Here is a 72,089-nt window from a genome sequence, read left to right on the forward strand (position 1 = left end):
CATTTCCGATTTTGTCTCGAAGTGCTTAGTATGTCAGCAAGTGAAGGCGGAGCATCAAGTGCCTACGGGTTTACTTCAACCAATCATGATACCTGAATGGAAATGGGATCGAGTCACGATGGATTTTGTGTCTGGGTTGCCATTGTCGACAAGTAAGAAAGATGCGATTTGGGTTGTTGTTGATAGACTGAGTAAGTCGGCTCATTTTATCCCCGTACATATGGATTTTTCATTGGATAAACTTGCTAAATTGTACATTTCTCAGATTGTGAGATTACACGGGGTACCTATCTCTATTGTATCGGATAGAGATCCGAGATTCACCTCGCGATTTTAGAAGAAATTACAAGAAGCTTTGGGTACCAAGCTGCATTTTAGCACCGCTTTTCATCCACAAACCGATGGTCAATCTGAGCGGATAATTCAGATACTTGAGGATATGTTGAGATGTTGCATCCTCGAGTTTAGTGGTTCATGGGAACGGTATTTACCTTTGATTGAATTCGCTTACAACAATAGTTTTCAATCAAGTATTAAGATGGCACCTTACGAGGCTTTGTACGGGCGTAAATGCCGTACGCCATTGTTTTGGACCGAGCTCGGTGAAAGCAAAATTTTCGGAGTGGATTTGATTAAAGATGCTGAACAGAAAGTAAAAATAATTCGTGAAAGTCTGAAGGCAACCACAGATCGTCAGAAATCGTATGCGGATTTGAAACGAAAAGACATTGAATATCAGGTGGGAGATAAAGTGCTTCTTAAAGTTTCGCCTTGGAAAAAGATACTCAGATTTGGCCGTAAGGGCAAGTTGAGTCCGAGATTCATTAGGCCGTACGAAATCTCCGAACGAGTTGGTCCAGTTGCGTATAGATTGATTTTGCCCCCTAAACTTGAAAAGATTCACGACGTCTTTCATGTTTCGATTCTTCGACGTTATAGATCTGATCCGTCACACGTAATTAATCCATCAGAGGTTGAAATTCAATCCAACATGAGTTATGAAGAAGAGCCGATTCGTATCCTAGCTCGTGAAGTGAAAGAGTTACGAAACAAAAAAGTTCCTTTAGTAAAAGTGGTATGGCTCAAACACGGGATAGAAGAAGCTACTTGGGAACCTGAGAACTCTATGAAAGAGCGATACCCAAACCTATTTACCGGTAAGATTTTCGGGGACGAAAATTTCTTAAGTGGGGGAGAGTTGTGACAGCCCTAAACTGACCCTAGTCGGAAAGCGATTTCGGGACCGCTAAACCGAGTCACCAAATTATTTGAATATGATATTTATTGTCTAAAATATGTGATTATGAATGTGTGAAAGTTTTAAGCTTCGATTTAGTAAATTGCATGTGAATTTAGTCAATAGGACTTATGTGTGACACTTTTCAAATGTGATAGGTTAATCTATAAGGATCTATTAGTGCATGTAATCAAAGGGGTGGACTTGCATGTCAATTTCCCCCATTTAATTACTAGTGGCCGGCCATGACAAAGGGTGATGGGCAAAACATGTCATAAAACATGTTGTGATAATGGTTTATGTTAGAAAAAAATAAAATAAGGAGTATGGGCAATAAAATAATAATGGGAAGGTAAATGATGACAAAAAAAATGTGTGTGGTTGCCCTCCCCCCATTGCCGTGAATTGAAAAAAAAAAGAAAGAAGTTCTCATGTTGTTCTTGGCCGAATGGGAGAAAGAGAAGAAGGGGGAAGAGCTTTGAGAAAATCGGCTATGGTGGGTTGCTAGACTAAGGTATGTTTGATGTTGTCCATGAGATTCATGCATGTTTTTAGTTGTTAGCTTGAGTTCTACCTAGCTCATGGTTTAAATCTTTGCTATGAGATGGAGATGATATTCAGCCATGGGTGTTGTCTTCTTGGTTGATGTTTGATGTTGTGGTGATGAGGCATGAAGATGAGTCAAGTTTCGGCTAAGGTGGATTTGTGTTGATGTCATTTGCATGCTAAGTGTGAAGCTTTGTAATGATACATGTGATGGTGATTGATGACTCTTGGATTTTCTTTTTGGCATTTTTGAGTTAGACATTAAGTTCCTTGTGTAACCCATGACCAAAATTGAATGGTATGGTGTCTTGATGCATTCGGCCATGGTAGAAAGTAGATGTGAAATGGTAGTAAGGTGAAGTGCAAAATGTTAGTATTTGATTACTAGTGTATATATGCGTATTAGCCGAGTTTTAAACTTGAAACAAAATGATATATAATCAATACAAGTAACCATACTTGTAGGAAGTATTAAGCATATAATCGGCCTCAACATAGACATGCATATTCGGCCATAGGAAGAAGATTGGTGTTGCATGTATTCGGTTAGATGCAAGCATATTGATGCTTTTATCTTGGCTTAGACAATCGGCTAAAAGAGAGTGTGGGCTAATATGTTGAGTTGATTCATGATTTCATATGTATGTGACTTTAATGTCTAATGTATATATATATGGGCTAAGTACCTTGAGTTCCTCTTTTGATGCTCAAATGATTAAATCAAATTATTTGTTAAATTAAGCTCAAAAGCAAAGGGGAACTAAATCCGATAAAGGGAAGGAAAAAGTGGTCGAATAGCCATCGAAATCGTTCGACAACATCCGAGGTAAGTTTTCGAGCAATAAGACTTAATTTATGATTTGATTAAGTCATGATGTATGAGCATAACAAATATACGGTGATATGATGATTCTACTTGAATTATATGATGAGTTAATTAGTCTATACGTATGACGGGTAGTCGTATGTGCATAGAGATCGTGTCATAAAGCAAACTAAACCATGCTGTTTGTATGTGGCTAGTGAGCCGAAAATGGGAGTGCTTAATACGTGACTTGTGTTTGAACTCTAATTATGAAAATGATATAAATGTGTCATGATTTATTTATATGTGCATGAATATTCGGATGATAACTGGGCTAAGTCCCGAAGGCATTTGTGCGAGTTATTACATCCGAGCTAAGTCCCGAAGGCATTTGTGCGAGTTATTACATCCGGGCTAAGTCCCGAAGGCATTTGTGCGAGTTATTACATCCGGGCTAAGTCCCGAAGGCATTTGTGCGAGCTACTATATCCGGGCTAAGTCCCGAAGGCATTGGTGCGAGTTACTATATCCGGGCAATGTCCCGAAGGCATTGAGCGAGTAGCTATATCCGGTTAAATCCCGAAGGTACTTGGCTTGGGATTGAGCGACCTTGCTGTAATAGTTTCAATTAATATGCTCGTAAAATCCCAGCAATGAGGTATGTCTCGTGTATGCATTGATTTAGTTGATCCCTTACAATTAGTATTCGCTCAGTCGATAAATGAGCTACCGGCCTTTGGCTAAGTTGATCTTTTGTGTATGAATATAAGGGTTGGTAATGTGAAGTAAGTATGATATTGAGAATTTGTGCATATGAAATTATCCGTTTAGCCATATGAATGTTACACTTTAGTTGTGTCTAATTTTATGGCTCAAACTTACTGAGCATTAAATGCTTACTCCGTTCTTTGAATCTCTGTTTTATAGATTTTGGTTCGTCAGCTATTGGACTCGGGATTATTGAAGTCGAAGTCGCCCACACTATCAAAGCCCCTTTGGTACACTTTTGGTTGAACTTTGAAATGGCATGTATAGGACTACCCTTTTTGTTGTGGGTCATGTACCCTTTGGTTTTGTATAAATTTCGATAGCCATTTGAAAATGGCTTATATACACTTTGAGCGTAGTATTATAATCGTTTTGTATGTTGTTCATTAAGAGGTATGAAAATGTTTGGAAACGATTAGCCATTGGAATGGTTAATCATAATCATATTTTGTGCTATATATGCTAAAAGGGCTAGTTGAATCATGGAAACTATGAAATAGGTAAAGTCTACCTTAAGGGCAGATGCTGACAGCAGCTGTGATGTAAATTTGAAAATCACTAAAATTAGTAGGAATGGAATTAAATAGTGAATAAATTATGTAATCGAAATCTATTTTCATAGGAAAGTAACGAAACGATCATATGAATAGTATGTTAAGAGATATTTAAGTTTTCGTGAGACAGGGCCAGAACGGTTTATGGATTCCCTGTTCCGACTTTGGAAATTCATTATAAATTAACCAGAGATAATTATAAGTCATGCCATATATGTATAGATTCCTTTTCGAGTCTAGTTTCTATAGAAACAAACGGCATCAGTATTGAAGCCCTGTACAGAGAGATATCCAAGTCGTAATGCGCAAAGGTCAGTGTAGTCGAACCCTGAAACAGGGGAGACTTTAGCTAATAAACTGTACTAATTGGCTCAACCAAAAATTTTATAAAAAATTTTTAGATGAACATATGAGTCTAGTTTCAGGAAAAATTTACGGAACTGGTTTTCGAGTTTTGGAACTCAAGATATGATTTTTAAGGTGACAGTGACGCAGTTAGCCACCTCGTCTGGAAATTTAAAATGGACTGTGCAAATAAGTGATTTAAGTCTGCGAACCCCTCGTGTCTGACTCCGGTAACGGTCTCGAGTACGGGGTGTTAAAATTTTATTCTTGCCTAATAAAATAAGAGAGGAAAACATAAATAAAATTTGAGCAAGTCACAAAGTATAAAGTGTGGTAATAGATATATACATGTTTAGGATTGGATTTGGAGAGAGCTTGGTACTTAAGCAGTCACATTGACTCACCTCCTCTTTTCTAAAATCCTATCTGGTGTATAGTATCTATTCACTTTAAACAATGAGGACATTATTCATTTTAAGTAGGGGACCAAAAATTTGAATTATTTCCACTCAGAATAAATTTTCTTTTAATTATGATTAGGATATATTTTGTTCAATAATTTGAAACTTTGTTAAGTATGTTAAACTTCAGTATAAATAAAGTTCTATTATTTCAATAAATTATTATGTAGCTTAATAATGATATGAATGTATTTTTAATAAAGCATGCAAATTGTACTATAAATTTTTAGTTCCTTACGAAAGTTAGGCATGCATGAAAGTTTAAGTCTTTAGAATTGACTTAGAAGTTTCTTGAGGCGAAATCCTAGGAAGCATGGAATGTTGAAAATGATTTAGGCAACTATTGTTTGGACCGTTTGAGCCTTTCAAGCTAACCATGATAAATTTTATCCTTTGAAACCCAAATTTGAGATTATATAACATAATTTTATTTGGACCCTCGCAATAATTAGCCATCACTTTTACTCTTAATTATCTTTAAATTGTCCCAAACACTAGACTCAGTACTGTTTAGAATATTCTTTGAAAATAAGTTTGGGGGAGTTGAAAAGATGTTCAACAATTGTAGTACATGAAACAAGTGCTCGAATTTAAAAAAAAAAAAGAAGAAGAAGAAAGAGAGCACATGTACTTGAAAGAAAATAGATGTACAAAAGAGCATGTGAAAGTTAAGTAAGTTGGTGTATCGAAGGTAAAAATTTCAAAGGTCTGATTAACGCTGAGTCTAGGGTTTTAAGCCTAAAATTATCTATCTTTTACCTACCCCTAGCCTAGCTACGTTACAACCTTGCTAAAAACCTATTGATTCAAGTTTCTATGCTGCCTACATTAGTGGAGAGAAATTGCTATGATCAACATATGAAGACATAAGTTAAACTTAATGATTGCAGCTTAATCTTGAATAAGAAAATAAAATCAAATTGGTAAGGGTTAACATGTCTTTGTTAAGGAAGCATTTAGTCTAATTTTGCTATCACAATAGTTCTTGAGATTAATTTGAACGATATGTATACTTAAGTAAGCATAATTATCAAATTTCTTGTTTTTGAGTATAAGTATAATAATTTCATAATTCTGGGAAGAATGTTGTTCTAAAGGAATTTTTCACAGGTGTTTCTAAGAAATTTTTTTTAATTTGTGCATTACTCGGGACGAACAATGAATTAAGTTTGAGGGTATGGAAACACAAAAATTTACACACTTTTTCATACCCTTTTTAACTTAAATTCATGATAATTTAGTTAAATTCCTGTCAAAAATAATAATTTTTATAAAATAATTAAAGTGCACTTAAATTATGAACATGTTGAATTTTAATTAATTTTATAATTAATTGTGACTAATTTTGGTTATTTTCAACAGTGTTGCACTAAGGGCGAAAAATGGCTCAGTAGATACTACTAGAAGCACAAAATCGAGAAGCAATTTGAAGTACCAAGGAAAATGAATTTCTAGCCTAAGACGGTCCAAAATTATGTTTATTAATTCATAATATAATTAATTTTAATTTATATCCAAGTTAATTTGGGTTAATAAATTACAATTAATTAATTATGAAAAAATAGTCTGATTGAACCGAACCGAGTGATCCGAACCGGCCAGGAAAAGGACAGCCCAAAACCGTCCAAGTGCTGACCCAATTCAGCTCATTAGCTGATTATTTAAGCTGCAAAGAAGCCCTTGAAGACTTGTTCAAATTGCAATTCAGCCCGTCCACAATTGGTGGCTTTGAAGATTTGCCCCAAGCCATATTTAGCAAAGTTGAAACCATAAACTTTGCCACATAAATGGATGGCCAAGGGGGGGGCTCTTTGGCTGCTATTTTTAGCAAATTTTAGCTGCCACATTTAGCTATAAAAACCCCCATTGGCAGATCAGTCAAAGGATCCCTCCTTCATTCACATCTTTTCTCTCCTCTCTTACTTTATCCTCTCATTTTCCCATTCAAAGTCCCTTGCTCTCTTTCTGATTTCTCCTTTAGGAAAGGGGCCTTCATCAGCCATTTTGGAGCAACATTGAGGTGTTCATAGGAGCCTTGATCCGCGAGGACAAAAAAGAACGAAGACGGAGCAAACTAGTCAAGCCACGGAAAAACTTTTTTTTTTAGTGTCATGTTGGTTTAGCCATAAGTGTTGGCTCATATGGATGTAATATTCATTTTCTATAGGCTATTAATGTTGGCTAATATTAATTATTATTAAATGCATTTGATGAGAATTCTCATGGATGTGTTTGTTGCATGGTTTGTGTTGAGAAGTAGGAGATGTTGTATTTGATAGAAAATAGCTTGGAAATGATGTATGGATGCCTAGGTATTAGCTAATATGGTCATGTGTTTATATGGTCTTGGTATTGTTTGATTTTTTGTAGGTGGGTGTAAGTAAAGGTGACAAAAAGACTTGGTAAATATCCTTGTTTTTGTCCACATGGGTAGACACACGAGCGTGTGTAGACCGTGTGCAACACACGGTCTGCCCCATGGGCGTGCAGTCAGGCCGTGTATCCCTTGCACCTAAATTTGGCAAAACAGAATGCCCAGTAGTAACCACATGGGCAGAGACATGGCCGTGTGCCTCAATCGTGTAGAGGACACGACCTATCACATGGGCGTATGCGTTGGCCCTGTGCCCTTAAATGGTTGATGACATCAGAAACAGAGTGTTAAGGTTTTTGTACACGAGTTGAAACACGGGCGTCCCATGGTTGTGTGAGGAGCACAGGCCATAGACACGGGCATGTGCTAGGCCGCGTGAAAACCCTGTAGGTTCGAATTGAGAAATAAATCCGCACGAGGTAGGGACACGAGCGTGTCCCGATATGTTCAGGTTGTGTAAGCCACACGGGCCTTCAACATGACCATGCTAAAAGGACACACGGACGTGTCACCCTTCCACACTGGCGTGTGCCCCTGTTTGCATTGAAATTTTCAAAGTTTTCTAAAGTGTTTAATTTATTCCCGAACCGTTTCCAAAGCATGATTTGGGCCTCGTAGGTCCATATTAGGGATGTTGAGAGGAAGTTTGAAAGTTTTAAATTTGAGCGAAATTTTATGGCCCAAAACTATTTGTATGCATGTGTTTAAGTCCAGTAACGTCTCGTTCCTTGTCCTGACGTAAGATACAAGTAAGGGATGTTTCACAATTTAACAAGTTCTAGGTTACTAGCATAATTTCCTAGTTTTTGACATGGCTTGATCAAACTACTATAGTCTCCTCACTTTGTCTTTTAACCATAATCATTGATTTAAAAAGGATCGCATGAGATCTGTCATAATAAAAAATCACCTCAAACATTACCATATTTTAGCACTCAATTTCTTGATGTTTTTAAAGGCAATTTCATGATTGTTTTGATACATACACATACACAAATAGTTAATAATATTATTAAGTTGGTATCACGCTTCAACTAAGCTTCAATTCAATGAAGAATTTATCAAAAATAAAAAGATACATATAATAGGATTTGAACCTAAAATATTAAAGAATTTAATAACGAAACTTACCATCCTAACCAAAGCTACATTTGGTTGTTATATCAATTTTTAAAAAAAAAAACAATTGTTACATAAGCTTTTCATCTACATCATGAGTATACCATAATCTAACATTCTTTTATGCATTAATTTATTGAATCTTTAGTTGCAAAATATCAAGAAAGTCATCAAATTTCCATAAACGTTCTTGTACTATAACTTTGAGTATATTTTAATTTCTAACTTGAAAAATGAAAAAAAAATTGATACAAGTAGATAAATATTTTAAGGGAGAACTAATTTCGCTCTTTTTATAAGGTATTTGATCAATTTGCTCACTTTTAAAAAAATAATTAGCCTGCAAATATGATAAGACAACTTTGCAAACTGCTCATAGTAACGGTAGTTAGAATGAAAATGACAGTGTAAAGAAAACAAGAGTAGAAAAAAAGCAACACAATTAATCTTTGTTTACATAGTTCAAACACAACGGTCCTATGTCTGTGAAGCCTCGCTCAGGATAGATTTTTATTCGATTACCATATAAAACAAAAGTACACTTCTTCCCTATTGGTTAAAGCTCACAACTTTTTCTCCAAACAAGTCTATACTGCCCTGATAAAGAATTAACAATCCCACAACCCACAATAATCACTCAATAGTGATTCAACAAAGTGTTTCTGTAACACCCTATACTTGGTCCGCTCGTTGGCCTCGAGTTACAGGGTGCTACCATAGTCACCGAAGTAATCATATACATAAAACAATTACATTACAATAGATTTACTACAACTTGCACAAATTGCGAACAGATGAAATGCGAGTAGATCTCACTGACAGATACAACGCGAACAACCTCTCATACAAACATCTCACGAATAGTCCTACGATGTGTCTAGACTCCGCATAAAGACATGTGGCTGATAGCACCTGCGTATATACATATGGCGAATAGTCTCATGGATAGACTTATAGCAATTTGACTTGGCAGGCTCATACATACAAAAAGCATCTGCAGACTATCTCACAAACCGTAAGTGGCAGATAGTTACGCAAACATACAAATGGCGGATTATCTCACTAATAGTCTGAAAATGAACAATTCATTTTTAAATTCAACCCAAACATATTAATATGTTTAAAAAACATATCAACATCTACAACTTACCAAAACTTTTACAGAAGATCAAAAAATCCATTTAGCATCAATCATGCCATAACATTAATTGCTTAGATATTCACCATATCAATACCATTTCAATATGTCACATTTTACCAATTGGAGCAAGCTCAAACACCAAAGGAATATATGCATATACATGGCTTAACTAACCAAAACACAACAAAACTATTAACCATTACACCTATTTATATGCCACTTATAACCAACCAAAATTATAAAGGAATACCAAATTGATGGGTAGATGTTGTGAGCTTTTAAGATGATTCGATGGACTCGCTCTACAAAATGCCAAGTATAGAAATAAAAAATGAAACAGAGTAAGAATTAAATATGCTTAGTACGTTCATAAGAAATTTACTTAGCTTACCTTAATATTCAAATGATTTAATCAATTAAAGCATATTGAAATTAAACATGAAAATCCTTTGGTATCCTGTTACTTTCATATGCACGTCAATAAATATGTTCAAAGGTTAGTATGTTACATATCATGAGCTTGTAATATCTATACAAAACATAACAATCTATCACATAGTGTTTACTATTTAAATCATATCCCAATTGCAATATGCATAGGTCCATTCATAGTATTCTTTCTAACCATTTTATTATCACTTAATACCATTTTCATTTTTTTCTTTCACCTGAAGGATACAATAACTTGAACTCAATTGCTCGGGACTAATTTGTTTACATATTCAGGCATATCTGGGGTGCTAACACTAGCTTCAGATCAAAATTGCTAACACGAGCTTAGTTCGATGCTACTAACACTAGCTTTAGAGAATCTGTAACATATGTAGGATCTCAAGCCATCGAATTAATTCCTGATCACAACACCTATTTATTCATACAGACTGATATTATTTGGTTACTAACACTAGCTTCAAATTAAGGTTGCTAACATTATCTTTGTTCGATGCTATTAACACTAGCTTCAGAGAATCCGCAACATATGCTGGATCTCAAGCCATTGAATGACCCCTGATCACGAAACCTATTTTCCTTTTTGGGACTTTAATAGCATGTTGTTTTCATCTCAATTGTTTACTAAATTCACACAGCTTGTTATTGAATTCGTATCATTTTTATTTCTGTAATTGTATATAGTTTTCATATTTCAAATCGTAATCCACATACCTTTTAAAAATTATAGCATAACCCTATACATATCGTTCATTCATACAATAATTTCTAATTTAGTCCATAATGCATATCTATTTGTATTTATCACAAATACCACATTTTCCAATTTAACTCTTTAGATACCATAAGCCATAATATAAAATAACATAATAATTTCTATATGAACTCACCTGGGAAAACAACTATTACACATCAAGGACTAATCCACAATTTCTTTTTTTTCTCGATTAACCTCTGATCTATAATAATTCATTACAATTTATCATTTTCAAATACCTTATATCAGTTTATTTTATGCATATTACAGTCTAATATTTTTGCAAAATTTCCCTAAAGTTTTGCATTTTATTCAATTTAGTCCCTAAAACCGAAACAATCATATATTTCACATTTAAGGTTCATTTTTATCAATTCAGTTTCAATCTCATTCCTTTACAGCCCATTAGCATATCGATTTTTATTGAAATTTTAAGCTAATTTTGAAATAATTACACTTTAGTCCCTATACTCAAAACTACCAAATTCCACATACAATTTAGTCCATTCTCGTATCTAAACACAAAACTATCGTTTTAAAACCTAAAGATTTAATATTCAACAATGGAAATATTTTACATCTTTAATAGTTTTGAAAATCAACATACGAGTTAACTAAACTGAGTTACAATGATATCAAAAACATAAAATTCATGAAAAACAAGCTTTGGGAGGCTTACCATGCAAGGGTCGAATGTTTCAAGCTTTTCAAAAATGGATTCCTTTCTCAGTTTTATTATTGTAATGGATGACAACATCCTTTCTTTCATCTTTTATTTATTATTATAATTATAAAATTAGGCATTATTCAATCTAAAAGCCTACCAAACCATCCATCATCACTTACAATGGCTTGTTTTCCATTTAAACCCTTAAAATTTTATCAACTATGAAGCTTAACTAATAAAAATCAATATCGATTAACTTTTACGGTTTTACGATTTAGTCATTATACCTTAATTAACTATAAATTCAACAAAAATTTGTGAACCAAAATTCAATTCACCTATATAACAACTACATAAATATTTAATGAAAATATTTACGAGCTTGATTTATGAAAATGAGGTCTCGATAGCTCATTTCCCAAAACCACTAACTTTAGGGTCGAACCATTTGTACTTAATTATCTATCCATTTAGCAAATTTATCATATCAAAATCTAGTATAACATTATAATAAACTCATAAATATTATTTAATAATATTTACGGGCTCGGGCATTAGAGAATAGGATTCTGAAACCACCATTTTTGGCACTATTAATAATTGGGTTGTTACAATTACAAAAACTTTAGTCAGCTAACCAAACAACCGAATAAGAAAAGAAACAGGCAAGTTGATTGAAACACCAGTTGCGCATGCTTTTGGTAGAAATTAGCTCTTAAAAGCTTGGTCATTCCCAAGGGAATATTTCTCCAATTTATAAGCTTAGAAATTAGGGAATTATTATCCTTTAAAATAACTTATAAGTCCTTGAAAAACTTTCTAAATAAAGTTTATAATTATCCCTAAAAAATAGCACCTTAATCATCGAGAAAGAATAAGACTTTCATGTTTATCAAATCATCTCAAGGAAGTCGATTGGGAGACTAAGACCTCTTAGTTGACCCATACTACTATTTTGTTAAACATGCCATAATCAAATGGACCACACTTAGCCCAACTGAAACCTGTATAAGGCCTAAAATGATGGCTCAAGTAGAGAAACAAGTTCGTTATAATAATACATGGAATGAGCAACAATAGCTTTTCCAACACCTTTCAAGTAACGAAATTAATAACCCAACAATTTCTTGTCACTAGAAAACAAGGAATTTCAAAGACAATGCAACCATTGAAAAAAAAACCATTCCCTAGTAAGAGACACAAAAACCCAAAGCTTTAGTTCAATAGTTCATATAAAACCTAACCTTTGGGTCCATAACTCAAAAGATGTGGGTAGTAGTGCTGGATCCAGTGCTCTAAGTGTAGTATTTTCGTCTATGTATACTTATATTTTTCAAACAAATTGGTTTAATAAAATATCTATAAATTAAATTAATACCCTCGTATATTGTCCTTAATAGTTTTTGTACGCAAAAAATAAAAAATAGAAGCAAATATTGACTTACTAGTTATCTAATGTTTAACTAATACTAAACGGTATTACATGGTCGAATCATAATACGAAAAGACAACTTACATTAGTAGATAAACCTAAACATGTCTATTTTAATATAAAAAATGAGCAAATCGATTGAAAGACTAATATGTCGTCTATCAAGTCCAATTGAGGAGATGCTTTGTCTTGAGCATCGGGCAGCTAACTCCAAGAAGATAGAGAGATAAATGTGACTGACTGAATGTCGGTAAACATATGACCAAAGTAGAATAGATCCTGAATTCTTTTATGCATTTATTCACTTGTGATGTTCATAGTTTTGCATATCTTAATCTTGAATGGATGATGGACTATATATGTGTGACTTGTATACTTTAACTTAAGTAAAAAACTTGAGTTTAGATATACAATAAATTGAAAACTAGTGCATTAGGTATACAACTTCTACAGTATGTAGCATCATTCAAAATAGTGAAATTCATGTCCCAAGAAATAGGTAAATGATATCCTTCCATTGGCATTACATGATAGATAAAAAGTAAATGTGGCCATGAGTTGTTTGTCTTTGTGATAAATGACTTAATTACTATTTGATAGCAATTAACTTTTCCTGAAGAAAGATGTAGTTGTTACTATGAGAGAAAATAAGATCATATAAGGAGAACGAATTTATTCCAAAGAGATTAAAGATATATTATGAGGGTAACACTCTTATGACAGGGTCATTGGATGAGTAGATCGAGTAGCTTTTGTAATGGTATGTAATTTGGGAAAGTTCAGCCATGATATTATAGTAGAATAAATTAGTGATTAAATGGATTTATAATTAATAGGCAAAAGCTGAGGCTTAATTATAAATAATTTGAGCCCTAATTATATATGTCTAATCGATCCATCTGCTAGCTCATTAAAACCAGAAATAAATTGCATATAGAATCAAATGAATAGAAATGAAAGAAATGAAAAAGTTAGAGAAATGGATCATATTCGAAAATGAATATGTTTTCTCACTAAGTATGAAAATGACTTGAAAATTAATTTAAGTTTTTTAATTGTTATCTAATTAAACAATTGAAGTTCAAAAATAGAATTAAATTAATTAGTCATTATGAATTTGTTGAATATGGAAATTAAATATATTTTATCATAGATTCTTTTATAGTAAAGTTGTCATGCCTCTAACGGAATTAGACTTGAATTGAGAAAACTATTTAATTGGAAAATTAATTTATCTAATTAAATTAATTTAATAAATGATATTTATTTTCAAGAATAGAAAAACATGTATTGGGTTGGACTAAATTATAAAGTGATTAGTTAAAAGTCAAAGAAGCACATATAATTAGACCCAATATAAGAGAAGTCCTAAAGCCCCTAATAATACATAAGAGGGGCAACAACCCTAGTATATTTAACTGGGGTGTGTCACTCCCTTCTCTTAGTTAAACTAGGAGACTAGTTTTTCAATCACATAAATATTATGTGTTTTACTAATTTAATCATGATTTTTTTATCTCTCCCAATAAATAAATAGCACAGGTAGAGTTAAAAATACACAAATTTTAATATATTATTATTCTACCAAAAAATAGCGAGAAATTTATTTTCTGATATAAATTTTATTTTCTGGGAATAACAATTCTATCAGTATCTATTGAGAGAGAAGTACTTTTCTACTGAAAGTAAGATATAATTTTTGGTTTTGTGTTTAATTTGTGATTGTTCGAGCCTGCATTTGAAGAGATTCGTGGTATGAGAATAGTGTAAGTCATTTGGCTAAAAGTCAAGAACATTTAGAATTTGTCTCTCATAAAGTACAGGTACTTTTTGGGAAATGTTTATTGTCATATATATAAAAAAATCGGATTGGTTTTCAAAATTTTAACTTTTCGCTCTGATAGAAAATTGTTTTTAAACCAATTTTTTTCCAACAGATAAAAGTATTTTTTATAACTAAAGTATATTTAACATTTATTTTGTGGTCCATTAAAAGAATTTATACCTCATGTGTTGAATATTATTATATTCAAAGTTAAACTTGAAATTTTTTATTTGGAATGCAGAAAGCCTTTATCAGTGCAGGGTGTAAATGAAAGAATCCTTCTCCTTGGTTCCTTACCTAGCCAAGACGGTGACGTAATGGATGTCTCGTTAAACTCGTATGGCGCTAGGCCCTATTAACTAGACTTGCTCCTCTCCTGTCGATCTTTGTAGGCTTTTGTAACTGAAGATTGCGCGTCTTTATTCTTTAACACTTTATTTATGAAACCAAAAAAAAAAAAGAGAATTCTAACATCTTTTAAATTATTTATTAGTTTGTGTACCGTTATTAAGTTGAAGTGGTCCACTGTTTTGCTACTTTTGCTTTGGTTGTAAATGAGAAAGAAATATATGATTGGCGATCCCAATATGATGAGTTTCCATGAAAGGTAAAAGAACGATCAAAAGATAAGCAACCATATGCTTAGCTTCTTTTGTTTTGTTTTTTTGAAACTATAAAATTTTGGAGAGTAATCGTCAGCGAATTCGTGTTTCAAATTAAAGCACCGGCCTAAATCAAAAGCTCCATTCCAGTTTTCTACTTTAGCATAAAATTGAATCCATTAGAAAGAAAAAAAAATCAGATATTTGTTGGGAGTGTAGCGTATTTCAAAGAATTACACATTCCTTAAAAGAAGTTCATAGGCTTACTAGATCTAAAATAAGAGGATGAACATGCAAGCACTAGATTGAACCCAATTTGTTTTTTCTTTGTTCTTTTATTTTTCTTTTAAAAAAAAAACTATTTAGATCAAACAAGCTTATTCAGAATCTCAATTTCTCATGTAATAATCCAGATTTTCTAACGTACAAGTGTGTATTTCTCCTCTCTCAATACCCCTTCCTTCATTCCTATGGTGCTAGCCACTTCTTGAGCATCACTCTTTTACTCATCATCTATTAATTACAATATTATTTAGTGATGAAGTCTTTCTACTAAATTATCATGATTGAACTCTTTCTATTATATATCATTAAGAAAATTACTAATTAAGTGCTCGTCCAATGTTTTTGTCATACATGTGATACACTCATAGAATATCTTTAATATCTTTAGATTAAATTCATTCACTCAATATGATTCTATTTTATCTCCTGGTAACCATTATTTCTTCCTTCATGAAAAAATCAATCACTAATGAATAGTAATTAAATCATTCATTTTAGACAAATGATCCGTGGCCAGGTTCCCTTTCCCTCTATCGTGTAATGTCAATGAGAGGATATCATTTACCCTTTACTAGGGCTATTGATGTAGTCGTAAACCACTAAAAATTTGATAAAGGCACGTGTACCTATCAATTAATAGTATAGCTACGGTGAACACAGATATCGTTCCCACCAAGACTAAAGAGACTAGTAACTATCGTCTTTCTATTATTTAATTGACAAATTGAAGTGATTGATTAAAACTAAAATTAACTAAATTAATTAACTAAAGAACACGATAAAGAACAAGTCAGGAAAACAAACGATTAACAACCAAGAAGTGAAACAATACCCAGGAAAAAATCCATTTAGATTTCATCTGTCATTATCAATCTGAATTAAACAATTTCTTCACTTAATATCTTGACCCATAGAAATCCTTAAATTATACTAATATCTCTTTTGAGAGTAAGAGCAATTGACTCGAAGTTGATTAATTGAAATTTCTTTCTAATTAAAACCCCTATTATCACATTAACTTTATCTATGGATCTCCCTATTAGATTTGACTCTAATCTGGTAGATTTATGTTGTCTTATTTCCAAGATTGCATGCAACTTCACTCAATTATGCTAGACTTACTCTTAAACAGGGACTTTTCCTGCTCTAATTTAACCACATCAAACATGGATCAATAGTCTAGAAATATTAAACCAAGAATTAAGTACACATAATTGAAAACAAGATTCAAGTATTTATTGCGTAAAAACAGAAATCACATAATAGAATCCATCTTATGGTTCATCTCCCTAGGTATTTAGGAAATTAATTCATAATCGCAAATAAAAACATATCAAAGACAATATAACAACAAGAAATGAGAAAACCCATAATAAACTTCAAAGAAATCAAAAAGAGATATTTAATCTTGATGGAAATCTATTTTAGATTCGGCTTCAATGGTGTTTTTCGAGTTGTTTTATTGAGTATTCTATAACAGCTTACTCCTTTTTTATTATATTTGGTATATATAAGTCTTAAAATGCCCGGAAAACTTAAAAATTGTGTTTTCCTGTGTGTTTGGAGTGCAGATCACGATTTTCACATGATCTGGCACATGGCCATGTGGCAGCCCGTGTGGAATGACCCAGCCCGTGTGGCTTCTAAAACTTACTCCAATTTTTGCTCATTTTTCGTTCCTAAGTATAGAAATATGAATTTAAAGGATTAGGAGCATAAAAATTCACCATTTTACATCGAATAATCATCCAAAAATATATTAAGAATGAGGCTACAACATATTACTTTTGGCATTTATCTGCTATGAATACCACACACAGGTTTTCAATACATCAAAGTATATGAGTCATGCACACATAATCTGTCACTTACTCAAGATTAAGGTAAGTCACACTATGAACGTCACAAGTGAATAAGTCCATAAATGTATCCATGATTTATTCTACTTTAGTCATGTCCAATGTATTCTCAATTCAGACAACTACACCTATGTCTCTATCTTCTGAGAGTCACCCGTTCTAATACTCAAGACAAGGCATCTCCCATTTGGACTTGATAGACGATATAATAGTATTTTAATCATTTTTCTCAATTCTGGTTAGACCAGAGACCATTTAGATTACCTACTAACATAAGTTATCTTCTTACATTATGATCTGACAACACAATGCAACTTAATATTAGTTAAAAATTAGGTAATCAATGAACCAATATTTGCTTGTTCATTTTAATAAACAAATATTAATGTGAAATATGTAATTTTAATAAATAAATCTGTTCGAAAAATTACAATTGCATATGACAAAAAACTACATTAAGGGCACTAGATCCCAATAGTAGTAGACATAGTGTTTTAAGGCTCTAATGCCCCATTGGGCAAAGCACCTAAGCCCCAGTGCCTTATTAGGCATGGCATTCTAAAGTCTCAATACATCGTCGGGTGTGACTTCCTAAGACTCTAGTTGTTAGGAAAAATTAGGTTTGAAAATGATTTTCTTTCAAAGCGAAAAAGTAAAATTTTGAAAACTGAGTCGGTTTGTAATATTTATAGTAATAAACTTTTTCTCAAAATCACACCTGTGTTTTGGGCTAGACAAATCATTTTCATTCTTAGCTTTCAATTGAACAACCTTTGTAACACCCCAAACCCGGCCTAGATGTTATGGCCGAATCCAATAATGTCACATGGAATGGAATTCAAAAATGAGTTTGTTGAGTGAAAACCGTTCCAGTTAATTCGTCTTTATCTTAATTTAGAGTAAAATGCATATTCTAATGTTATGGCAAAAGTCGTAAATTTTTTAGCGAAAGCTTTGATGACGTTCATCTTTGGAAAACCGTTCGTATTTAAAGAAACCGTCATTTTGATTAAAAACCAAGTTTAGTCTAAAAATCCGTAAACAGTCTAAAAATTCAAAATAAAGTCCATCAGTCCATAATGTCCCAAATTACATCAAAAATAACCCAGAAATTAAATAAGAAATAAATACCAACACAGAGTTTAAAGCAGTCTAAATATGTGTGGCCACCACCGAGTCCTCCGCTACACCAACCCTTCAAGCCTGAGGATTACCTATACAGATTAAACAGAAAGGGTGAGTTTTCGCAAACTCAGTGTGTAATCCTCTCGGAAACATGTATACAGATACACATCAGAATATATACAGAAACAGTCTCAGATATAAGTTTGGGCATTGGCCCAATCAGACACAGTTTTAGATAATTATTAGGGCCTTGGCCCATCTTAGATACAATATACAAAACAGAATATCAGAATCCTACCCACCAGCCTCTACACACCATCTCCGTCCAACCCTACACACCATGTGGGGATTAAATCAACCCACCCATCCCTATAAACCATGATGTACCGAAATGCCACACATAATAAGAAATTTGCAACTACGCTGCCAGATAACACGTTTAAGAGCCTTTCAGAGACTTCCTCCACAAATCATCAACCCACCCCGATGCAATGCAACATACAAAAGAATGTCATGCAGTTATGCAATTTTATCATATCATACAATCAGTTCGGTATTCAAGTTCAGTCAAACATCACACAATTAGGGGTCTACGTAATGTTTACCGACCCTACTGTAGGTCCACAGTCGTCTTGAGTGACCCATGCAACCTTACAAAACTTTTCAAAAAAATGAGCTCACACGCCCATGTGGCTACTCATATGGGCCCACACACCCATTCGACCCACAAGGCCCAAATTGGCCTTGGCCGTGTAGATCACACGGCCTAGCTCAGAATCTCACACGCCGGTATGGTTTACCCATGTAGGCCCACACTGCCAAAATCAGTCCAGCCCGTGTGTCACACATAGCCTGCCTAGCCATCACACAGCCGTGTCCTCAGCGTAGGGCTTGGCCTCGTCGATCACACACCCGTGTCAAGGCATACGGCCTACCACATGGGCGACCACATGCCCGTGTGGCATCGATAGTGAGGTTTTCTGCTTTCACCAAAACCTTGTTTTTTGTACAATCGAGCATACACCTGTTACGATTTCGCTCCTATATGCAATCACGAATCTCCAGTACCTATAATAGACATTACCAAGGCTGATTTTCAGTGGTACAATTGAAAACTAAATCAGAAATGTTTCTCAACGGAACCCTTAGAACATTGGAAAAGTGAACTCGTCACTTATCGTCAGCGAACCAAAAACCCAACGTTCAAAACTCTGCAGAAGCACCAACCGCTACTTGATTTTCACCTAATTCAAAAGAACCAAAACAATCTTTTTTTCAGAGAACCAACTATGAAATGAGAGAAACACAATGGAGGTACGAAGGAAAACAAAAGAAGAGAAAAATAAACTAATAGAAATTCGGCAGAAGAGCAGAGAGAATATTTTTGTTGAAACCAAAATTTTTGAAAAAGATTCAAATTAAAACTGATAACTTCCCAAACCTTTCCCCCTTAATTCTCTCCACCTATCTCCCTACTCCCTCCACCACTCAGACTCTTAATTTGACCGAAATTCTCTCGGTTAAACGAGCAAAAAAAATAACAACCACGCTTGCATAGCAATTCGAACACAAAACCTCCAACATTTCATCACACACCTTAACCAACAGACCAACAGCCCATTCTGATATGGTTCTACCCACAATTAAATATAAGACTATTGAATAAGGTTAAGGCTTTATTCAAAAAAAATACCAAAATTTGCCAACTGAAAAGCTTGAACTTGGGACCTCACACACACACCCAGAATACTTAACCACTAAAGCAGATACACAGTTCTGTGTCACATTTTAGCAGAAACAAAAATAAGAATTTTGGGGTGTTACAACTCTACCCCCTAAAAGAAAATTTCGGCCTCAAAATTACCTGATCAAAACAGACGAGGATATTGCTGACGCATCGCATCCTTAGGCTCCCATATGGCATTCTTAGTGCTATGATTCCACCACAGCACCTTTACCAAAGGGATGGATTTCCTCCTCAGAACCTTAACATCGCGATCCAGAATCTGAATCGGCTCATCCTCGAAGGTCAGATCTGGACGAACCTCAATTTCCTCAACAGGAACAATATGCGTGGGATCAGACCAGTAGCGCCTCAACATTAAGACGTGGAATACATCATGGATACGGTCTAACTCTGGAGGTAGCTCCAACTGATAAGTGACCTATCCCACTCGTTTCAGAATCTAATACAGCCCAATAAACATAAGGCTCAACTTGCCCTTGCGACCGAACCTCAGAACCTTCTTCCATTGCGAGACCTTCAAAAACAGAATCCCCCATAGAGTACCTAATCTCGCGTCTCTTCAAATCAGCATAAGAATTCTGTCTGTCAGAAGTCACTTTTAGACAATCCCAAATCAGTCAAACCTTATCCTCAGTCTCGGAAACCAACTCCAGCTCTAGAACACGTCTCTTACCTAACTCAGTCTAACATAAAGGACTGGAACACTTATGACCATACAGTGCCTCGTACTGTGCCATCTGAATGCTAGGCTAAAAGCTGTTATTATAGGCAAACTCTGCTAACAGCAAGTAGTCCTTCGAACTGCCTCGAAAATCAATAATATAGCTCCTCAACATGTCCTCTATAATCTAAATCACCCTTTCCGACTAACCATCTGACTGAGGATGGAAAGCAATGCTGAAGTCTAAATACAAACCTAAAGCCTCATGCAAGCAAGGATCCCTATCAGAGATAATAGATACTGATACCCCATGCAATCTCACTATCTCAGAAATATACAACTTCACCAGGTTCTTCAGAAAATAATCAGTGCGAACCAGTATAAAGTGCGCTGACTTGGTCAATCGATCCACAATGACCCAAACAGAATCCTTCTTAGTGGGTGTCAAGGGTAGCCCACTAACGAAGTCCATCGTCACACGTTCCCACTTCTAAAGGAGAATCTTAATAGGCTGTAGCAAACTCGAAGGCAACTGATGCTCAGCCTTAACCTGATAACAAGTCAAACAGCTAGCAACGAAGTCAGTATCCTCACACTTCAACTCTGGCCACCAGTACAACTCTCGAAGATCTCAGTACATCTTATTTCCACTAGGCTGCATGGCATAGGGGCTATTATGCGCCTCCCTCAGAATCAACTATCGTAAATGCTCATTATTAGGTACACAAATTCGACCACAGCAACAAAGTACTCCATCACTATTTACCCCAAACTTAGTGGTGCCACCATTTTCAACCTGATGAAACTATAACTTAAAAGGCTTATCTCCCAACTGTTTACCTCAAATCTATTCAATCCATGTCGGCTTAATATGAAGCTCGGCCAACAGGCTACCATCATTAAATAAACTGAGATGAGCAAACATTGCCCTCAAATTAGTCATAACCTTTGCCCTCAAATTAGTCATAACCTTACAGCTCAGTGCATCGGCCACCACATTAACCTTACCAGGGTGATATTTAATCGTACAGTCATAGTTCTTAAGCAGTTCAATCCATCTACGCTGCCTAAGATTTAGCTCCTTCTAAGTGAGGAGATACTTGAGGCTCTTGTGATCTGTAAAGATGATACACCTTTCACCATAAAGGTAATACCTCCAGATTTTCAATGCTAACACCACTACGGCCAACTCTAGGTCATGCATTGGGTAATTTACCTCATGAGTCTTAAGCTAGCGAGACGCGTATGCAACCACCTTACCATCCTACATCAACACACAACCCAAACCAACGTATAACATATCACTATAAATGGTAAACTCTTTTTCAGACTCCGGCTGTATCAAAATAGGGGCCTCAGTCAATACAGTCTTAAGCTTCTCAAAGCTTTCTTGCTGCGAATCAGTCCACACAAAAGAAACTCCTTTACACACAAGTTTCGTTAACGGGGCTGCGATTAAGGAGAATCCTTCTACAAAACGCCGATAATAACCTACCAACCCCAGAAAGTTGCGGATCTCAAACACATTCTTCGGTCGTTTCAATCCAACACCGCCTCAATCTTACGAGAATCAACTTTATCCCCTCAGTAGAAACTACGTGTCCTAAAAATGTTACTTCTTGGAGCCAGAACTCACACTTGTTGAACTTCGCATACAACTGTTTCTCACGAAGAATCTCTAGTACCACTCTCAGATACTCATCGTGTTCATTTTCAGACTTAGAATACACCAAGATATCATCGATAAACACTACCACAAACTGATCCAGATAGGGTTAGAACACTCGGTTCATCAAGTCCATAAATGCTGTTGGTCCATTAGTCAAACTAAAGGGCATCACTAGAAACTCGTACTGTCCATATTGAGTCCTAAATGTCGTCTTGTACACACTCGCCTCCCTAACCCTCAATTGATGATAACCCGACTATAGATCTATCTTGGAAAATTACAAAGTCCCTCTGAACTGGTCGAATAAATCATCAATCCTTGAAAGTGGGTACTTATTCTTGATTGTTAGCTTGTTTAGCTGTCGATAGTCGATACACATCCTCATTGTCCTATCTTTCTTTTTCACAAATAAAATAGGTTCTTCCCATGGAGACACACTGGGATGAATGAACCCACGATCTAACAACTCTTGAATCTGAGACTTAAGCACGGTGAGCTCTTTCGGTGTCATTCGATAGGGGGCGATAGACACCGAAGCTGTACCTAGAATAATTTCAATCCTAAAATCCATTTCACGGCATGGAGGTAAACCCGGTAGCTCCACAGGGAAGACACCTGAAAAATCCCTCACAATTGTGAGGCCCTTCACTGAAGAATCCCCAGAATCGGAAACACTACATACACTAGATATGTCTCACATCCTTTCTGAACCAACTTTTTCGCCACAAGCGTAGAAGTCACATTAGTTAGAAAATCCAGACATTTCCCAATCACCACTACCTCAACTTCCTCCTTAGTTCTCAAAACAACCCTCTTAGTCGTACAATCCAGACTTACTCGGTGCTTAACCAACCAATCCATCCCCAGAATCAAGTCGAACTCCCAAAACGGAAGCTTCATCAACTCAGCCAGAAATACCGTCCCTTAAACCTTTAAAGGAACATTTCTGTATAATTTGATATCTCTAACCATTTGCCCTAGCGGGCTCAGAACCATGACCTCACTGGAGGTACTTTCAACCAATAACCCCAGATTCCCAGAATCAGAGCAGGAAATATAGGAATGAGTGGATTCTATATCTATCAATGCAATGTATGTTACATCAAAAATAACGAACGTACCAGTGATGAGGTCTGGAGCATCTCTGTCCTCTCAGCGACGTGTAGCATAAACTAAAGCAAGCTGTCTCGTCTTAGTGTGCCCAGCACCTCTGCCCGGTGCTCTCTATCCACGGCCCATGCCGTTACCAACCCTAGCCTAACCATGACCCCTAGCTGCTGTTAAACTACCCTTAACGATTATGCAATAATAGAACCTGAAGCTTGCATCTGATCGGCCCTCAGCAGGCACTCTCGAACACCGTGCTTCGTAGACCCACATATCAAACATGTTCCAGTCGACCTCCAACATTCGCCTAGATGGCGTCTACCATAAAGCCCACAAGGCAAGATCCCAGTAGGAGCAACAGAAGCAACAGGGGCAATAAGGGGCCCAACTCTAACCAGCCCATCAAATCTGGCCTTTTTCTTAGGCCTCATCTCAGAACCCGAGGGCTCTGAATCCTTCTTGTTTTTACCCCTCTCACGATCCCTATTATGACGCTCCATGTGCTTAACATCCTCAGCAATCTTAGCCTTCTCGATCAGAACAGCAAACTCACGCTCCCTCTGCGGACCTATCAGTACCCTCAGGCTATCTCTAAGGTCGTCCTCAAAACAGACACACATCTCATACTCAAACAACACCATGCCTCCCGCATAACGGCTCTGTCTTAGAAATTCGGCCTCATACTCAGCCACTGATTGATCACCCTGGGTGAGATTTAAGAACTCACATCTCATAGCATCGATGTAGCTTGCCTCCACATATTTACCCTGAAAGGCTATCTTGTAGAAATCCCATGATAGACGCTCAAGTTGAGTGCCCTCCTTAACGGTCAGCCACCATTGATATGTTTTATCACGAAGCAAGGAAACAACCCTTTTTCAGTTTCTGTTTAGGGGTAAAATCCAAATCATCCATGATTCTTTCAGTGGCCTCCATCCAATACTCGGCCACGTTGGGGGCAACACTAGTAACACTCCTAAATAACTTAGCCCTATTGGACCGAAGTCATTCTGTAACCGACCCTAAGCCCCCAGATCCAGCATTGGGCCCAGCGACCCTCTCTAAAATCCTAAGCATAGCCTGGGACAATGCGTCATCCCCAGCTATGCGATCATGAGACCCACTCTCAATAGCAGCAGACACTGGCGTCTCACTCGTGTCTAAATTCGGTATATTATCCATGGAAGAGGACTCAGCTTGAGCTCCTCTACGGCCTCTACCTCGGCCTCTAGTACTACATCCGTGGATACCTCGTGCGCTCATTGTCTAATTCAATTTATCTGTATTACAAATTTTATGGATCAGTTACAGTTTCAGTATTTATTAACAGATATTTTATGCAAAACAGTATCAGAAGTTCAGAGTTTGTTTTCGTAAGTTGTAGTCTCACTACAGTTATCAATACTACATATAGTAGTTTCAGAATATACTATCTACAGTATTACGAAATAAACAGTACAAATTTCAGAAAACTTATAGGATCGGCGCCAGAGACTCTGTGAACTACACACTTAACCAGAATATTTGAAAACATTTAGAAATAATTCTTTAAAAGAAAAATAATTTTAGAACCCAAAATTCACAGCTGAGTTTTAAACCTGGCTCTGATACCACTAAATGTAACACCCCAAATTTGGCCTAGACGTTATGGCCGAATCCAGTAATGTCACATGGAATAAAATTCAAAAACGAGTTTGTTAAGTGAAAACTATTCCAGTTAATTCGTTTTTATCTTAATTTAGAGTAAAATTCATATTCTAATGTTATGGCAAAAGTCGTATATTTTTAGCAGAAGCTTTGATGACTTTCATCTTTGGAAAACCGTTTGTATTTAAGGAAATTGTTATTTTGATTAAAAATCGATTTTAGTCTAAAAATTCGCAAGCAGTTTAAAAATTCAAAATAAAGTCAATCAGTCCATAATGTCCCAAATTACATCAAAAATAACCCAGAAATTAAATAAGAAATAAATACCAACATAGAGTTTAAAGCAGTCTAAATATTTGTGGCCACCATCGAGTTCTCTGCTGCACCGACCCATTAAGTCTAGGGAATACTTGTACAGATTAAATCTAAAGGGTGAGTTTTCGTAAACTCAGTGTGTAATCCCCTTGGAAACATGTATATAGATACACATCAGAATATATACAGAAACGCTCTCAGATATAAGTTTGGGCCTTGGCCCAATCTCAAATATAATATATAGAACAAAATATCAAAATCCTACCCACCAACCTCTACATACCATCTCCATCCAACCCTGCATAACATGTGGGGATTAAATCAACCCACCCATCCCTACACACCATGTTGTACCAAAACGCTGCACATAATCAGAAATTTGCAGCTGCGTTGCCAGATAGCAGGTTTAAGAGCCTTTCAGACACTTCCTCCACAAATCATCAACCCACCCCAATGTAATGCAGTATGTAAAAGAATGTCACGCAGTTATGCAATTTTATCAAATCATACAATCAATTCGGTATTCAAGCTCAGTCAAACATCACACAATCAGATCACATAATTAGGGGTCTACGTAATGCTTACCAACTCTACAGTAAGTCCACAATCGACATGGGTGACCTGTGCAACCTTACAGAACTTTTCAAAAAAATGAGCTCACACGCCCATGTAGCTTGCTCGTATAGGCCCACACACCCGTGTGGTCCACACGGCCCAAATTGGCCTTGGTCGTATAGATCACACGGCCTGGCCTAGAATCCTACACGCCTGTCTGGTTTACCCGTCTAGGCCCACACTCCCGTGTGGTCCATACGGCCCAAATTAGTCCAGCCCGTGTGTCGCACACGGCCTGCCTTGCCATCACGCAGCCTTGTCCTCAGCGTACGACCTGGCCTCGTCGATCACACGCCCGTGTCAGGGCACACGGCCTACCACACGGGCGACCACACGCCCGTGTGGCGTCGATAGTAAGGTTTTTAGCTTTCATTGAAACCTTGTTTTCTGTGCAATCGAGTACACACCTGTTACGATTTCGCTCCTATAGGCGGTCACGAATCTCCAGAACCTATAATAGACATTACCAAGGCCAATTTTCAGTAGTACAATCGAAAACTAAACAGGGAATATTTCTCAACGGAACCCTTAGAACATTGGTAAAGTGAACTCGTCACTTATCGTCAACGAACCAAAAACCCAACATTCAAAACTCTGCAGAAGCACCAACTGCTACTTGATTTTCACCTATTTCGAAAGAATCGAAATAATCTTTTTTTTCAAAGAACCGTCTACGAAACGAGAGAAAGTGGCAAAGCGAAAACTTATCGAACGAGCAAGTTCAATCACCGAACACGATGGAGGCACGAAGGAAAACAAAAAAAAAAGAGAAAGAAACCAATGGATATTCTGCAGAAGAGCAGAGAGAATATTTTTGCAGAAATCGAAATTTTTGAAAAAGATTCAAATTAAAACTGATAACTTCCTAAATCTTTCCCCCTTACTTCTCTTCACCCATCTCCCCACTCCCTCCACCACTCAGACTTTTAGTTTGACCAAAATTCTCTCGGTTAAACGAGTAAAAAAAATAACATCCATGCTTGCATAGCGATTCGAACACAGAACCTCCAACACTTCATCACACACCTTAACCAACAGGCCAATGGGCCCATTTTGATATGGTTCTACCCACAATTAAATATAAGCCTATTAAATAAGGTTAAGGCTTTATTCAAAAAAAATATCAAAATTTTCCAACCGAAAGGCTTGAACTTGGGACCTCTCACACATACCCATAACACTTAACCACTGAAGCAGATACACAGTTGTGTGTCACATTTTAGCAGAAACAAAAATAAGAATTTTGGGGCGTTACAACCTTCTTCGCTATTCTCATACCATGGACTGCTTCGAGTGTAGGCTCAGACAAATTCGAATCAAACACAAAACCAAAAATTATTGACTTTACTTTCAGTGGAAAAGTAAAACTATCTCTAATAGAAACCAATAGAAATGTTATTCTCTCAGAAAATAAAATTTATTCTTAGAAATAATTTCTCACTATTTTCAAACAAAATAACAATATCCCAAAAGTTGTGTGTAACTTATTGTATTTTTAGCCCTATCGGTGTTATCTGTTTATAAGGAGAGGAAATGAAACCCTAGTTGAATTAGTAAAATACATTTAATGTCTATTTAATAGAAAAAAAACAATCCCCTAGTTGAACTAGGAGAGAGAGGGCTAGTAGGATATGCTTTCTCCCATATGTATTATAATGCAGATTAGGGCTTCTTCTGTATTGGGTCCAATTATATGTGCTTCCTGAACTTTTAACCCAACACTTTATAATTCAATCCACCCTAGTACATGTTTTTCTATTTCCTAAAAGAAACATTATTTATTAAATTAATTTTAATTAATTAATTTTTTTAATTAAATTGTAACACCCCATACTCGACCAGATCATCAGGTTCGAACTATAAGGTGTCACATTCGTTGCCAAAGCAACTACGATCGAATTAAACTTATTAATACCAAATAACATAAAAATGCAAGCAATATACATATATAATACGTCATATAATCATACCCAGGTCTTACATGAGCTTACGAAAGTTTTAATGTTAACCAGAGATCAAATTAGGACTGAATTGTAAAAGTTTCAAATTACAGGATTGATGTCACAATGTGAGGGGGTTCCCCATCGCAATGTGACATACTAGCTTTGCCTAGTTGCGACAATGCACTTTGAAATGACGGATTTCGAAAAAAAGAGAGCTAATGTCGTGAAACTGAACCCCGATGTTGCAACACAGTATTTCAAAAGAGAAAATTGAAAACTTCGAAGATTTGTGTCATGACATCCACACCTAGTTTCGCGACACAAAATCAAATCGATATATTTTTTCAGATACTCACGCAACCCACCGAAATATTGTTTAAAACCCATCCAAATTAACCCTAAAACCTCTAAAATAACACACATAATAGCATCTTAAACCCCCAAACTTAAACTTTAACCACTAAACATCCCCCACATCTCTTTTCCTTGGGTTAAAACAAAACATTCTCCATTCCTTCTCTCTCTTTTTTCATGTAGGACGAGATCTTGTCGTTACAACCATCCAACATGCCCAGCAAACTCAAGCCGAATGACAAAAAAGGTTAAGCAACTCAACCCTTGGCTAATTATATTTCAATGTTTTAATAGTTTTTTCTTGTTTGGTCATTGATTATTGAAATTTTGGGGTGGTTTACTTTGCTTCTAGGCAATTTAGAGGAATTACGGACAATGAGCCATCAACAGTTGATAATTTTACGAGCACTAAAGAGAAAGAAGTAGAAACTTACTTATTTAAAATCAAGAAGAAAATGTTTCTCTAAGAAAGGGGATTCGAATTCCCGATAGGTCTCTGTAGCGATATATGGGATTTAGTGCAATACCATAAGTGGGAAAATTTCTGTCAAACTCTAACAGAATTGGTATGCAGTTTGGTTGTACAAGAATTTTATGCTTCGTTAAAATAGTCCGAAGCAAAAAGACCATTGGGCGAACCATGGTCACAAGTAACTATTAGGGGTAAGGACATCTCTGCTTCACCCCAAAAAATTTGTAGATTTTATGATGCTCTGTTCTATATGTACGATTTTCTGCAACAAACCAATTTGATTTTTTATCGAAATATAGATATGGAAAACATAATAAACTATTTAACTGAGGGGCGAGGTGTTTGGAAATGTGAATTGGGAACTAATTCTCTAATATCATTTCACCAAACTAACATGTCCCCTAAGGCTAAAATGTGGTTGCAATTTATCTGTTCTTAGATATATCCTACTATGCATGTCGCTAACATCACTACTTTCCTAGGTAATCTTCTTTATGCTATTTTACAAAAGGAAAAGATCTGTATTGGGACTTGGATATACAGAAGCATGATTTGTTGTGTTCATAAAAAAAAAGTTGGGATGCCCTTTTTGCATCTTGTAACAGCCCTATGTAAAAAGGCAAAGGTTCCTAGGGGTAGTCAAGATTATTTTTAGGCCAATGAAGAATCCCATCAGATACTCCACATATAAATAGCTCTTAGAGTCACATCATAAACAAGTTATAGAATGGAACCTACAACAAGAACAACAATTGGAAAGCCCCTCAATCTTTAAAACGAAGATGAGAAATAGAGACTAGACAATATCAAGATAGAAGTAACATTCTATGCTTACAATGGATAATTCAATAGCTGCAAGAGGCAAGGCCGATTTTTAAAGATTATGCACAAAGACAACCTGCAGATGCCACAATTCCCACCCATTAAATATGGGTTTGTACAAGGAAATGATAAAGATAAGGAAGAGGATCCCAAGGAAAATGAGGATGAGGAAAACACCAAAAAAAGGATACAAATGAGTTGGAAACTGATTCCGACTGAGAATATGATTTTAATTTAATTTATTGGGTTTGTATTGAAAAATTGGATGATTTCAGTTTTCTTCTAACGCTCCAAAACCCAGCCTAGAAGTTTAGACTGAATCCCCGGAGGTTACATTGATCACGAAAGTGATCGTGGGAATATTTAACAAAACAAGAATATTTAATCTTTTAGATTTCAAACAGAAACGTTGCAGTTAAGTTTAATTTACGAATAAAATTAGATTTACGAGAAAAATCAAAAATAGAACTTGTACCACAGTTTCACTAAAACCTTACAATTTCAAATAATATATCGAAACGAAAACTGAAAAGACAAATTGTTATGTTATTTTTAACTGTGATTGTCTGAGACCTCCACCTATCGAGTCTAGCATCAAAATTCAAAAAGGTAATTGAAAAGGGAAACACTAAGGGGGTAAGCTATCCGAGCTCAGTGTGAGTTCAAAATGATAAACAACATATTTAAAGAAGAAAACTCCATATAGCAATTCAGTAGAAAAACATATTTACAGATATAGGTAAAAATAGAAAGCTAACACGAAACTAATGTCCCAACACATGTAATAGTTAGAGCACACCAAACACACATAAAATACTCAATACAAGTGTTGATTAGTCAAATAGAATATGGTCAAATAATCAAACACCCAAACAGATGCATATGAATGCAATCAAGTACTAAAACCCACCCATCCAGCCAACACACCTCCCATCCCCCGATCATACCCCAAAAGAGTTGTTAGAGCTCATCCAACCAAACACACCAATTAAGACCTCAAAAGGCCCATCCAACCCTACACATCATGAATGTGGACTAAGCCACTCAGATAGTAATATGCAGCAAGGCTAGCATATATGCAGAATAGTACAATGCGATAATCCGTTGTACAGACCTGTTACGGTTTAAACTGCCAAATCAAATAATAGTACGCAGCAAAGTTGATGTACATACAGTACAGTGTGGTAAATCGTTGTATGAATAGGTTGTAGTAAAACTGTTAGATCAGATCAGATCAGATTCATTCTTCCTTCTCTTCGCATCTAACCCAAAATTTACTTTTGCAAATGTATGTATGTATACAATCTTACAGAAACAATGAACACATCGACAAATAGTTAAACAGAAACAAATATGCATACACACACACACATACACACAGCTAACGGAGTTCAGAAATTAAACATCTCACACACAACAGTCACAAATTACACATAAACATAACACAAAGCCGCAGATATAGAGACTTAATTACCCTCACTAAAGTCTAGCCAAGGGTCGGAATACACAGATGAATTTTCAGATAAAAAACATACACAAACTAAAATTTGTGACTTACGACCACACGGCCTTATGCTCTAGCCGTGTGGAAATGCCTAAGCCGTGTGGGGGTCAAAAAACCTGTATGGAGGGAGACACACGACCGTGTGACTAAGGTATAAGCTCGTGTGAGCCAGGGATGTGGCCGTGTGAATAGACCATGTAACTGACTGTTCAAATGTGCTAAAATAGAGTACAAGTCTGACACGACCGTGTGAGGGTATCACACGCCCATGTGCCCACCAGACATGGTCGTGTGTCTAAAACACACACCCGTGTGGGATCCCTAAATCCCCAAATTAGCCACACATCCGTGTGGCCAGGCCGTGTGGCACCAAAACACTAAATCCCTAATTCCCAACCATACATGCTCGTGTACCCAAGGGACACGTGTAACACCTCTCACCAGTATTCATCGTCGGAATAGGGTTATGAAGCATTACCGGACTTACAACACTTTTAAATGCACATTTTACATATAATTTATCAATTCAAATACGATTTAATCACAACCAATCATAGTGTCCCTCAAACGAGCCTACGAGACCTTAAACATGCTTTAAAAGTAGTTTGGGACTAAACGGATAACATACGAAAATTTTTGGAAACTTAGAAAAATTTCAACCATAAAGGGGTCACACGCCCATGTGAACAGGCCGTATGCCTCACACGGCTCCAGACACGCCTGTGTCTCTGGCCGTGTGAAAACAACGCATACATAGTAACTTGGGTCACACTCCAACTACACGCCCGTGTGCCCTTTGAAGTGGCCACACACGCCTGTGTGCTAGGCCGTGTGCCAATTAAGGGGTATACTGACTTGTACCACACGACCGGTCACACGCCCGTGTGTGAGACCGTGTGGAGCATACTGACTTCATTCTAATTTCAACACCAGGGGACACAAAGCCGTGCAACATGACCGTGTGTCACACACGGCTAAGACACACACCCGTGTCTCTACTCTCATGGACAAAAATAGGTCATTTTACCAAGCCATTTTGTCATCCATTTTCCACATACTTATAGAAGCCCAATTGGTACCATTTCAAGACACAAATATGCAGGCAAAAGTCATCAACCAATACACAATCATACTATATCCATTTCAACCATTTCTATACTCAATTCAATGTCATTTACCTATTCAAGTACCTATCAACTCAACTTGTTTTACTAGACATAATTCACATATGTAATTCATATGGTTAAACCATTCCAACATGCATTATCAATTCAACTTCATTCACTCAATATAGGTCAATTACCTAACTCAAAACAAAGCCATTTACACAACTTAATAAATTAAGAAATTCATTATCACAAGCCAACTCAAATGGCCTAAAAACACATGTTCATCAAACATACTCAAGCCTATACATGCCATATACCATATATACATAACTTCAAAAGTACCAAAATAGATGTTCGATAGTGCGATGAAGTCTCTAATGATCCCCAAATCTGAGCTAGCTTCGATATCATTATAAAACACTGGAAAATACACAAAGTAAGCTAATAAGCTTAGTAAGCTCGTATGATATAAACTTAACTAATCACAAATACAATATTCATCAATCTAAACATATTATCATGTACTTTATGATTACTAACAAATCTTTCACCTACTTAATCATAAACTTATATACAAGCTTTACAACTTCTTCGATTTTAAGCTCATAATATACATGTACATACATGTACCAATCCATAAAAAGTTCATACATACACAGAATGTCGTTGAATACTCAATGCCTCGCACACTTAGTGCCATACTCAATATTTCGCACACTAAGTGCCACACTTGATATCTCGCAAACTAAGTGCCGTACATAGCCGACGCTATCTCAAATCGCACACTAAGTGTCATATATAGCCGAAACTATGTCGAATCGCACACTAAGTGCCACAAATAGTCGATTTGTTGTCGAACATAACTGTAGTCTCGTATATACAATTTATGCAATATCAAAGCACTAAAAGCATAATTATTACAATGCTTAATACATACGAACTTACCTTGGATGCTAAAATAGCGAATCGAGTCGATTAGTCGATAACTTTATCTTTTCTCCGATCCAAGTCCGTATTCCACTTTTCTTGATCTAATTATATTCAAATTTAACTTATTCAATCATTTATTCATTCAATTTAGTCCAAAATACACTTTAAAACACATTTACACTTTTTCCCTATAAATTTCATATTTTTTACAATTTAGTCCTTATTTCACAAAATCACAAATTAATGAAATTCAAGACTAACCCATGCTAGTTGAATTACCATAATGCCCCTATCAGCCATAATTTTCATTTACTCACACCTTTAACCACTAACTTTACACATTTCTCAATTTAATCCCTATTACATTTTCACTAAAAATCACTTTACAAAACTTGCTTAACTATCAACAACCATTCTTAATCTATCAAGAAACTTCAAAATACACATGTATTCAACAATGGAATCATTCAAAATCTTTAACAGTTTTGCAAAATAGTCCCTGGGCTAGCTAGACCTAGTTGCAACAATCTCAAAAACATAAAAATCATTAAAAACTGAGTCAAAAATCACTTACATGCTTAAGATACCATGCCTGAACTTTCAAAAGCACAAAAATGGTGTTTTCCTTCTTTAATTTTTGGAAATGAAGAAGATGGACACCAAATTGTGCTTTTGTTTTATTTATTTTATGCTAAATTACACATTTACTTAATTAACCTTGGTTATAAAACATTAAAATCACTTAATGCATGTCCATAATTGCCCACTCACAATTGAAATGGCATAAGGGCCTCCACTATTTAATTTCATATTCATTTAATACCTTTAGCTAATAGAACACCAATTTTGCATTTTATGCAATTTAGTCCTTTTATCAAATTAAATATTTAAATAATAAAATTTCTTCATGAAACTTTCACACATACATACTATCATGCTGTAAACACTTAAAATAATATTAAAATAATTTTTTCAATCTCGTATTTATGGTTCCAAAATCACTATTCTGATTTGACTAAAAATGGGCTATTACAACACGGCCATGTGAAAATTAGAAACAAAATCCCCAAATTGGCCACACGACTGTGTAGCACCATACCTTACCTGAAAACCATAATTCCTAATTACACACAGTCGTGTGAATCGGCACATGCCCATGTGGCCACCCGTGTGGTTACAAAAACACCCGCAAATAGCCTGAAAATCGAGTCTTCTGGTCATTAAATCAAACTCCAATCATGGTATTTCAAAAATCGACCATACACACTAAATTTCAAGAGATTATAGATGACACGAGCCTCAATTACTCATTTACCGAAGCACATAAAAAGATTGTCAAATTCCACAGTAACTTAATAATTCGCAATTATATTAAAATAGGTTCGAATCCCACACCTAATTCGTGATAACATTCAGAAATTGGCTCGACGACAAGAAAGCGACTCTCCTAAACCCACAAGCAAAGCCATCTTTAAAGAAAAATAAAGGAGAACCAAAAAGAAAATAAATAAAAAAGGGGAATAGGAGAATGTTCAGAGAAAAGAAAAATAATCCCAAAAATAAAAATGATAATAAATAGTATATATTCTAACTTAAAACAAAACTGCTACTTAACTAAACAAAACAAAACAAAAATGATTCTCCAAAACACACCCACAAAGACTCGAACCCAGAACCTTGAGGAACATTAATACTCACTCAACCACCAGACCAACAGGCTCATTCTAACACTTAAATGCGCAACTAAACATAATAGCACACCTCTTTCTCTAACCCTAACTACAAAATCCAAAACTTCTAAATCCCCTTTCTCTAACCCTAACTACAAAACTCAAAACTTCTAACTCCAAAATTCGAGGTGTTACATTTCTTTTCTTTAATCTTTTATTATTACTACTATTATAAAAAAATGTTTCTTTCTGTGTAGAAGCCTCACATAAATGTGACACTACATGATTGAGCTAACATAGCGAGATGACACCCGACTAACCTCGCGACACTCTTACGGAAAACTAGGTAATCTCTTCTCTTATCTTTTGGGTGCACATTAGGGACAATGTACCAAATAAAGTGTGAAAGGGGTAACATAGAAATTTTTAATTTTTTTTGTTATGATTTTTTTTATTTTTGATAATTTTTAGTTAAATTTTTGTCATGTGTTAACTTATGCTTAAGCTTGTAGAAATACAAGTGATTGGTTAAGAGCATGTGAATAGGTTGTTTGTATAAATTGTAAATCTAGCCTAATAATAAATCATTTGAAGTTATTTAATTTTAGACTAGTTATTTCAATTTGTTAAACTGTAAAGATGAAAAAAGAGTTAAGCGTACCAAATCATAAAAGTATACACGAGTAATCATATATGTTTATTTGGATCATAGGTTGTTGGAATTTTATCACTCGATTATTGAAATCAATGGATATTGAAATAATATAGTATAATAAGTATATAATCCTTACAAATATGTGTCTAAATGAAAACTAATGAGTGAACAAAAGCATTGTGAGGGCTAAAAGCAAAGTGAGTGAAATAAAATCATAAAATGGTTAAAAGTAATTTGAGTCAAGAGTGAATAAAATGAAAACAAAGAAAATAAAAAGTACGAGTAGTTAAGAAATTTTTACTCATAATTGCACAAATACTCGTTGAAGTTGCTTATACATCAATATTATACGAGAGTTCAAAACATGGATGAAAGAAACTAAGTTGGTGGAGTTCTAATTACCTATATTCTTCAAACATAGATGTGGTACTCGTGTATGTGTTTAGATGGGAGCATATGTTTAACTAACATTGACTTGTTTTCCTTGTAACTCACTGAACTAACATGTTTGAAATTAAAAATCACAAAACGTTTGTATATCTAATTAGAATTGCATGTTTAGCCAAAATTTCCTATCTTAGGTGTCTCAAACTAATTTCGTGTATGAAGCATGCTCAAGTACAATTTCTGCAACAGCCCGTTTTTTAGTGGTGCCAAAAACAGTGATTTTGAGGCCACAAATCTGACGAGTAAGTTTGTAAATATTATTAGTTAATATTTACAAGTCGAAAATGGTTTTTAAAAGGTTTTTGTTATGGTAATTTATATGATATAAGTGATTAATTAAGTTCAAGTGGTATGACCCTAACGTTAAGTGGTTTTAAAAATGAGGTATCAGGACCTCATTTCAATAAACTAAGTCATAAATATTTTTATAAATATTGTGTCATTAAGGTGGTATTAAAGTTTCGTTGAAAAATTTTAACGTTTCAATAGTTAATTAATTAAAAAGGACTAAATCGTAAAAGATATAAAATTTGATCGTTATTTTATTTGAGCGATTAAATGGTTAATTGAATAAAGAAAAAGGGATTAAATGGAAATTAAACCATTTAAGGTTTTAGTGGACGGTAAATTATCATCATATTTTTTTGTTTTCTTATCCAAGTACAACCGAATGTCAATGGAAATGAAGCTAGGTTCAGCCATGGTGAACTTCTCATGCATGATAAGAAATTCTTACCCATTTTTAATAATTTTTATGTTTTTAAGATAGTTGCAATTAGGTCCAGCTAGTTTGTACCTTCAATTTTGAAACTGTTAAAGATTTTGAATGTTGTTATTGATGAACCTTGTGATTTTAGATTTTAAATGATGAATTTGAAATATTATTTGTTAGTTAAAAGTATTTTATTAAGTGATTTTTGATGAATTTTTTGATTAAGGACTAAATTGTTAAAATAGTAAAAGTACAAGGATTTGATGTGAAATTTCTGTAGATATGGGCTGTTTTAGATTCCATAAGTATTCATATAGGCTCAATTTGGGGTACAAAATGGTTAAGTTGCATGTTTTAGGCTTAAAGACTAAATTGAATAAAAGTAAAACTTTAAGGGTAATTTTGTAAAAATGTAAAAAAATAAATTGCATAAAATACATTTTTTTACTATCTAAATTAATATATTGAATAAAATTATTAATTTAGATTAAGATCGGGTGAAAAATCGAGGAGAATGGAAATTACCAATATGCCCTTATACTTTTACATTTCTGCAATTTAGCCAGGTAAGTTTGTATGAACTATATTATGTATAATGTTGATTAATATGAATGTTAATATATGATTTTAATGAAAATGAATCAATATATATATGTTATTATACAAGTTATCATGTTGTGAGACAACATAAATCCAGCGGCGTATCGACGATCATCGACCAATGAAAAGGGATGGTGACGACCATCGAATATGAAAAGGGATAGCTTCGACTATTAATTATGAAATGGGAAGGTGATGACCATCAACTATGAAAAGGGATGGTGACAACCATCGAATATGAAAAGGGATAGCTTCAGCTATTAATTATGAAAAGGGATGGTGACGACCATCAACTATGAAAAGGGATGGTGATGACCGTCGATTAATGAAAAGGGATGGTTTTGACCATCGAATATGAAAAAGGATGGTTACAACCATCGTTTTAGCACACTTTGTGTGAGCTCCGGTAAGGGTTCCGATTGACTTCACTACGACAAATATGGAAAAGTAAGATGTACCAATGATCAAAGTATGAATATTCATGTTTATGAAAGGTATGATGTAAGTGATATTATGTTATATACCATATCTTTCCATGTGATGATATTGCTAAGTTATGTGTTTAATCACTAGCTTGTGGCTATGGTTAATGTTATGTTTATGTCTTATGTGTATGCAAATGAAATGGTAAGTGTTCAATAATAACTAAGGCATGTTTATATGAAACTAAATGAAATGGTGATACATGGAAAAACATGATATATTGTGATGGATGATAAATCCAATTGAATCATACTCAAGTATAATGGTTATCCATGTCAAATTCATATGAACCATGTTTAAATGAACTAACGTGTGTTGTTGATATGTTAGGGCTTATGCCAAGCTTGTGGATATGATTGATGTTTATGATTATACTTGTATTATGCATACGAAAAGGGTAAGAAAAGAGAATGAAACGGTGAGTACGTAATTAGGATGTATTATGTGAGCAAATTACTTATGCTATGAATGAATACACCTATGTCATGGACAAATACACTGAATTGAGAGTTAATAATGTTGTTTAGGCTTATGATAAGCATTGGGGACAGAATGGAAAGTAAGTAAATAGAAAGATATATAATCTTGTAAAAGGTTGATGATTATATATTATATATTATGAAATCCTATCATGTTATGAATGGTCAATAAATATGCGACATTAATAAACTTACTCATTTTTGAATTGATGATCATATCGATTTATGAATCTTATAGCATTGACATAGATTTATGTTTATTCTATAAAGTTCATTATCGAAATGGAACTTTATGCTTAAAGTTTTTACGAGCTTACTAAGCATAAATTGCTTACGTAGTTATTTTCCTTTACCTTACAGATTATTGGAAGTTCGATCGAGTTGGAAGCTAGTCGGAGATCCATCACATTATTCATCGACTATATCGGTAGGTTTTGATGATTTTGAGTCATGGTTATAATGACATGTATAGGAATTTTTGTTTGATAAAATTAGCCATTATGTTTGGCTTATATATATGGTATTTTTGGGTGATGAAATAGTTGTCATGCTATCATGTTTGTGTGGAAATTTTTAACGGTTGTTATTTTGGCATCTTAGTACCTAAATGATGATAGATGAATTGATGAATATTAAGGTAAGTCATGAGATGTTGGTTTGGTATGGAATTAGATAGTGCATTGAGTTGTTAAATGTCTAGTTTTGGTAGCCTTGAATGTATTTGGCAATTGGTCAATTTGTTAAGGTAGATTATAAATGTGGAAATGGTCATAATGGCATTTGTTGAGTATGAGAATGGTATGTGAACATTATGGTAAATGTAGCATTTAAGTTGTTCAATGGCTTGATTGATTTATGGATAAATTTAGCAAGTGCTTAATCAAGTTTGTTTGTTGAAATTGAGGTGCCATTTTGGCATATTAGTTGTATGGTTAATTATTATGATGTAAAAGCTTGAATATGCATATGTTAGGTGGCTAGACTTTGGGTGAGAAAAATGGTTTAGAAATGGCCTATTTTTCGTCCACATGGCCAAGGACACGGGCGTGTGTCTCAGCCGTGTGTCCCCTGTAGCTTACAAAGGGTTGCAAGTCAGGCAATTACACGGCCTAGCACACGACCTGGCACATAGGCGTGTAAGGCCATTTCGAAGGGTACACAGCCTGGCACACAGGCGTGTAGTTTGGCTGTGTGACCCAAGTCAGAGAGTTACACGGGCACGAACATAGGCTGGGGCAATCGTGTGTCCCTACTTCGAATGCCCACACGGCCTAAAACACAGGCGTGTGTCTTAGCCATGTGAGTCATACGACCTGACCATACGGCCGTGTGACCCCTGTAATTTAAAATTTTGCATTTTTTCCAAAAATTTTTATATGCTTCCAATTTAGTCCTGACTCGTTTCTAATGTGTTTTGAGGGACTCGAGGGCTCGTATATGGGACAATATGTATTACATTGATTGAATTTGCTATACATGATGTTGTGAATTGACTGTTTTAAATTTTTGAATGTTTTGATTTGTAAACTCCGGTAATGCTTCGTAACCCATTCCGGCAACGGATATGGGTGAAGGGTGTTACAATTTATTTTAAGTGTCTTGTTTTCCTTTTCTTTGTATTTTTATTTGTTTGAGGACAAGCAACGAGTTAATTGTGAGGGAGTTTGATCTGCCACAATTCATTGTGGCAAATTAGAGTCTTTTCGACACTTAATGAGCTTGTTTTCGAACCATTCTATTAGTATTTTAATTAGTTTTCTAATTTAGTAGTTTAGATGCATATTTTTGTATTGTAACGAACCGTTGGGCCAATATGGGCCTAGGGTAGGGCTGAAGAGTGAATTTAATGCGTAGGACATCATTTTCAGGTCAAGGAACACCAAGGACGATGTCAATGTCGTGACACCAGCATGCAGTGTCGCAACACCACATTTCGAGGCAAGAAAAGATCCATTCAAAGTTTTGTGTCACGACACCGGTCCTATGGTATCGCAACACCACTGTGACAGAGACCAAAATATTGTTGAGGATGTTTTTGTTTGCACAATGTACTTTATTCAGTTTAATGGCCTGTATTTGACTTAATTAAGGTAGAAACAACTTGCTATATATAGTTATGTTCAGGCTTAGCTAAGGAGGCCATTTTTAGATTTTTAATTTTAGTTCAATTTAGTTTTAGTTTCTCTACGAATTATTGTTCTTGTTTTTTAGAGGATTCAAATTAATTCCAAGATTTCATTTTAGTATTTCATAATTTTTCTTTGGTTTCCATTTGCAATTGTTATTATCTCGACGACTGTTAAAGGGTTTTCGACTTTTGAGCACATTCAACATCGAAACAAATCAATTTCTCTTTTCTCTTTTCTTTAGTTTAATATTTGCTTTACATGTTTAAATTAAAGTTAGGAAATTTTACATTTAGATCCATGAGTAGCTAAACCCCTAGGGAGATTAACGATTGGAGGTGAGATTAATTAATGGAAGAATTAGGGTTTGCCTTAGAATTAGTTGGAGTGAATTTTGCATGCTTAAACCTTAAGGTTAACAACTCTAGGAAGTAATTTAGGTAAATAAGGTCGAAAGAATACTTTACCGAGCAACTCTTAATTCAACCTAGTTTAAATTGCGAGGTTGAGAGATAAGTGGTTTTTGTCAATTAGCTAATTAGTTATAGGCTAAGAGGTAATAACTAGTTAATTATTAGCTAATTCATTAAAACCCAAATTCTGAAGTTAATTTTGAACATTGATATGAGTTAACCTTCTGTTTGTCCATTGAATAAATTTCGACTATTAACCTTATTTAATTATTTTTTGTTATTTTTTTATTTAATTTTTTATTTGGTTATTCGTACTATAATTTCAATTATTACTGTTTAGCATTGTTAGTCCAAAAAGTAGTTTTTGGTTTGATTCAATCTCCTTTAGATACGATCCTTAGAATACTTTTTGAAGTTTTTCGTTGTAACCTTACTATATTACAATTTAACCCGTATAATTGCAGGCACCGTTGTTTTATTTATTACCTTTTTGTTGCAGTATTTCAGCCAAGACATTTGCATGTCTGGCAGCGATCAACTATCAAATCAAATTCAACCATTAGCCGTCATCCTGCAAAAACATCAACCCAAATTTCCATTCTTAGTATCTCTCCATATCACATGCAATATGAACCACCATTGTAGTCTAGGGATAAGCAAAACCCGATTTGATTTGAAAAACTTGATAAAAAAATAAAATTTTTAATTAAATAGCTCGAGTTATATGAGTTAATCAAGTTATTCAGATCAACTAGAAAAAAAAATTAAGTTTTTCGATTTAACTCGAATATGAATTAAATAATTCGAGTTATCCGAAAATCAGAATAAGAAAAGGGAAAACCACGTCGTTTTGATAAATGTTTACCTTTTCTAAAGTTAAAAGTCAAAACCATTAAGTTAAAAGGAAAAACTACGTCATTTTGATAAATGTTTACTCATTAAGTTAAAAGGCAAAACAATTATATTGTCTATGTAGTTAAATAATCTTGTACTTTGTCTACTAGTTAAATAATTGGTCCATGTAAATGTAACATTGAGTATAAATAATAAGATTCGTTAACTCGACTCTACTTGACTCGAATTTTTTTGACTCAATCTGATTCGATTCAAAAAAAAATTTTAATTGAGTTCGGTTGCTAAAATAGGATTCGTCAACTCGACTCACTTAAAGTTTTTTACTCGATTTGACTCAACTCGATCAAATATTCACCCCTACTGCAGTCAACGTTGACGCTTTGTATAATTTCATTATTATAACAATTCGTATAATTGTAATTTAAAAGAAAATTTGAAATTCTATACGGGAGGGGAAGAAAGAACACAAATAACATTTTTCACTTACCTAGCAGACTTAAAACTTGCAGAATGTGGACCATCTATCATAATAGTGGTCCAATTTGGAATCCAGTCTCAAATGTCAATGAGCTTTTTCTGGTAACCCAGCCAGCCACACCGTCATCTTCTTTTGGCATTGCCTTATACGTCGATATTTGCTTTGCCCTCATTGCTCACTTTACAGTCATACAAAATTTCAATCTCCCCCCTTTGAAGATATAGAAATTGGATCCGATCCATCGGTTTAAATAAAATCGTCTGGTCCACTACTTCCACAAGACATCTAGAAATGCAAGGAATAGGTGAAAATGGGTACGAAGCAGTTAAAGTGTTTCATGAATTAAAAGCTTTATTTAAAGGCTTTTATCGTTGGTTCATAATTAAACCTCTTTGACTTTGAGAGGCAAATGGTTGGCGGTTGGGAGTTGGCATATATTGTTTTAATGTTCCATTTATCTGTTTCATTTTAATGATTTCATACAAGTTCGACAGCCTCATTTGTGGGCCATAACAGGACCAGTAAAATGGGCTATCGAAGTTGGGTTAGAATTTCTAACGTATTGAAAATTATAGGTGTTTTGGACTTGCGAATTTAATCCGATTCATTTGAATTTAAATTCGATTATCAAGTAATAATTTAATAATTTGAGGGTAAAAGAAGAAAAATAAGTAAATTAGATTTTATATATGTAATAAAAGTGTAAATTGTTGTTTTTTTAATTTCATCTATTTATGTTTTTAATTGATAATTTGACTTTTAATTTTTTTTTATATAAGTGACATGGAATTAAAAGATAAGTAGAATTGAGTAAAAGTACCATAGAGGCCCCTATCCTAGTATTCGGATTTCATTTTACCCATCTAATAAAAAATAAAAAATATTTAAAGAAATAAAAAATCTAAAAAAATAAAATTCCTTAATAATTATTTAAAACACCATATCTAGTATAACCCTGAACAAAATGTTTGTACACATTTATTTGAACATGGCCTTTTTTAAAAAAAAATTTAAAGAATTATTTAAAATTTATAATAAATTATTAAACTTATCTAAAAATTATTAAAAATAATGTCCAGAATAAATTTAGACAAATAGTTGTTTAGTTTCAAATGAGCCTCAATATCAAGATTAATTCTGGAGTGGTTTATTAAATAATTATAAAAATTATTAAAAATAATAAGAAAATATAATAATTATTTATTACATATAATTTCTAATATTTTTTTATAATTCTTAATCATTATAATTTCAGTTACAATTTTTTATATTTCTTAATAATTTTTAAATAAATTCTATAATTATTTAATAACTATTTAAGAAACCACTCTAAATTAAACTTAGACAAATGATAGTCAATGTTTATTTGAGCCTAGAGAACCATTGACTCATCTCGGAAGTTGTTGTTAATATTTTCAATAATCTTTTTATAATTTCTTATAATTCTTAATAATTTTTATATTTTTATAATTTTTATTATTGTTTGAAAAATCATGTCCAAGATGAACTTGATCAAATGGTTGTGTTCATCATAGATGTGGTTTTTTTAAAAATAATTTTTAAAATTTATTTTTTTAGTATTTTTTAAATTTTTAAAAATATTGTCATGCCGTCATGAAATATATGTGGCATGTAATATGTCACTGTCTGGTTTTTTTTGTTAGCCATATTAATATTTAATACTAGAAATTGATGAAATTTTTAATAAAAAGGACCAATTGTTCTTTAATGGGATTAATTTGTCTATTTTATTTTTTTATAAAAAAAATAAAATACAATCTGGCTCTTAATATAAGGGTCTTCATAATACTTTTACCTTTTATTTTCTCCACAATATACCACCTTGGATTTTATGTTCTTTTCCAAATAAAAAATTAATTCCACTTTGGATATAACCTTCCAATAGAATGATTAATTTGTATTTTTTTAATGTATATAAGTTAATTTACTAACTTTTTAATAAAATAAATAAAATATAATTTAATTCTTAATATAATAATTTCAAACCGTCGAACCAAAGTCAAAATTGATTAGAATCTAAGCCTGTCCAACTTTGAAATGACCTTCAATAAGTAATTTAAAAAAAAATCCTTTTAAGAAAAAACCAAAATCCAAAACTATCGGAACTGTTATGATATGGTTAAAAAAATCCAAATGACTTGGAATCCAAACAACAAACCCGCATCCCGCCATCACTTTATACTGCAGCTACCGAATGCATCGACAATGAACTCATTAAAATTCTATACATTTTGCTACAAAAGCCATCAGGATTCATCCCTTTCTTTAGTTCAAAACATTAATGTAGTCTTTTGGATAGAAAATAAGAGGAAATTAAATATGATCTAATGAATCTAATGTACTGATAAACAACAGCTGGTTGTAGCCTTCAACACAAGCACCACACAATAAGCAATGACCAACATGCCACAGGTTTCTCAAGTGTGCACTTTGCCTCTATTAAAGTAGTCAACTAAGAACATTTTGGGCTCCAAACCAAACCCTTTAGGTGAGGTATAAGTTGAGGTATTTCTATCATCTTATACCATTTAATTCTACACATCTTTTACCGTTATTTTATAACTTCCTTTCTTCCTCAAACCTTCTCTTGCTTTTTCTTAAACACAATTGAAATTCCCTATGGTTCCATTTTAGGAAGACCAAACTAACCAACCTAATTTGCCTGCCATGGGAAGTATAATACTTAGGCATACTCTTCCATACAACATTAGGTAGGATAAACAAGCCTTAGTTGACCAGTAGTTTGTATACTTGTCAAAGCTGTAGTAAACTAAGTGCATCTTTGTAAGAATACACATCTCTCTCCATGGTACGATACATAACACTTATCCCTAATGGTCTTATATCAGTAAAAGTACAACTGAGGTTACTATACTAAAATTCAGATTACATTTTATCCCTCTATTAAAAAAGGTTAAATTTATCTCTATACATTATCAAAATGCAAGTTGGTTCTTTTGTTAAAAATTTTATCAGTTTATGCTGTTAAAAATCGATCTATATACATCAATATGAGGTATACATAGCATGTCATATGTTACTGTCTAATTATTCTGTAAATCACGTCAATTTTTAACAATACAAATAAATAAAATATTTAACAAAAATAACTAATTTACTTTTTAATTTAATAAACAAAAATTAATTCACTTAGATTCTATTTTACTTCTACCTCCTATAATCCCATATGTATTGGTAGCGCAAACTGAGACTTACATCCCATTAACAGATGAAAACACGTATGAATATTTTCTCACTTAAAAAATTATTATAATATTGAAAATTGTAAGGATTTTACTGAGGACTGTGGCTCTGCTGTATGGGGGCCGTCATCAAACAAGCACATGCTTTTCGTTCTTGCATGCTGTGAAATAAAGATAGAGAAAATTTTGTGGTGTCTATAAAAGATGGAACAGATCACATCCAACAAATAAATAAATCACTCATAATTGTCACCACTTTTTCTTTTTCTTTTAGGGATGGTGGTTGGGTTGGGAATTGCTGATTTGTTTTTTTATTTGGAGATTTTTATACCAACTTCCCAGTGATGCATCAATTTGTTTCTTTAAACTTAGATCACAACCGCAAATTACAGCTATTAAAATGTGAGTAAATATTCATTTATTTACGAATTCTTCATTAAATTTGGAGTAAAATTAATTTAAATCTTAAAGTTGGTTTTAGTTTTGAGAATATTTTTTTTATTTTTAAAAAAATAAAAAATAGATTTGATAAATAAAAATAATATTTTGTTTTCAAAAAATAAAACATAAAAATATTAGGGATCGACCCGATTAAGCAACGAACAAGTAAAAATAATGTAAGGAATTGATAAATTAAACACACAAATTTAACGTGAAAAAATCCCTCCAAAAAGTATAAAAAATCACATGCAAAAATAATTTTACTATAATGGCAAAAGAACGAAGAGTACAAAAGGTAGAGATAAAACTAAGCCCCGAAACTTAAAAACAAATAACTCTCAAAACATAAATACAAAATTCTCCAAAAATATTATAAGTTATAATCTCTAATGGGTGTATTTTCTAAGGTTATAAAAGAGCCTATTTATAGACTAAATTCGTAGGTCAAATAAATTATGCTAATAAATGCTACATATATTATACTAATAAATACTAAATCTTCTATAAAGAAAATATATTTTGTTTAACTTGACTTGCAAACAATCTCTTATTTGACTGAAATATGAGGCATACTCAACAAATCTTCACCTTAACTCGTATTTCCACAACACCATCTTTGTCAAAGCCCGCCACCGGCCTATCTTGAACTATGAGAGAATTAACTGAGTCAAAAATCTTTGTTAAAAGCTAGAAGACTTCTAGCCTTCGACTTGTGCATTGCCAAATCTAAACTAATCTGGGTCTAATTTTCACGAACACAGTGCCCTAACTTTTCAAAACTTGCATCCAAAAGAGAACCTCTCTTCAACGAAACAGTCATACATTTTTCCTTCCTATGACTAAGTTGCCTCCACTACAAACGAGTTGACTTCAACTTCGTGACGGACGAGGGGCGTCCTATTTCATCGGTCACTGTAGAACCTTCCAGAATATAAAGGCTGTCGATCATTATATCTTTTAACAAAACGATAGCCCCATGAGACACCTTAATGTCACTCAACTCGATATTGATTCTACAACCTTTCAAGTCTAAAATACTCAAAGAAATGATATTCTTTCATAAATTAGGTACATACCTAACATCTGACAGTGTCCTAATCGTCTCATCATGCATCCTAATTTTAATAGTACCAATACCAATTACCGTACTAGATGAATTGTTTCCCATGCGCACAACTTTACCTTCAACCGAATTGCATATGGAAAACTATTTTCTATTGGGACACATGTGGAAAGAACATCCCCAATCTAGGATCCACTCGGACGTAAGCTCGGATTTTTCACTCGTTGACACTAATAAGAAATCATCACCACTTTCGTCGATCAAATTAACACCAACTATATATTCCTCGTTACTCTCAGTAGCCCTTTTATTTCGTAGTTTATAATAATTTATTTTGATTTGACCTAACTTCTTATAATAGCGACATCTTTTGTCTCGCTTCTTTTATGCTACCAAAACTAGGTGTGAGTATTCAATCGAGTCGTGTCAAATCGAGTCAAAATTTTCGAGCTAGTCGAGTTGATGTATCATATTTTAACAACTGAACTCAATTTGAATTTTTTTCGAATCGAGTCGAATTAACAAATTTTATTATTTATACTCAATGTTCGGAAGGAAAGTAAGACTAATGGGTTAACATTTATCAAAACAATGTAGTTTTGCCTTTTAACTTGATAGTTTTGACTTTTAACTTTAGAAAAGGTAAACATTTATCAAAACGGCATAGTTTTATCTTCTTCTTTTTATTTGGATTTTCGGATAACTCGAATTAGGGGTGAGTGTTCGATTGAATCGAGTGAAACCGTTTGAGTCAAATTAGAAAAATTAATAATGTTAAATTAAAATCTTGTACAATATAACTACTTCCATGTTAGAACACAAAAATGTGAAACAATATATATTTGAAAACTTTTTTAAAGAAAAATATATATATATTTTAGTATGATAAACTTGAATCATTAATCACTTATTTAGATTCCAAAATTATTATTTTATTAAATTTTTTATATATTTGTTAGATTTTAAAAAAAATAATTTTTTTAAATATAAATTTTAGAATTTCTATAAATATTTTGAATTTTAAAAATTATTTTCAAATTTTGAAAATTACTTTGATTTTTTTTTTTGTAATTTTTGTTAAGAGAGAGACCAATTTGCTCATTTTTAAAATTGACAGGGACCAGAACGGTATTTATACTAATCTATTATTCAAATTATTCGAGTTATTTGAATTATAAAATTTCAACTCGACTCGAACTCGAAATCTAAAATTTCTTATTTGAGTTGACTTGAATAATTCGAATAACTCGATTCGATTAACTCAAAATTTGAATTTTTTTCAATTTATTAGAATCGAATCGAATTTTGCTCACATCTAACCAAAACGGAAACTTGCCAAACTTGCCTATCTGCCTTACTATCTAAACCAAACTTATTGTCGAGTTTGCCTTTACTCAAAAAATAACCCTTTACATCGTCGAACGAAAGTTTGTCTATGCCATAAATCAGAGTCTCCTTGAAAGACTTGTATGAATGGAGTAAAGAACACAATAATAATATAACATGATCTTCATCGTCAATTTAAACCTCAACGTTATTTAAATCATTTAAAAGGATAATGAATTAACTAATGTGATCTCTAAGAAGCTCACCTTCGTTCATGCGAAACGTAAATAGATGTTGTTTCAACATTAAACGATTGGTTAGAGACTTAATCGCAAAAAAAGTTTCTAACATTTTCCACAAGGCGAATAAGGTCTTCTCCATCAATATCTCCTACAATACCCTATTAGCGAGGCACAACTGGATTGCAAACAGGACCTTTTCATCAAGCTCTTCCCATTTTAACTGATCTAGATTCTTGGGCTTTTTCCCAATAACAACCTTTTTCAGGCTGGTCTGAACTAAAATTATCATCATCCGAACTTGCCACAAATTGAAATTTGTGACACCATTTAATTTCTCAATGTCTGACATTGTTATTGCCATCTCTGAACGGGATGATCTACAAAAACTGAACCTGACTCTGATACCACTTGTTAGGGATCGACCCGATTATGAACAAATAAAAATAACGTAAGAAATTGAGAAATTGAATAAACAAATTTAATATGGAAAAACTTCTTCAAAGAGAATAAAAAACCTCAGGAAAAGATAATTTTATTATAATGGCAAAATAACGAAGAATACAAAAAATAGAGATAAAACTAAACCTCGAAACCCGAAAACAAAGAACCCACAAAATATAAACACAAAATTCTCTAAAAGTGTTATGAATTCTAATATCTAATGGGTGTATTTTCTAATGTTGTAAAAAATTCGTAGGTCAAATAAATTATACTAAAAAATGCTAAATATATTATACTAACAAATATTAAATATTCTAATATATATATTTTGTTTAATTTGACTTACAAGTAATTTCTTATTTAACTGAAATATGAGGCATACTCAATAAAAAATATATGTTTGTTATTTATTTTCCTAAAATAAAAATATGAAAATAAAATAAAATAAAATAAAATAAAATATTCTATATGGGGTAAGAAATGTGATATTTAGGAAGTGTTGGGAAAGAAAACATATTCTATATTTATATAGTAACTATAAGGAGAATCTTTACAAAAAAATTTCTGATTGAATTAAAATAAATGTTTTTAAGCATTAAATTTATTACTTTAATTCTATATTATTAAAATAATAATCCTCGATAGAAAAAAAAATAGTCCCAATACTCTTGAGATGTCTTAATCAAATTGAGCATTGTTATTGGTTTATATAATAAAACGATCTTAGTCGCAATGTTTTTGAGTTAATTCTTTTCCATACAGTATAGATTGAACACTAGTGAAAATGGTCGGGATTCATCTTCACATAGAATTCTGTATGTTTTTATATCATTCCTTGAATTTGCACAGTAAAAAAAATATTAGTTTTTATTTTAATGAGATATGATAAAATGATAATTTTAAGGTTTATAAATATTTATTTTAATTTAAAGGTTGACAATATTTTGGTTTTCATTATTTTCATTATAAAGGTTTTCAATATAGTTATACCTTAAACTAGGGTCAATTCTTAAATTTAAATTAAAGTTGATTTTCAACTATTTCAGTTTTATAAAATATTTTAGCAGAAATAATGAATTTTTTTTTAAATTTTCACTTATTTTTATTTTCATTTCCTACAAATAATTTTTAAAATTTTCAACCCAAAATGCAATTTTTCAAGAAAATTAAAATGAAAAACGGAAATAGTTTTTATCTTTTAAATCAAACAAATCTAAAGGGAGACAAAACTTTTTTAATTCAGAAAATAAAAATAATATTAATGATAAATTAGTATATAAGATTATTGTGGAATTAAACAGAACTTGTAAGCATACAAGGTCATTGTTGATAGATGGTTAAATATACTGATTAAAAATGAAATCACGGAATGAAAATCATTTTATTTTTCATGACATTTATTCTCATATAAAAGAGAAACAATTAAATAGTGCAAGTATACTTCTATCAAATTTCCCAACAAAATTTTCCTTTTTTTTTTTTGTCTTAAATTGCCTTTTCTTTTACCAATACAAAACCGTGTTTTTCTCCCACAATAAAAGACAAAAAATTGAGTAAAATTCTTATATATACTGATTTTTATAAAAGAAAATATCGTATTAGACCACTTTTTTTAAAAAAAATACGGGATTAGATCGACAAAATGAAAATGCTTCTAGCCGGAAGCATTTTCAGCAGATTGGTCGGAATAGGATTGAAGTTAGGGTTTTGTAAGTTTTAAGTGTTTATTGCTTTAGGGTTTTTAATATTTTTAAAATATATATAATCTTTAGAATTTTTATAATTTTTTGAGTTGTAAAATTAATATTATATTTAAAAATTTGGAATTACTTAGAACCCAACTTCGTGTATAAAAAATGACAGGTACCAAAAGGGTATTCACAACAATCGTATTTACACCTGTTGTATATTCAAATTATTTGAATTGTAAAATTTAATTCGATTGAAAATCAAAACTCAAACTACTCAATTTGATTAACTATTAGTTTGTAATTTTGTTTCGATTTTTTGAGTGCAACTGAGTTTCGATCACACGTAGCTTAAAGCAGGTTGAGGTCGGTCAGAATTTTTTAGAAAATATTATCCCGGGAATCTTAAGATATCTGATGGGTGAGTGGGAAGTAGTAGGACTTGAAAGTGTTAGTGAGAAAACACTCCACGTAGGACACATTTTTAGTGCATATTTTTGACATGTCATTGAAAACGTGCCCTACGTGAAGCATTTTCCCTCTACCAAATTCAATGCCTACAAACTTGTCACTCACCCGGGAAAATTTTCTAAATCAATTATCACTCACCCCGACTCTATAAAAGGATCGCTTTCAGCATTGTGTGTCATAAGGCAATTTCAAGCAAACAAAATTGCAAGAAGAATCGGAAGAAGAGGAAGTTCGCAAGGCATTTCATAAGGCATAATTTGGAGCAACCACGTAATTGCATCAAGTAAGGATCGATTTTTGTTGTTCATATATAATTACAACACTATTTTTCTGTATAATGTATTTGTTTCAAACATGTAAAATAGGTTATTTCATAGAAAATGAGTGGACAAATTAATGTTATTGTTTATTACGACGGTGAAGTCCGTGACACTGAGAATGGGATCATTTTTCATCGGAGAACACAACACAGTTGACTTTCAACCCGAACATATAATTGTCGAAGCTGCGTGGAAGAATTAGGCAAAAAATCATCAGATTCAATCAGATGAGAGTATCGTTACTGGAATATTGATTTGTGCTTTGGCCGACCTCATCGTATGACGCTTTCGATATCAGAGGCGCAAGAGGGATGGAAGCGGTAGAGTAGATGCATATTGCTAATGGATCACAAATACTCGAGTTATATGCGAAGTTTGCAAACACATATGAAGGTGATTGAAGGTTGACATATGTTTCAATTTGGGAGGCTGGAACAAAAGAATAAGCCGACAGTCCAACAACACAGTTGTTCGGTAGGTTCACTGCTTTGTTAGAAAGTTCCTATTATGAGATCTCTAAATCATCAATCAGAAGACACTCATCGGTTTCAACCTTAGATTTCAATCGCAGCAGATAGAAATCCAACAGTCGGGGTTTAGCGATAACAGAATACTAGACCCCGACACGACACTCAGTTAATGGTTTTAATTTGAAATTCAGTTAGCCGATGTTCAATGCTGGGAATACTTACAAGGGAATGGCATCAAGTTCCAATGGTTAGCAATCAACAGGGGATTTTGGTTGTTTCTGTAACAACCCGGTTTTAGCTAAATCAGAGTAGTAGTTTCAAAACCACAAATTTGAGGTTAAAAAATTAATTTAATATTATTTTTGGAGTTTATAGCATGTGAAAATGTATGCATGAAAGTTTTGTTTGTTAATTTTATCGTTTAGGTGGTTAATTTGACTAAAGGACTAAATCGCGTAAAAAGTAAAAGTTGCATTTTATAAGTTAAAGTGCCTATTTTCTTTGATTAATTAAAGATGAGGTCCTTATGTGGTTATTTGACCAATAAACAATGTGATGGACGGTTATGGGCATATATTATAAGGTTTTCATATTATATTATAAAGGTTAATTGTGTAATTTAGTAATAATGATTAATAAAACAAAAAAAATTGAAAAAAGTTGTCATCTTCACTAATATTCAATCAAATATGGAGAAAAGAAACCACCATTGAAGCATTTTAGGGTTCGACCCTTTGCATTCTCATTTGAGGTATGTTTTGAGCTCAATTTTTGATGATTTCTATATTTTTGTGATCGTTGCTTTGAGTACTAGCTAGCCCGTACCCTAATTTCTGAATTTTTTGGTGATTTTGTAAATTTCCATTGATGAATGCTTGATTTCTTGAATATTTGATGATGGAAAATGAGTATTTTTTGATAGATTATCATGTTCTATAAAGTGATTTTTAGTGAAATTGCCATTTAAGGGCTAAATTGAGAAATATGTAAAATGTGTGATTAAACGTGTAAAATAAACGAACATATGGGCTGCTATGAAGTTATGAAAAAATCGGTTAGGCATGGGTTTGAATTGAATTGGTGTAATTTTGTACATATATGAAATAGAGACTAAATTGAATAAATGTGTAATTTTAGAGGCTAAAGTGCAAAAATTCCCAAATGTGTTTGAGGATGAAATTGAATGTGTTGATTAATAAAAGGGTTAATTTTGAATGTATATAGATCAAGAACGAAAGAAATCAGATTTAGATAGGGGAAAACAAAAGTTATCGAATATTCGACCTGTCCGTTTATTCCAACTACAAGGTAAGTTCATATACAAATAAATGTATTTAAATTCAATTATATGTGTTTACTTGCCATTGAATTGTTATAAATGTTGAACGAGCATTTACAAGTAAGAATCGACAGAGCTTCAACATCCGAAAGTCCCGTACGAACCTTAGGAATAGTATAAGATATGAATGTCATGACATTAGGTTATCGAGATGTGATTACAAGTAACACCATGTCTGGGACATTGGCATTGTATTGAGATTACGTGTAAGACCATGTCTGGGAAATTGGCATCATTAATTGATTTCGTGTAAGACCCTGTCTGTGATAGTGGCATCGATATGTGATAACATATAAGACCATGTCTGGGATATGGCATTGTACGAGTTTATGTAATTTTTGAGTATCCTTATTGATTCCAAACGGTTTAGTGAGCAAAGTTAAGTCGAGAAAGAATATGTGAATGAGCTAAGTGATTCAGGTATGTACGAAATTCATATGATCTTTGAAAAGAGAAGGTAATTGATGAATTGGTATGTTTGAGAAGTATAAATTGATTAATAGAAAGGTTTGTGATCTTGAATGTGTATTTAATTGTGCTTATTCATATTTTGTTTAATTGATGGTAATGATATTGATTCATAAGATGATTTATTTGTGTATGGCTTACTAAGCTTTTAAAGCTTACTTTGTGTGTTCTTTCCATGTTTTTATAGATCATCGAAGTTAGCTCGGACTCTGGGATCATCAAGAAAATTCATCGCACTATCGATTAACTCGTTGGTATTTTTGAAAGCTCAGTATATATAGTATATGGCATGTATAGGTTAGAGCCATCTTGATATGTTTTGAGTTGTAATTTTAACCATGTGATTTGGCTTGTAAATATTGGTGTGAATTTGGCCATTTAAGTTGGCTTAAGTTATGTGTTTGATAAGTTAAGTATATTGTGTATAGCCTTATATGTTGGCTTATTTGGTGTGATTATGTGTTGGTTATTTTCATGAGATGTTAATTGATGTATTTATGCTTGGAAGCTAGCATATTGTGGTTTGATTTGAGACGACCATATGGTATAAGTTGAAGTATGAAATAGGTAATAAGTTGATGGATAAATGCATTTAGTAGTTTTGTATGTTTGATATTTTTTATATAGTGAAATGGTATGTTTTGGTTGTGGAATTGAGTAGTGGAAATGGTTGTAAATAGATGGCATAATATGCGTATGAATCGGTAGGTTTTTGGTCATTTGAATATGTATTGAAATGGTGTTATTTGGTTGCTATGTATACTTGTGGTTAGGGTGGCAAGTTTGGCTTTGCAAATAGCATATTTTTGTCCACACGGGCAGAGACACGGGCATTTGTCTCAACCGTGTGCTACACATGGTCATGTTACACGGCCGTGTGTCCCCTAGGTTACCCTTCGAATTAAAGTCAGCATACCCTACAATTTTGACACGGCCTAAACAGACAGGCGTGTCTATTGGCCGTGTATGGCACACGGGCTGACATATGGGTGTGTGGTCGGCTGTGTGACCCAAATCAGTAACCCCCTTAGATTTCACATGGTTTGGCACACGGGCGTGTCCTCGGCCGTGTGGTACAAGTCAATATGTATGCCTTGTTTTCACACGACCTGTGACACGGGCGTGTCTAGTAATCGTGTGAGGCACACGGCCTGTTCACACGAGCGTGTGACTTTTTAATGTTTGAAAATTTTCTAAGTTTCTTTAAGTTTGTAAATGGTATCAGTTTAGTCTCGAACCTCTTCTAAACATGTTTTAAGGTCTCATAGAGCCTTATAAGGGATATTGTGAATGTTTTGAATGGATTTCGATTATGAATGCTTAAATGTATGCGAATGAGGTGTTTTATGTTATCCGGTAATGCCTCGTAACCTTATTTCAGCGACGGATACGGGTTAGGGGTGTTACAGTTTTGAAAACTATACAAGAAGGGATGATGTACTCCCTACAAAGTCCACCGGTAAGGGGACACCAACCCTAGAGATGCTGGTGGGGTTAAGAATGAAAAGGACACTGAATCCAATACTGATCCAATCCGGGAGCCCATGCCGATGGTTCAGAAATTGCATTATTTTCTGAACTAGAGCCAGTTTCAATTGAACCAAAAGATGGAAATTTAGAAAGTGAAGGTCTGGGCGAAGATGCCAAAGACAATCTGCGGTTTATGGCATACTTATCTCCCACCTACATGCATAACGTAGACCTCTTAGTAGAAGATGGTGTCTAAACCCCCATATCTTGTAGTAGTATTAGGTAGCCTCCCATATCTTGTGTTTTGTGCTTTGTCCCTAGACAAAGCTTACGATACAACATCGCTAGTATTACTGAACCCCAATTTTAGGAACGAGTACCTTGCTAATCAGTTAGTAAGGGCAAGTGCATCAAGTGGACTCTATTATTATTGGAATCTGACCCTATATAAGTTACAGTTATAGTCTCGAGCAACGAACATCTTCTCTCTCCCAGTCACATAATTCGATAATGTTTCAAAATTGGCCTTCAACCACAAAAATTTGAAACCAGTAAATTTAGCTGCACCATCATCGGGAGAGCATCCAAGCAAGTCATAGCAGAGCATTGCAAGATTTTCTATGTGGCTTAAACCAGTTACCGCATCACCGTCCATAGGGAGCCCTAATTGCATTGCGACATCCTCTAGCGTGATGGTGCATTCCCTACACGGGAAATGAAATGTGTGCATCTTTGGGCGCCACCACTCAACTAGTGTCGATATTAAGTTGACCCTCAACTCAAATGCACGGATTGATGTCACTGGTCCAAATCCCGCAGCATCTAGGTAGGGCATAATCTGTTCATTCGGCTGGTAGCTCGAACCATGGCCAAGCTGTAGGTACCCTAATCATATTAAATTACAACATTAGTTAAGGTCTCACAATTAAATAAAAAATTACATGCAACTATTATGAAAATTACGTGCAACATTAAAACAATTTTTTACTGACAAATGGATTGTCCTTGCTATGTGATCATTTGTAGTAATTAAAGAACCCATTTCAATATCTGCACAAACAATTAAAATTTTAATCATCGACTTAACAAATAAACAATATAAAAATAACGACAATTATTTTTTTCGAAACTCATTTTCGTAATGAACAAAAATTTAATTACTTGAACAAACATATAATGTTCACTTTTATATCTTAAAATATAAAAATTACTATTAAAAAAAAACATACACTAATCAAATCAATCTTAATATTACTTTCAACACAAATCTATCTTAATACACAATTTTAACAATTTTAATACTTCTACTAAAATAAACATGCACGTTCAGAAAAACCTATCTTAATAAACATACACTACCAATAAAAATAATATTATAAATATCTAAACTAACATAATTCTAATTATTTTCAAAGTTAACATATTATTACAAATAAAATAAATTTTCAACACAATTTTAAACTATTAATAATTATACTATTACAAAAAAAAAAGAAGCGTGGTGTTGGGGACCAACCCCTTTCATAATAATGAAAATAATAATATAATATTTATTAAAAAATAATATAATAATAATTTTTTAAACAAAAAATAATATATATTAAATATTCGGGTATTAAAATATGGATTTGTGATCGACAGGTCACATCATTGGCATGTCATCGAGCTGTCAATAAGCATCGGCCTAACGGCTTGCCACCTATGTGACCTATCAGCATGTGTTCGGGTTTTAATACCCGAATATTTTAGATTTTTTTTCCAGCTTTCAAAAAATATTTTATGATAAAATATCCGGGTGCTGCTTGGCATTTCGGCGGCACCACTAATTTATTCTTACGTTTTACATGTATAAAAATATAGGGTATTTTGAGTTTCAAATATTGGTGTCATCAATTGCTCAGGCGACACCCTAAAAAATTATTTTTTAAAAAAAATTAATGATTGAAGCAATCATCGATGATAACGGAGGGAGGTGTCGTCGATTGCTTAGGTGGCACTATAAGTACATTGTTCACTTTACCTAGACCGATAAATAATGAGAGCTTTTTTTCTATTTCAGTAAATATTTTATATTATTTAAATAAAAAGAGTTGAAAGAAAGTTTTTTAAAAAAATAATAAAAATAAAAGTTTCTAAATTGGAAATTTTTCGAAAGCAACAAAAAGCTAAACTTGCACATCTGGATGTAAACCGTCAACATGCATAGAAATGAACTCTTTTAACATTAGAATTCATTTTGATTTTCAATTATCTCGCGTTGCTTCTCATAATAAGGCTCAATAGGCAAAGTTGTGTTTTGTTGCACTTTTTTTAGTCTTTTCTCTTTTACCAACACAAAAATCCGTTTTTTTCCCACGAACAAAAGACATGCAACTTTAGTTTGAATTTAGAAAGAAGGAATTAAACTGCCTTGAACGACAGTATTTTATATTGGCTGACCTGCCTATTATGAGTGTTCAATTTCTACACTTTATTTAAGGGACGTCCAACACCTGTTAGTGGCAAATAGTAAGTTTAACCCCTTTATTAAATGGGTAAATTTCATTTTTAGTTTTTTTCAAATATTAGTATTTTATTTTGAACTTTTTAAACTCGTTTTAACGTCTTTCATCATTAGATTGTTGTTGGATTTGTAAATCTGTTTTTATTTGGTTCTTAGAAAGTAATTTTTGGGACCATTGTTGGTATTGATTAGTCAAAAAAGTAAAAAGAGAGCAACGCACTAATGCAAAAGAAAGGAGGAAAGGTACGTAACCTTGCAATTTTCGAGTCATGAGATCAGCGTAGTAACGTCACAAGTAATAAATTTGCATGCAGATATTGGTAAGTCTTTCTTGTTCTACCGACTCTCCTAATTGATTTTTTAATCACCAACGTGGTAAAAAAAATTTAGGTTTTTAAATAAGGATTCAAACTCGAATTTTGTAAATGAAAAATAATATCTTGGAAAAAATAGAAAAATATAATAACATTTGAGATAAAAGAGTTTATTTCTATTTAAAAGTTCCTTCTATTATTAATTTAATCCAAGTTGATTATAATTATCAAATATCTATTGAACTATTATAAATCTGATTTGGAGAAAAAAATTATATTATTTAATTTAAAATTAATATAATTTTTTATGTTTTGAAATAATAAAATATATTGTCAAATTCAATCTAACTTAAACAAGAATAACATTAAGATAGTGTTCGGAAAGTACTTAGAAATTAAATTTAGATGTAATTACTTATAATTACATAAGAATGACATGTTTGGATAATTACTGTAATTGATAGGTCCAACTAAATTGAGTGTAATTGAAACAACTCTATTATACTTTTCAATTTTTAGTGGGAGAGTGAGAATTAGAGTAATTACGCAGGTAATTGCACTCAAATCTAATTATCCTATGACTTTTCAAATACTCGTACATGATTTAGCTTTAAAAAAAACTATTTTTATACAATTCTAAGTTATGAAAAACTATAATTTGTATCTATAATATATATATAAAAGCACGAGTTTGAAAAAACTTTTGAACCGGTAAAAATACCTTTTATTTTCTAAACATTTAAAAATAATTATAATATTTAGTTTAGAAATATTATTAATTAAAAGTTGATGTAAAATAGAATTTGTAATAATTATACATTTAAAAATAACTATAATGATAATTCCACATTTAAAAATAATTATAATTTAATTTAAAAATATTACTAAAAATAGTTTAGTTAAAATAATTATAATTGAAGAAAAAATTAGACTTAAATTTTTCTAAATAAAATTAAACATTTTTATTTTTATTTGATATTATTTTTTGCTACTAATTAATTATATATTATTTACAAATTATTGACCTTTAAAAAAATTAAAAATTGAAAAGTGAAGAGTTTATTTTACCATTTTATTGTTTGTACAAATTCTTTAATGATAGGAATATTTTATTATTAAAATATTTGAATTATTAAAATAATTAATATATTTTACTAATGTTTATTAGTTATCATATTAAATAATGATTACATTAAGTAAAATTATATATTGTATGTTGGAAATTGTATTGATGTTTTAATTATGATTTGAATTTTTTAATATTATTAAAAAAAATTATTGATCTAAAAAATATCAATATTTTAATATGATATTTGAAAATTTATTTTTATTGTATTTGAATTTTAAATAAGTTAATACATTTTAATTATATTTAAAATTTTGAATAATGAATTAAAATTTAATTAAAATAATTAAAAATATATTATTGAAAAACTAATTAAAAAATTAAGCGCTTAAAATTACATGTAACACATATGGCATTAAACACTATTTATATTATAAGCTTGAAAGTGTACAAATATTTGATATCGTTATGAGAAAAAGTTTATAAAGTTATATTATAGATCCTAAATGTATATATATCTATATTATGAAACATAATTTATGTTTATTTTTTAAAATTTTTAAAATATATATTATTTAAATTATAATATTTTTTAAAGTTATGGTTAAAAAGTATATTATAAAAAATATTTACATGTTATAAAAATGTCTTAATATATATATTTATTTATAAAAATTTATGGCAAAAAATTATATTATTTATAAGAAGTGTAATTTATAAAACTTTTTTTCATAAATGCTTAATTTTATATTATTTTAAGTCTAATTTGCATATTCTAAAGGGTAAATTACAAAAATAGTCATCTAATTACACTTTTAATTTTATTTTGATCACTTAACTATTATTATTTATTTATTCACTCAACTTTTCAAAAAAAATATTTTAGCCACTATCGCATTAATTGTCATTAGATAAGTGATAGAAAGCTGACGTGGGTCTTTTTTTATTGGTCTAATAACAAGTTTGACCCTCCAATGTTTACACTTTCAATTAATTTGATGTTAAATCTAAAAAGTTCAACAAATTTAATCCTCAATATTTACAAAATTTGTCATTTTAGTCCAAATTCTAAAAATTCAATAAATTTAGCTCTCAACATTTATAAAATTTCTCAAATTAGTTCAAATTTCAAAAATTTCAAAAAGGAAAAATATTTAAAAATTTTCATTTTTAATAGGGTAAATTACAATAATGGTCACCCAACTATTCAGTACATTCTATTTTGGCCACCCAACTATTAATTTTTTCGATTAATCACTCAATTTAGCACTAATATACATACATTAGACTACGTCAATTCCGTATGTTCCATAGGGATGCCCAACTTCATCTCTCTTTAGTACTTATCAATCTATTTCGTGTTCATTTCTTTTTGAATCATTTGATACATTTTTCTTCTTTTTTTATTTTTAATTTTTTTAATACAATATGTTTTGATTTTTTAGTATAACTTATTGTGTTCATTTCTTTTCGAATCATTTGATACATTTTTCTTATTTTTAATTTTTAATTTTTTTAATACAATATTTTTTGATTTTTTAGTATAATTTATTTATACTTTTTAGGCTTTAAAATCTTTTTTTAATTTTAATATTTTTATCCAAAAATATGTTTTTAAAAAATATATTTTTTTTAACTTTTAGAATTAGAACTAAATTAACTAATTTTGTAAACGATGATGGCTTTCCACACCCGGATTTGTAGGGACCTAAGTAGCAAAAGAGTTTGGTGTACTAAATCAAAAGGTTCTCTAATCTGGCAGGTTCTTTATGCAAATAAGAATAGGTAGCAGGATGGTTGAGGAAAAGTTGGATTTCAACCATAGTCTCATAAGTACTAAACTAAGTATAAGTTAGTGGGAGACATGATGATTAAGGTATTCCAGGTGACTATGAATTGGTTTTGGTGTTAGGGGTTGGAAGGACTACATATATGAGAAGCATCATTCTCTGAGGACGATTCTTTAGTTTTTTTTTTGTTCTTCTTTTCTCTAGTTTTTCATGGAAGAGAAAAAGGTTAAGGATTGTTCGTGCATGAAGGGGAGAGACTAAGGAGTTAGTCTTAGAAATTGGAAATCTTGCATGCTGGTATGTTTACTAATTTCCCTACATTAGCAGATTCAAGAAAAAGAAGGTACTTAAGGATTTTAGTAGATTATTAGTTCTATTCTTTTTAAGGGCAAAGTGGCGAATCATCATTCAAATGGCCTTTGCATGCAAAGAAATTATGGTTTTTAATTGTCTCGGCTGGATTCTGATATAGTTGTGTTGTATTGATTAACGAGGCTTATGTAGTAAAGGGAAAAAGGCTTAGAAGATGAAATTGGCGATGACTTCTAGGTGAGCTCTCGAACTCAGATCTTAAATAGATGTATTCAGTGTCTTTAATATATGGAATATGATGTAGTTTTACCAATAGTGAATTGAATAGTGGCGAAGTGTTATTGCCTTATGTGTGCATGGGGTATTGTATACAAATACTGTTTGGACGAATCTAATCTTGATTGAATAGATGGGTGTTTTGGCATGAAATATATTTTTTAATGAGATGCAATTTTATGGTTGTAAGCTAACTATGTTGAGTGAATGATTTGTTTCGCATAATGCGTTATTGCATATTAAAATAATACAATTGGCTGATAGTAAGTATATTTATGATATGTCAATAGAATTGGCATGTTATAGGTTGTATGATTCATAGCCTTTATTGGTGGAATGTGTGTATGATATGCATTCTATTTATGTATGTAGCTTTGAGGAGGTTCGGATGGTCATACATAGGAATTGCATATGTATTATATTTATGTGGCTCTGAAGGAGGTTCAATTGGACCGAGCCAGGAAAGAAGATAAATTACACGGAGACTTAGTGTTCACCGGTATATAAAAGCCCCTTGTGTAAGACGTATAAGATCCCTTTATAGGACATTTAGTAGCCCCTCAAAGGACGTCTGAGAGCCCTTAGCAGGATGAATGGAAGTATATGGCCATGGCATTACCGTAAATGTGGGAAGTTTGTAATAACTATGTAATGCGGGAAGTCTGCAAGACTATCTTATGCAGGAAGTCCACAATGACTATCTAATGTGGGAAGTTCGTCAGGACTATCTTTGGTAGAAAGTCTGTCAAGACTATCTTTTGTGGAAAGTCAGTCATGACTATTTTATATAAAAGGTCTGCTAGGACTATCTTTTGGTGGAAGATCGTGAGGACTATCTAATATGGGGAAAGTCCACTAGGATTTTCATTAGGAGGAAAGTTCGCCAAAACTATCTTGTGAATAAGATTCCACCCAATGCCTGTATATATGAAGTCCGCAAAAAGGTGATCTATCATTTTTTAGAAAGCCAAGGTGCCTATGATAACAGATATTGTGAAGTGGACATAAGTTATGACGATCCGTCGGCTTATTCTTACAATTGTACATTGAAACTAAATATGCATGTAAGAAACATCAACTTTAAACCTAAAATTAGGAAGTTTCCTTCCTTCCTTACCAATCTAACACTTATGCATGCAGAACCAAAGATGCGTAAATAACTTCAAAAATAACCTAGGGTTCATAAAAAATTTCCAGTGAACTAAACAAATGTTTAAGTTAGCTGACTACAACGAACCTAACTTTAGAGAGGTTTTCTAGACTTTAGTTTTTAGAAAGTGCAAAGAAAATCAAGGAGGAAGATGAATACAAAGGAAATGTAAGATTTTTAGTGAAGACACTGTTATTCTTATATATTTAAGCGCAAAGACAAATTTTAGTGGAAAAATCAGAAAATTCCACTAACACTATTGATTCTAGTGATTAAGTGCTCTTATCATAATTTAAGTCTTTTCATCTTCAGTAGCACAGTTCATTCTAACTAGTCTCAATTTAACTAACTAAATTACCTTACTAAAATAATAAACAAATCTATGTAAAAACAAACTTAACATGCTCGCCCAAAGCACCTAAGTGGCGTACACATAACAGAATAGTTCCCCAAGTGGCGCATACAAAGAATCCTATACTTAGTCAAAATAAACATTTTACTTACTCATATCTATACTTATTTTACCAAGACACACCAAACAGTAACCAAATACTAAAACATCGCGAGGAGGGTTGTTACAAATTAGTTCAATTTATTACACTGTTAATAGGTTAAAGTATGTTATGTATATCATGTGATAAATTAATATAAAAATAGCATGAATGTCAATTGAATTCTAAGTTATAAAAATCGATAAATTCAATTAATTAAATCTATGTATTAAAATACTTAGGGATGACCTAAGGCATTGTTTGGTAGACAAATTAGAGCTAAATAGTCGACTTGATACATGAATCCTTTAGTACCTTATTTTGAGCCTAAATCTATTTTTTTGATGAACCTTTAATGACATTCTAAGCTGAAAATATAATTGTTTGATCCTTTTTCTTTTGGACCTTACACGAATTTCAACACTAGGCTATTGATATTGAAGGTTAGGTAGGAGGTTTCGTAATAAAGAAAAATTAGAGTGAACCTAAGGAATGATGTGGTATAGTGAATATAAGATTCTTGCAAACTTGTGCTTGAGTAGAAAAATCAATCAAAAGAAAAGTTTGTGAAGGCTAAAAAGCCAAGCGAGAAAATCTCGAATGTATAGAAGCAAAATGAGTGAAAAGAAAAAGAAAGAAAGTAGAAACAGAAAATTACTCATGTTTGCACAAAAAGCTTGCTAAGATGATTATACTTACAAATACTACATTAGACCTTAGGAATTGGAAAGAAAATGAAGGTGAGATAAGTAGATATAAAGGTAGTGAGCTTAATTGGGACATTGGGGGAGTACTGAGAACAATTTAATGTGTCAAACTACTTTCATGCTTAAACTATTTTGTTGTGCCTTTTCTTGAATTTCGAATCAACCTAAGTCACAAAACATTACAAGCTGAAAAGTTCTATGTGACTTAGGTATACATTGCATGGATGAAAAATAATTTGAGATTTGAAAATTTTTACCACTTAGGGTACCTCTAGCATAATTGTATATTTGTGTATTTGTTTTGATGGAATCCTATAACTAGCACCCTTTAGTCTATTTACCTTGTAATTTACTGAATTAATCCGTCTAACATTAAATATTAGGAGTTAATTACATATCGCTCTAGAGTTACATGATTATGTTTAACATTTTGTTTACATCGCTTCCATCCAGACTCCTGTACAAAGCATTCTCGAGTACATTACCTTTGCATTTTTCTTTTGTTTTCTTTAGTTCTTATTTTTTTTTTCTTGAGGACAAGCAATGGCTAAGTGTGAGGGTATTTGATCTACCACAAATCGTAATGGCAGATTCAGTATTTTTCAACACTTAACGAGCTTGTTTTTTAAGCATTTAATATGTTTTATTGCATTTTCGCATTTTTTAGTCTAGGATTAAAAATATTGCAAAATAAGATTTTTATGCATTATTTCGAGTTAGTCGACCTAATTGGGTTAATACCGGCCTTTAAGTGGTTTTAACGATTTACTTGAGTATGCAGGACACCTAAGTTTAGGCTCAAGAGCATAAGAAATGGAAGCTAAGTCGTAACACAAGCTTTCGAAGTCGCAACACAACTGAGCCGATAAGGAAAGTCACATTCGAAGTTGTGTGTTGCGACACATGTGCGGCGTGGGGCCAAAAAAAAGCAAGGGTGTTTTCATCCACACAATTCATCTTTTTATGAAATGTAACACCCCAAACCCAGCCTAGACGTTATGGACAAATCTTGAAAGTCATGTTAAAATCATTGAAAACATTTATTTGTTAAAGTAACTAGATTTCGATTATTTTTTTGAAAACTCAAAAAATTTCAAGTATCGATTACTTTTTGTTTTCAGAAAACACTTATTTAAAACGTGAATATTTGTGAAGTTTATTATAATGTCAAAGAATCTCATCACAAATCATTTAAACAAAGGTTTTATAATATTCTTAATTATTTCCTTTTAAAATGATTTTGATAAAGATCTTTTGTAGCAGTCTTTTGAAAATATTTAGAAAATCACAATTTTATAGGCTTGTTTAAAATCAAGTAAAATCATAAGCGATTTAAAAGATATAAAATATTTGTAAATTCATCAAGCATGCATGCATGGCAGTTTAAAATTTTAAAATAAAGAAACAACCTAATTAAATATTCTAAAGTCCCAAAGTCCAAAATAACATCCAAAAATAGTTTATAAACCCATTATTAAAAATATCCTTCCGAGAGGCTCCTCCATTTGTCGAGTCCAAGCCGTAAGTACGGTAATTACCTGAAAGGATCAGAACTAATGGGGTGAGCTTTTAAAGCCCGGTGTGACTATTATATCAAGCTAAATAACAATAAGTTAAATAACAAATAAACACATATTCATCATATAACATAATCAAATTTGATGCACATGATCATGACAGTGCAATTTTTTGTAAAATAATTATGCAAGTTTTTATAAAACATCCTACCCATCACCGCTACACTCTAAAAAGAGTTCCCCAGAACTCATCAATTGTTAAAGGTTCCCGATCATTTAAGATCGAACGACAAGCTTTCTTGTCATAGGCTTGATGCATGCTCTCATCATTGCCTTCCAGTAAGCATAGTTCATGTCATCCAACATAAAGGTTCTCGAGATTGATGTTCCTTTCATCTCAATATCAAATCAACAACGAATCTCCACTTAGTACATCAAGTGTCTAGGCTGTGGTACCAAATGTGAAATCATTGATTTTGCCTTCCAAATGCACGTTCAGTTGTAATTAGACTTACTAACTAACAATATAAATAAGAGATGGTCGCAGAAGTTTGGTTACGCAATTTGAAAACTTCTTACATTTAAAGTTCTTGCCCACATAGTAACCCATTATAAATTAACTTATACAAGACACAATTTAAGTCCAACAATAAGTTTCTCACTAGAACAAATAAGTATTCTCTCAACCTCGTACATAAACAATTGAAGCCTTCTCTTAAATAATTGTATAATGACTTGCAAAAGTACTATCAATATGAATCCCTAACTTGTTTAATTCAACTTAATACAATCTTCAATACAGAATGAAATAACAAAGATCTTTTCTAATCTCCTTTACAAATAAAATTTTTTCAAATAAGGAAACACAGTTATATTGAAAGTCTTTAAAATATCCTTGATTTTCTTTGCATTTTGGCTTCAGTAAAGTGCTGCTAAAATTTCTCAATGATGTGCTTTTAAAGAGTTCAATTGTTTCTATAAAAAGATGCCAAACCAAATATAGCAAGTAAATTAACTTGTCAAATATAAACTAAGTTGAAACTAGAATTTTATCTAGTGTATAAATAACACTAACAGGCTAAAATGCATGATTGTAAAGTTTCATTTTTTGAAAAAGGAAAAGATAAGGTTGATGTTACTTGTATATATGTAGGCCAAAGTAGACTAAATAATTTTGTGAGGGGTCATGTCAAAAATTGCAAAATTTCTATGCTGGTTATACGTTATAACCTTTTTGTAATTGTCGTTTTGTTGCTAAGCAATAGTGAACAACTATTGCCAATTAATGTGACATTAAAACTCATCTCCATATCTGCATGACGGCTCTATCATTACTAATTAATAAATTTTATTCGATTAAAAAATAATTAATAACTTTGAAAAACTACATTTCGGTAAGCACTATTTCGATAAAAAAATCATTATAAAATTAAGTTGTGAATTTAAGTTATAAATTTTATTTGATATGTTTTAAAATTAAATATAAAAATAAATATAGATGTAAATTTTAAAATTTTAAATGTAAATTCTATTATTATCTTTATTACGGACTATCAAGATTAAATAAAATTTAATCACTAAAAATGTTAATTTTTAGTTGGATTTTTTTTGGCGTAATAGTTGATTTATTTTTTCGGTGGGTTATCAATCAGAGTTTTAATTATTATTTGATAAATGATGAATTTTTAGTATAAAAATTATATTAGAAATTTCTTTATTAAATTAGTTTAAAATAATTATTGAATATAAATACATCGTTCAATAAAAATAAATATTGATTTTTGAAAATTATTTATTTCTTAATTTTAATCTTATTAATGTAATATTTTATATGTTTTGGATGATATGGATAAAAAAATTATATATAATAATTTAAATATGTTACGACCTGATAGTCACGGATATCGGAAAGTATATTTTCGAGTCTCTATTTTCGCAAAAAAGGACTCGTAAATATTTATTAAAAATATTTACGAAGTTAGTTGTGTGGTTAATTAGGTTTTGGCTAAGTAAATTAGCTTGAATTAAGAGTAATTAGGTGTAAGGACTAAATTGAATATAGGAAAAAAGTTAAATTATAGACTAAAAAAAGTAAAGGGACTAAATAAGAATTAAGCCATAAATTGACAAGTGTTTGGTATTGGACATGACATTTGTAATAATTAAATACATATACTTGTAATAATTATATATACTTACTTATTATTTAAGAAAATATTATAATATTATATTATATTATATTAGTTTAATAATAATAAAACAAATAAAGAATAGAAAAAGAAAAGAAATAGAATAGAAACAGAGAAGCAAAAACGAAAAAAGAAAGGAGAAAAGAAAGGAGGAGAAATTAGGGTTTTCAAGTTCAAAGCTCAATTGGTAAGTTAATTTAGTTTCTTTTCTTGTAATTTTTTATGTTTTTAGAATCTTAATATCAAATACTTTTTAATCTATGTTGAAATTTTGGAAAATATTGAATTTTTAGATTTGTTCATGTTGGATAATTTAAGTGTTTGGGGTTAAATTGATAGAATTTTAAGTTAGAAATGAAAAAGAGATTGAATTGTAAAATAAATTATAAGTTTTGAGTGTTAAGGACTAAATTGAGAAATTTTCAAAATTTAGGGATTTAAGTGAAATTAGAGAGTTGAAATTAGTCTAAAGTGGAAATTAAATGAAAATATGGAATTAGTTTGGAGAAATAAAGTTAGTCTCGGTTTAGGGACTAAATTGGAATTTAGGCAAAAGTTGAATATAAATTGAAATATTTAATGTGAAATTGTATTGTATTGATGAATTTAAATTGTTTCAATTCCATAACTAACGTTGTGTCGGAAACCTCGACTAAGAAGGGAAAAGAAAAAGTCAACGAGGAGTAGCTCGAAAATTTTGGTTTGTATTTATATAATCCGAATCTATTAATTATTATTTGTTGTACTTTAATATAATGTTTATAGTAAGTAACTGAGGTGAGTGTTATTTGTTATCATTTTGATATTGGATTGAGATTAAGTGAATTTGTGATATTTGAATATTGGATGATTGTGGTATTTGTAAAGTGAAATTGAAACCCTATTAACTGTATCGGGCTGAGTTGGATATAGATGGCATGCCATAGGATTGGAAGAGTTCAAGGATTACTTCGACCTTAAGTCGATGAGACACAGGGTGTCAAATTATTACTTCGGATAAATTTGATGAGGTACTAGGTACCAATTTACTTCAGCATGCCCGATGAGACACTAGGTGTCAATCTATTACTTCGATTTATCCGATAAGGTATTGGGTGCCAAACTGGTGTATTTTGGTTGGATCCGTGTATCCGTCCGAGTCCGAGTTATGTTAATAAGGGATTATTGAAATCAACAGTGTTATAATTGATATTCAATAGTGAAATGAGATATGGATAGAGATTCATGAAACGCGTATTTGTGAATTGAACATGAATGATCAATATTAAGATTCAAGTGATATGTGTTGATATTGTGAAAAGCTATCTGGGATAGCGATTGATGAGAATTGAATGTTTTATGAATAAATTGATCAATTGATTAATTATTATTAATATATGTTTAAATGTGAATATTAAATTACTCTACTTTTAAGCATTTGGATTATAGAAATACTACTGAGTTTATACTCGGTGTACAGTTTGTTTTCCATGCGCAGGTTAGGTTAAAGTTAGACTGACGATTCAACATCCATCAGAGATCTGGAACTCAAAACGTGGTGAAGTATACTTCTTTTTGGCAATGGCATGTACCTAGGATGTTTTATGTTAATCATTTTGAAAATGATTGTAAATGATGTTAAGATGATATTGGTTGCTTATATATATATATGATATGTTGAGGTTTAATATGGGATGTATGAGTAAATGCATAAGTAAGTATGATATAGGCATATTTGAGTTGTAATTGACATGATTTTAGAGTAAGATTGAATGAAGTTTTAATGGATTGTTTTGAGAATAGATATGAAGGATCTATAGGGAACATTTATTAGGTCAATAAGTTGATTGTTTTGATATGTTTTAGATGTATTTGATTGTGTTTTAGATTGGTTGAACGATTGGTTTTTGAGTTGCTTGTTGTTTAAGATTGCAGGGTATGGTAAACTTGATGCTTAAGGTTCATTTTGAGTCCACACGGCCAGGCACGCGGGCGTGTGATTGGACCGTGTGAGACACACGGCTAACACATGGGCGTGTGGTTTGGCTGTCTGTCCTCTGCAACTTTAAAATTTCAAAACAAAAATGCCTAGGTAATTTCACACGGGCAGAGACACGGGTGTGCGTTTCAGCCGTGTGACCTAAGTCAGAGAGTTACATAGGGTTGGACACAGCCTAAGGCACAGGCATGTTTAATGGCCACACGGGTGTGTCCCTTGATCACATGGGCGTGTGACCCTTGCATCTAGGAAAATTTATAGAGTACCTGATTAAGTATCGATTTGTTTCTAACACATATTTTGGGCCTCAATGGCTCAAAAGAGGGACAATATGATTAAATTATTATATGTATGTTAGATGATTATAAAATATTTGTATTTGATCTAAAAAGTCCAGTAATGCTCTGTAACCCTGTTCTGACAATGGATAAGGTAAAGGGGTGTTACAGAATATTTTTTAAATAGATAATTTATTTCAAATATAAATCAATTTAACTATTAAAACATTAAGTGATAAATATTTATTTATCTACTTATCTTATCTAATAGATTTTTATTGAGAATTTTATATTAATAAAATTTAATATAATTGTCAAACACATTTAAAATATTAAATAAATATTGAGTCTTAACTCAATTGGCATAGGTATTGTTATCAATATAAGAGGACATGGGTTCGAGTGCGTTCAAACGCATTATTTTCCTATTTATTGGTTGAGGAAGAGCTACGGGGAGTTCTAAGTATTGTGTAAAAAATATGATTATAATCTATAATGAGATTATTTTAAAAAAAATATAGGCTTAATTAAATATTTTTCATCACCATTTAAAAAGTATCATATTAATAATAATAGAAGTTATGCAAAGATTTATCATTTATATGTTACTTTCATATAATTTTCTTAGATTTATATAGTTTTGAATACTAAAAAATTAGTTATAGTATAATTATGAAAAATATAGACTAATCTTCAATATTATTAATTAAAGTAATACTTTTTAAAATTAAATCATTAACATTGATGTATTAAATATTTTAAAATATTAATAAACAACTATAAAGATATGAATCAATCTTCTATATTTACGTCCCAAAAGAAAATTTTCTATATTTATACTCCTAAAAAACTTCAATATTAATAAAAGTTTATATTTAATAATTTTGATCATATATATTTAAATTAAATGATAAGATATTAAGTTATTTGAATTTATTTATTAAAATTTTTTTTTCTTATACTTATTTATGTATCTGGATTATTTTATGCTACGCTCGCTGTGAAACATTTTTTAACTATTCTATTTATTACTAGTAAATATTTTTGTTTAAAAATAATATTTAAAACATTTATACTCTTATATTTCTATTTCATATTTATATAACAATGTCACAGGTAAGAATGGAATAATCCAATGCATTAAAGAAAGAAATACCGAAAGACGGTTGAAATTTTATATATTTATAATTGAACATGATAGTAAAACTGAGAAAAAGAAACACTATTTAAGGTAAAAACAGGAATGAAATTCTCATAAATACCCTTTGCCTTTATTTCTTCTCGCTAATCAATTAAGCCATGTCTTTTCTCGTCCATGAATAAAATACGACTTCCCACTTTCCAATCAGCTAGCTATTCTTCTCCAGTCCCGTAAGAGCATCCTATAAAATAACCTCTCCTTCAGGGCTTCACCTATAACCACATGCCTTGCCATGCTCAATTTTTTTCTATTTTAGTTCTTTTCCTTCTTGACTCGCACTCCACAATCTAATTCTCCATTTCCCATTTTGAACTCTCCAGCATTCTCCATTTTGGCTGTACTTAGAATGTTTTGTTGGCTTGTAATGTGAGCAACATGTTTCAGTGCTTGTCTATGAATGTCTGAACTAAACATCTTCCTGTCTTTTTTTTTTTTTTTCCTTCTGTTTGTTTCTCTTGCGTTACTATATGCCTTCCATGCTTTCTCCTTGCTAACTTTGAGGTACACAGGAAAGGGTAATACTTTTTTGAGTTAAAATTGTTGATGATTGTTGGTTTTCTGTAAGGGTGCCATTTAATGAGAGTTTCAAAGCTACTTTAATATCTAATAAAAGAAAGGTTGCATTTTTTAAACGTAAAGTTTCCCCTTTTTTTTTTTTTTTTTTTTTTCTTTTTTCCCTTCTTAAATAAAACTATGATCCTATGTTTTCTATGGAACCAATTTTTAACTTTTGGAGTTAATTAATCATCAATCTTTTGATTTACTTCTTACCAGGGTTTTGATTGAAGCTTAAGAGGCATGGCAGAGAAGAAAGGTAGTGCAAGAGAAGAAGTGGTGATCAATGTTCCCAGTGAAGAAAATCCCAAATGGCTAAAAGGGTCTCCTGCAATGGAATCAGAGGCATTGGACCCTAAGCAAAATGTTCAAGTTTCAATCACCAAAGCATTTGGTCCAACTGCAAATAAGCCACCAAAAGTTCCAAGTGCAGTTAATGAGACCCCTTTTACTAGAAGAAGGTCATTTGCTAAACCCAAGTCAAGATTTGGGAACAATCTTATCTTTTTGAAACTGATCAAATGGAAGAGAATGGTTTAACTAATGAAGAACAAGTGGGTGGTAATTCACCTTATGGACACTCCTTTAGTAAGGTTTCCCCTAATAACAAGTTGGGGAGAAGTGTTAGGACTGA

General features: G+C 32.5%; 1 protein-coding gene and 1 long non-coding RNA gene across 2 annotated transcripts in view; one reads left to right on the top strand and one right to left on the bottom strand.

The window, feature by feature from the left end:
* Positions 1 to 34,275: 34,275 nt before the first annotated feature.
* On the bottom strand, positions 34,276 to 42,474 carry LOC121230660 (uncharacterized). Its single transcript, XR_005928709.1, has 3 exons — positions 42,175 to 42,474; positions 41,319 to 41,403; positions 34,276 to 34,444 (listed from the first exon to the last, which is right to left on the bottom strand). It is a non-coding gene; the product is annotated as an uncharacterized lncRNA (long non-coding RNA).
* Positions 42,475 to 71,008: 28,534 nt separating this feature from the next.
* The window catches only part of LOC107961655 (mechanosensitive ion channel protein 10), a 4,034-nt gene continuing 2,953 nt past the window's right edge, over positions 71,009 to 72,089 (top strand). The window contains 2 exon segments of the mRNA XM_016897724.2: positions 71,009 to 71,266; positions 71,675 to 72,089. The exon segment at positions 71,675 to 72,089 is cut by the window's right edge and continues 676 nt beyond it. The gene's annotated coding sequence lies outside the window, so the exon portion shown is untranslated.

Source organism: Gossypium hirsutum, chromosome A06, assembly GCF_007990345.1.
Source record: "Gossypium hirsutum isolate 1008001.06 chromosome A06, Gossypium_hirsutum_v2.1, whole genome shotgun sequence".
NCBI lineage: Eukaryota > Viridiplantae > Streptophyta > Magnoliopsida > Malvales > Malvaceae > Gossypium > Gossypium hirsutum.